General features: G+C 39.6%; 5 protein-coding genes across 14 annotated transcripts in view; 3 read left to right on the forward strand and 2 right to left on the reverse strand.

Moving 5' to 3' along the window:
• The window catches only part of xpr1b (xenotropic and polytropic retrovirus receptor 1b), a 27,258-nt gene extending 27,176 nt beyond the window's left edge, over positions 1-82 (forward strand). Inside the window, exon 15 of the mRNA XM_053495578.1 lies at positions 1-82. This exon is cut by the window's left edge and continues 1,849 nt beyond it. The gene's annotated coding sequence lies outside the window, so the exon portion shown is untranslated.
• A 6,864-nt stretch (positions 83-6,946) lies between these two features.
• On the reverse strand, positions 6,947-14,406 carry LOC128527809 (lipoamide acyltransferase component of branched-chain alpha-keto acid dehydrogenase complex, mitochondrial-like). Of its 2 annotated transcripts, XM_053500533.1 has the most exons (11): positions 14,172-14,406; positions 12,631-12,754; positions 12,379-12,454; positions 12,065-12,246; positions 11,808-11,932; positions 11,408-11,633; positions 11,135-11,301; positions 9,670-9,747; positions 9,397-9,588; positions 8,132-8,203; positions 6,947-7,253 (listed from the first exon to the last, which is right to left on the reverse strand). In XM_053500533.1, exons 1-11 carry the CDS (start codon positions 14,229-14,231, stop codon positions 7,086-7,088), a joined length of 1,470 nt encoding a protein of 489 aa, XP_053356508.1. In that variant the 5' UTR covers positions 14,232-14,406; the 3' UTR covers positions 6,947-7,085. The 2 variants fall into 2 exon arrangements, with proteins under 2 accessions (XP_053356508.1, XP_053356423.1); XM_053500448.1 differs by lacking the exon at positions 14,172-14,406 and having other exon boundaries at positions 12,631-12,860.
• A 5,394-nt stretch (positions 14,407-19,800) lies between these two features.
• On the forward strand, positions 19,801-34,140 carry cdc14aa (cell division cycle 14Aa). 2 transcript variants are annotated; one of them, XM_053490841.1, is made up of 15 exons: positions 19,801-19,902; positions 20,503-20,593; positions 21,108-21,183; positions 23,350-23,442; positions 23,559-23,638; positions 23,729-23,795; positions 25,629-25,691; positions 25,908-25,995; positions 28,230-28,460; positions 28,633-28,771; positions 28,862-29,015; positions 29,110-29,204; positions 31,515-31,637; positions 31,718-32,009; positions 32,485-34,140. In XM_053490841.1, the coding sequence occupies exons 1-15, from the start codon at positions 19,857-19,859 to the stop codon at positions 32,512-32,514; spliced, it is 1,668 nt and encodes a 555-aa protein (XP_053346816.1). In that variant the 5' UTR covers positions 19,801-19,856; the 3' UTR covers positions 32,515-34,140. The 2 variants fall into 2 exon arrangements, with proteins under 2 accessions (XP_053346816.1, XP_053346897.1); XM_053490922.1 differs by having other exon boundaries at positions 31,518-31,637.
• Positions 34,141-34,870: 730 nt separating this feature from the next.
• On the forward strand, positions 34,871-43,088 carry zgc:110366 (uncharacterized protein LOC550476 homolog). Of its 3 annotated transcripts, none has more exons than XM_053491011.1 (8): positions 34,871-34,985; positions 37,790-38,038; positions 38,112-38,213; positions 38,302-38,393; positions 38,483-38,665; positions 40,434-40,493; positions 41,379-41,470; positions 42,869-43,041. In XM_053491011.1, the coding sequence occupies exons 1-8, from the start codon at positions 34,925-34,927 to the stop codon at positions 42,885-42,887; spliced, it is 858 nt and encodes a 285-aa protein (XP_053346986.1). In that variant the 5' UTR covers positions 34,871-34,924; the 3' UTR covers positions 42,888-43,041. The 3 variants fall into 3 exon arrangements, with proteins under 3 accessions (XP_053346986.1, XP_053346996.1, XP_053346992.1); XM_053491021.1 differs by having other exon boundaries at positions 41,379-41,482; positions 42,869-43,000; XM_053491017.1 differs by lacking the exon at positions 41,379-41,470 and having other exon boundaries at positions 42,869-43,088.
• Positions 43,089-43,179: 91 nt separating this feature from the next.
• Positions 43,180-58,176, reverse strand: rc3h1b (ring finger and CCCH-type domains 1b). 6 transcript variants are annotated; one of them, XM_053490642.1, is made up of 19 exons: positions 58,042-58,176; positions 56,366-56,765; positions 55,060-55,180; positions 54,692-54,931; positions 54,401-54,576; positions 52,970-53,170; positions 52,748-52,880; positions 50,952-51,183; positions 50,304-50,549; positions 49,946-50,139; positions 49,430-49,863; positions 49,191-49,349; positions 48,967-49,113; positions 48,665-48,884; positions 48,487-48,580; positions 48,308-48,404; positions 48,009-48,119; positions 47,326-47,426; positions 43,180-46,944 (listed from the first exon to the last, which is right to left on the reverse strand). In XM_053490642.1, exons 2-19 carry the CDS (start codon positions 56,594-56,596, stop codon positions 46,788-46,790), a joined length of 3,294 nt encoding a protein of 1,097 aa, XP_053346617.1. In that variant the 5' UTR covers positions 56,597-56,765; positions 58,042-58,176; the 3' UTR covers positions 43,180-46,787. The 6 variants fall into 6 exon arrangements, with proteins under 6 accessions (XP_053346617.1, XP_053346571.1, XP_053346566.1 ...); XM_053490596.1 differs by having other exon boundaries at positions 50,286-50,549; XM_053490591.1 differs by having other exon boundaries at positions 50,928-51,183.
• Positions 58,177-60,948: the final 2,772 nt, after the last annotated feature.

A 60,948-nucleotide genomic window follows, 5' to 3' on the forward strand; every position in this document is an offset into this window, starting at 1 on the left:
TATGCATAGTGTATCATAACACCATTCCATTTACGAGTGGTGCTAGTTAACTGAAAAATAAAACAATGTTATGATAAAACAATATCGTTGCCTGTTCAGACATTAACATTTTCTTACACTCCAGAAGAAAATTTCATAGATGTAAAAAATATATATATATATATATATATATATATATATATATATTAAAAGGTTTTCATAGCTAAGTAATATTATTACATAGTTATATTATAGCGGATAGCTTTATTTTCATATTCAATGTCTATTGCAAAGAACTACTGTTAACGCTTTCAAGTTTGCGAATCAAACAAATTATAGTCATCACATCAGGAACATGTTTATCACATCGGGTAAGTATTATCCTGTAGACTACACAGCCCATATTCACAAAGCTTCTTAGCTTTCTCTCAGAAAGCTTCTGTCTTAGCTTATAAAGTCCTCATTGGGAGTCCTAGACTAAAAGTGATTTAGGAAAATTTCTCAGAGCAACTTTGAGTAAGGAAAGTACAGAAACCTTTATCTTAGTGAGGAGGTGGGGTTGACCCTGTTGCTGGGGTGATGCAGCAATTCAAGGACTGTGAGTGGTTGATATAAAATAACCTCTGACCTCTGTAAAGGTCTTGAAATGGGCTCTTTGTAAAAATGGAATATATGATAAAAGAATAGACAGTGAAATCATAATGTTTGTATATAAAGTGATTGTATAATCATGACTACAGGCTGCTTTATGCAAAGTTTCTGTTACAGGCTAAATATCTTAAAAGTAATTAAACAGCCAAATGTTGAAAATGTGTCTACTTTTGAAGCAACCAATTTTCACACAAACGTTACTATATTAAAGTTCTTACATTTCTTTACCACACTGATTTTATTACTTGTAATCCATTTCAGATGATGAGAGCAACATGGCTCACCTTTGGCCAATTTAAGTTGGTAAAAGGTGAGCCATGCACTTTTGGATGGTATGTAGCCAACAATCCAAGAGAGATGTAAGGAAGTAAAACAACAAGAAAACCAAATTGGACAGAAGAGCGGTGTTTACTAACCATAGGAGCTGTTTTTAGGGCTAAGGTGTTTTCTGAATAATTTTAATTTAGTCCTAAATTTAAGGGGAATTTTTTTTTATCATAATTCTAAGAGTTTTCTCAAAATTTCATCCCTAAGAGAAACTTCTAGGCTTAAAAGGCTTTGTGAATACAGGCCCAGGTCTCTGACATGGTCACTTTTATAAACCCTGACAACCATCTTTTACTTGCTCTGGACTGGCAATAGGCCGGCATCAACGTCAATAATTATGTCTCTTATACAAGCTGTCAGAGCCGTCATGTTAAACTAAACCAAATTATATGTTTGTCACATACACATTCATACACAGTATAATATGCAGTGAAATGTTATAACAACCGCCCATGACCTAATTTTTTTTTTAAGAAACTAGAGTTATTATAATAAGAATATTATAATAAAAAATATAGAAAACGTTTGGCTGTAAAATTTACGTTATGTACAAGTACTAAAAATAAAAAATATAATTGGGATGTAATTAAAATGAAAATTGTGAGACTACACCAGCCATGAGAATAGCAGCTTAACAATGTGCAAAGTATTTGCAAATAAGTTAAATGTGTATGATGTACGATGTGCTGAGTTGTGTATGAGTAGGAGCAGAGCCATTTAGTCCTGTGTGGTGGTGTGTTTGAGAGTCTGTATAGCCTGCGGGAAGAAGCTTCTCCTCAGTCTTTCTCTGTTGGCCTTCAGGGGGCGGAAGCCCTTTCCTGACTGCAACAGTCAATTGTTGGTGGTGGCTTAGGTCCTTCATGATCTTCCTGGCCTTGTTCCAGTACTGCTTGTTGTAGACTGAGTGCAGATCAGGGAGCTCTGTGCGGATGATGCATTCAGCGGATCGCACTACCCTCTGATGAGCTCATCTTTCCTGCATGGTGCTGTTCCTAAACCAGGCTGTGATGTTATCCAACAGGATGCTCTCTATGGTGCAAGAGGAAAAAATTCCTGAGCACCTTAGAGGGCAGTCGAAAGTCTCTCAAGCGTCTGAGGTGGTAGAGACGCTGCTGGGCCTTTTTCACCATGGTGTTAATGTGACAGGACCATAACAGGTCCTGCGTGATGTGAACACTAAGGTATTTGAAGCTGTTCACTTTCTCTACACAGGGCATTCATTCATGACGGGGGTCTGGTAATTCCTCTCCTGCTTAGTACTAAAGTTCACTATCAATTCCTTCGTCTTGCTGACGTTCAGGAGGAGGTTGTTCCTCTGACACCAGTTCTCTAGATTTCTAATCTCCTCCAGGTGGGCTGTCCCATCGTTGTCAGAGATCAGGCCCACTACGAAGGTGTCGTCAGCAAACTTAATGATGGTGGTGAAGTTGTATACGGTGTACAGCAGGGGGCTCAGAACACAACCCTGGGGTGCTCCAGTGCTGAGGGTAAGGAAGGCTCAGACATCCTTACTGTCTGTGGCCTACCAGTTGGGAAATTGGAGATCCACTGACACAGAGATGGGTAGAGTCCCAGGTGCTCCAACTTGGTGGTGAGTGTTGAGGGAATTGTAGTGGTAAATGCTGAACTGTAGTCGACAAAGAGCGTTTTAGCATAATTCCTTCTCCTAGTGTCAAGGTGAGCGAGTGATGTGTGAAGGCCGGCATTTTGTTTTAGAATGCCAGACAGTTGTTGTGCATGGGGAATGCACCAACATACAAGGTTAAAACACTGGAAGACAGCTTTAACAGTTTTTCACTAAACAAAAACAAGACAGATTTGCAGACGGACAGGCCTCTACTGGTCAGCAGGGTTACTGGAGATTGTATAGTGGCGTTACATTGGGTATCATCATGAAATATCTATTTGTTAAATTAGTTTTATATATACATACAGTGGTTGGATGATGAAACGAAACGCCTGGTTTTAAACCACAATAATTCATTAGTATGGTGTAGGGCCTCTTTTTGCGGCCGATACAGCAACAATTCATCTTGGGAATGACAGATACGAGTCCTGTACAGTGGCCAGAGGTATTTTGAGCCATTCTTCTTGCAGATTAGTGGCCGGGTCACTACATTATGCTAGCGGAGGAAAATGTTCCCCGAATCGTGGCTCAATAATATTTAGATCTGGTAACTGTGCAGGCCATGGGAGATGTTCAACTTCACTTTCATGTTCATCAAACCACTCTGTCACCAGTCTTGCTGTATGTATTGGTGCATTATTATTCTAATACACAGCACCACCTTCAGAATACAATGTTTAAACCATAGGGTGCACATGGTCCTCCAGAATGGTTCGATATTGGGCCTAGGGAATGCCATGATATTGCAGCCCAAACCATCACTGATCCACCCCCATGCTTCACTCTGGGCATGCAACAGTCTGGGTGGTACGTTTCTTCTCCACACCATAACTCTCCCAGATGTGGGAAAGACAGTAAAGGTGGACTCATCAGAGAACAATACATGTTTCACATTCTCCACAGCCCAAGATTTTCACTGCTATCATCATTGAAACCGATGTTTGGCATTGTACGAATGACCAAAGGTTTGGCTATAGCAGCCCGGCCATGTACATTGACCCTGTGAAGCTCTCGACGAACAGTTTTGGTGAAAACAGGAGAGTCAAGGTGAACATTTAATTCTGCTGTTAGCTGGGCAGCTGTGGTTTTATATTTTTTGGATATAATCGGGGTTAGCACCCGGACATCCCTTTCAGACAGCTTCCTCTTGCATCCACAGTTACTCCTGTTGGATGTGGTTCGTCCTTCTTGGTGGTATGCTGACATTACTCGGTATACCGTGGCTCTTGATACATCACAAAGACTTGCTGTCTTGGACACCGATGCGCCAGCGAGACGCGCACCAACAATTTGTCCTCTTTAGTTACCCATCATGTGGTGTGCATTGCAATATTTAAGCAAAACTGTGTGATTACTCTGCTAATTAAACCTTTACTGGTTATATTTCAATATACACTGCCTGGCAAAAAAAAACACCTAGAAAAAAAAAACTAGAATTAACTAAACGAACAGTCTTCTATTGGATAATTATAGTGGACTGGAGTTAGCGTTATGATCTGGAGTTGCTTCTGTCAAGACAACATTATGTGCTAAAAAAATGAGGTCAGCTGACTACCATATTTCAAGATGAAGATGTCAGGAGTCATTAGACTCGAATTGTGAAAGAGTGGTTCAAGGAGCATGCAACATCATTTTCACACATGGATTGGCCACCACAGAGTCCAGACTTTAACCACATTGAGAATCTTAGGAGAGGAGTGTGCTGGAGAGGAGTTTACATAGTGATTTGACTCTCTCCACATCAATACATTATTTGCCAAGATCTTGTATTGAAATTAATGCAACTTTGGATGGTAACAATGTGGTCCAATAAAATATTAGTGTGTGACCTTTTTGTTTCTTTTTTTGTGTTATATTTGCTTATTTAGAACAGATACAGGGTTTAATGGGTCTGTGATGTTATGATTTCATTGGCATTATTATGCTTCTCATGGTATTCAGTTAGTATTTGGTATTATTTTTATTGTTATTTTTATTTTGATTGTTTTTTTTCTACTTGTAATGCAGTATAGTTTTTTTTTAATTGGGCCACTTTTATCATAAGCAATAAATGCCTAAATACACCAGCAAGGTAGGGAGAAGAATAGGTCATAAACTGATGTGTTTAAAAGCATAATGTAAACCACACTCATTCTGCTTCAAAATGTTTGTTTAACTAAATGATACTGTGAACATTAAATCTTATCCAAGCGTAAATATCACCATGTTGTAAAACTGCCAGTGCACCATCCCCAAAAGTGTTATAAAGAACAGCTAGAGCATGTAAAAAAAAAAATTCTTTTTTTAAATCTGTAATATCCAATGTCTGAAGTTTCTCAACATTCTTGTGTCCGGTAGAATCTGTGCCAGTGATTCATTCTTATTTGGTTTTGAGGGGTTTTATCTGTAGCAAACAAGATCGCCAGACAAAACGGCTGATTGTGGATCACGTCACTGCAAGAGCTCTCTAAAAACAGTGTCTATAAAATGATTGACATGAAGCACGATCTGCAAACAAGCTTTCCGGACTGGAGATCAGTTTTCCAAACAAGTTTTCTCCACCACCTCATACTTTTTTTTTTGCTAAGATCATGTAGGTTTCATCATGTCCCACGTAGAGTTCAATGTTCTTCGTAGTCTACCTTTAAGTAATTGTTAAAAATCGCCTTTTGCACCTTTAATGTCTGCATTGTTTCAGTCGATACCGTTATTTTTTTCATGACAGTAATCCCAGTTGTACTACATTGTTCTGCTTTCCAAGAGACACTAGGTACAATAGACAATGCGCTTGTAACGGCGTGCTTTCACAGCGCATCAATGGCCCTCCTCCTCCGTAAGCGCTTTCAGATGAAGTAACAGTCTGTGTTTGTGACAGAAGCGCATTGTGAGGATGAAGATCGCTCGAAGAGGAGACTCGCAGCAGCAACGTCGACTGCTGTGCACATGGCCGACTGTGTCAGCCTTTATTATTATCCTTACTCTAACAGCTTTACAGTCTCACCACACACACACACACACACACACCCCTCATCCACTACCCCAATTAAAAAGTTCTCTAATGAGAATAACAGTAAAAGAATGCAGATTGTACACGGGGATAATGGCTTGCTAATTAACTAATCTCCTGACCTAGCGACAATGTAAATTATTTAGCTGTTTTGCAGGCTGATTTTATGTGGCTAAGCGATGAAGTTACATTAAAACTGGCTTTTCAATTTGCAAGCTAGGTGGCTTCTAACTAGCTAATAAAAATAAAAGTTCAATCAAAAAAATCAATTACAACTACTAAATTAAAAAGAACAATTTGAATAATAACGCAGATGCATTGATTTTGGCTTTTTTTCCCCCTTCACCTGTTAGCATCCTAACTGGTTAGCAAGTTGTTCATTTAAAAGGTTCTCTGGCTAATTAAAAAAAGCCAATGTGAAGTAATTCGTGTTCTAATTAGTGAGGTAGCTGACTGGTAATTATCAAGCTAATAGAGCTAGCTGCAAATGTGCTTGCTCATCGAAAAACGATTACAGAGCTAAGCGATCTAGCCAGTTCACAAGCTAAATAACTTGCTAACTAGCTCGTAATTGATCATTAAAACCATCATTTGAAATAAAATTAAAGTAATACTGTAATGAGAGATGCCTAAAGATGAGATGCAAATTAAAAAGCCAACGTTTTTGTAGCTAGCTACAGAGTAGTATTAGCTTGCTAATTAGCAAAAAATCTCTTATAAGTAATAAAAAGGCTAAGTGATTATAGCTACAATAATATTGGCTTTTCAATTTGCTAGCTAGATGACAAAGTTAAAATCAGCTACAACAAAATTAAAAGCTACTAGTTTTTTATTGTCAATATAATTATTGGTAACAATGTTAACAGAATTGTTAGCATGCCATTTGGTTAGCAGATGAGCTAGCAAATTACAAACAGTAGCATGCATGTACTTAGCAATTAACTTGCTAAGAGATTTTTTTTTAACTGTAGCCAGCTAGAGAGTGACGTTACAGTGTCAAAGCCTAGTTATGAATTATGACGCCAGCAGTTTAATGGACAAAAATATTATTTTGTTTAATTAGCATGAAACAATGACTCCATTTGGTACAAAAACACACTGTAGAGATTAATAATGTCCTGCTTATTATCTTGCTGGGTAATAGACTGAGCAAGCCACCATGATTTTTGGCTTGTTCGTTTGCTAGCCCGTGAACTATTTTCAGATTTAATGACGTCTACTTCTGTTAAGCACATGCAGGGTTAGAAACTGTAAAAACTGTAGAGTTAAAATGTCTTCAATGTTGTGCGTTTACTCGGAGAGATGGGAACCAAGTGGAAAATACGTGGGGAAGCCGACAACAGAGAGGATTTAAAAACGAGACAGGAACCAAGCTCTGGTTAAAGCAATTTTATTAAGATATTCACACATGCGTCTGAGTTCAGTCAAGGGAAAGCTAGAAGATCAAAGTTGCATGAAGGCACGGTGTAGTGTTGAAGCGCCAGTTTGTGCGGACTCTACGGAGAGGACCTCTCATCATTTGAGGTCTAGCAGCATGGAGGAGGGTCGTTCCAGGTACGAACGCCACAGGTTGGAGAAGCGGGACATGGTGGCGCCGTCGATGATGCGATGATCGGCCGACCAGCTCACACTCATCACGTGGGCTTTGACGAGATTACCATCGGCGTCGAAACTCGGCAGGATCTGAGGACGAGATGAAGGAGTGAAGTGAGAAAGGTGGGGAATTAGAAATGGCCAAGGGAACAAATGAGGGACGAGGAAGATGTACAAAAGGAGAACCATCAAAGAGAACATCAAAACACATTTAACCCTCATGTTGTGTTCATTTTTTTGCTCACAATTTTGAACGGGACCATTTCATTCCATTATAAATCCACATTAATACACACTATCACCTAATGCCGTATTAGATCCTTTTACTAACTTGAGCTCTTGTAAACCTTACAGGTTTTGAACTTGATTGAAAATGAGTGGCTCCATCATGCTTATTTATATATAATATAAGGAGATCAGAACTTCAGCTGGGTCTTTAGCTGAAATTTATATTCCAGAGCTGCTGAAACTCACATTAATTTTTTTATACACAAATTGTAGTCTTACTTTTTCATTTCTAATGACCACTCATTTTTGACCAGGAGTGTATAAAAGTTCCATAAAACAAATTTTTACTAAAAATATTTAACATTTATGTGTTTAAATGCCATGTGTGAACAAAATTATCTAACCTCATGACAAACAGATGTTATAAAATACTATAATTAACTGCACTTTTTTACAGATGAAACAAAAAAAAAGGAAATATTTTCTTTGGAAAAAACACAGATGGTTGCATTTATATTATTTAAATTGGATTTATTTGATATTAATTTCATTAGATTTTTTTTGAGGGAGCATTATAGCTGGCAGCTCTTCTACATTATTTAACCATTTATTTAAAAAGTTCCAATACAACTGTTTTTTTTTTTTCTTTTTTACATTTAATTAAAGAATTCATTTAATTAGTGCTGTGATGGACGTGAAAGACCGGGAATTACCTTTAATTAAAACCTGCTGAAACTCACCTGGATCTTCCCCAGCGCTCCGATGGCCACCTCAGGAGGCAGGAGGACGGGCTTGGCGTAGGTCCCGCCGATCTGAAACGTCACCAACACAAACAAACCACAGACATGACATCACTCATCATTAAAGACACTGCTCACGAACCGGTGCTGTAGGTAACGTGGCTTGATCCTTTAAAATCCCTTTTATTAAAGACGACTCGGACACACTGAGGTTCTTTGCGCTCACCTGGTGCAGCTTTTTATCCTTTACTACACATGAGAGGATGGTATCAAATTATTCCTACTCCGTTTTGTTTTTTTATTACAAAATTAAGCTTTTCTGTTCTTTTTCCTCCTTAATCAGGCCACAGATCATCCGATGCTCCGTCAGATTACAATCACGGTCGTGACGGATCCTTTCCTCAAGGCTGATTCGGGCAGCGCTGACTCAGCTCGCTGCGAGCTTTTCAAGGTCAACTAAACCCAGTGTGGGGCTTATCACACAAGCCTGGCTGCGCTCAACATGGCAGCTAAAGACACGCTGGTTTCCCTTTTGGCCATTAAGAATGATCCTGATTTTTGGATTTAAGATTAATCAGAAATAGATTTAATGTTTGTTCGCATTTATAAACAAATAAAGCCAATTTGCTGTAAGTTACGTTAGACTCATTAGAACACAATACACAAATTTTTTCAGGATACAGCGCCATCTTCTGGTCAGTAACTGATTTACCTGATAAAAGGATCGAAATAATCACATTATCAATTAGTGTTTACATGATTATTTAAAAACATTTACGTTGAAACCTGCTGATGAAAAATATTTTTTGGTAAAAGTATAAAAAGTATTTCTTTTTTCAATATATTTCTTATTTTTCATAAATAAACCTCAATTAAAAGGTAGATTCCGTTCATATTTTCACAACGATTTTTGCACTGATTAACCATATTACAAAACATTATATTTTTGCAAGGGTGCCAATAATTCTGAAACTGAGCGTAAATCAGGTTTAGAAGGTACAATAAAAGCATGACAGCTTCCGTTTTAAATACTGCCTTCCGTTTCAAAGATGCGAAAGCACTGTTTATAATTGGGTCGTCAGGTTCTCGCATGGTAAATTCGTCCCAGAACTATTCGGGATTCGATTTATCCTAAATCCTATTTTGATTTTTAAAAATGTTTCAATCTCAGAAACCACAATCTCATTTGCTCGTCTTATCGAATCAGCAGCTTTTTCCTAACCCCAGACCCCTCGAAAGTCTGCTTCGAGCCTGTGTAAGCTCACCGAGCCGATGTTGGAGAGGGTGAACGTGCCCCCCGTCAGGTCGGCCGTGCCCAGCTGGCCGCCCGAACCCAGCGCCTGCAGTCGGTTCAGCTCGGCTGCGATTTCAAACACGCTCAGAGCCTGCACGCCTTTCACGTTGGGCACCAGCAGACCCTGCGGAGTGTCCATGGCCAGACCGATGTTATGGGACGCCTGCACACAAGAACAGAAAATTTTTAAAAATTGTCATTTTTTGCAAGAAATCTAAGAAATGACGGAGTTCCCTGAGCTCACCTTGTAGGTGATGTTCTGACAGCTTTCATCGACCGAGGCATTGAGGACGGGAAACTGCAGCAGGCCGAGAGACGCGGCCTAAAATCAGCAGAGTTTAAAGTCATTAGGACGAACAAATCTCAACATCACTCAGCAAACTGACTCGCTTATTCAGACAAGTTCCAGGATAAACTGGTACCATCCATCCCATTAAACTAGCCATATATTCACACATCTAAAATCCCCAATTCATCAGTATACCATTTCTGCCAATTCATCTACCTGTCCAATTATTAACTGATCCATTTACACATCAAGTCAGTCAACTACTCATGCATCAACCTATTTATCCATTCAACAATCCATTTATCCGATCAATCCCCCCATGAAGCTACCAAGCTAAACGCGTATCCATCTACCCATCCATAGATCTAATGGTCCATCCATCAATCCACCCTGTCAGACTCTTCTCTATATATTTGCTCACCTATTTTTCCATCCATCCTGCAATTCCCAGTCTATCCACCTGTTTAACGATTCCTGTTTATTCACCAGTCTATCAATCTGTGCTTTGATATATGCATTCATCTGCCAATATCCCATTAATCAAAAAATCCACACAACAAGCACCATCTAAACATTCATCTACATTAATACATCCACAGACCTTTCAATCCATCCATCAATCCAGCAAGCCAGCCTCTCCTCTGCATATACATTCACCCATTTATCCATCAATCCCTCCATCTACCTGTTTAATTCCTTTTCCAGCCCTTTCATGTAACTATCCAACTGTTCATTTATTCATCTCCCCATCCATTCACCAGTCTATCTATCCATCCACCAATACAAAATCCATCTACTAATTCATATATTAAGCCCCATAAACTTATTCATCTACCTCAATATATATACACACCTACAAGTCCATCCATCAATTCATTCACCCAGTCTCTGCTCTATGTATCCATTCAACCATTTATGGATCCATCTACTACTCAATTCATACACACAACCAGCCAACCATCTACCTGTTCATCATTTACCTCATTTTCCGTCTATTCATCCTTATCCCAATTGATTCATCCACCCACTTATCTATCGACTGATACTGCAGCCATCCACTTAGGCCTCCATCAATCAACACATGAAGCTCCCATCCACTTGTTCACCCATCGAACCATCCATCTACCTGATATCATTCTACCAGACCATTTATCATTCATACTCATACATTCATCCCTCGATCCATTTATCCACCAATACATGCATTTTCTATGTAGTCATTAATCCATTCATCTGTCTATCCATCCACCTATTTCATGTCCATAATTCCAATCAGTTTATTCCACCGTTTCTCAATGAACCAATCCATCCATCTGTCACTGATCTATCCATATACAAATCTATCCATCCGTTCACATTTATTTGAAGTTTTAGTCAGAAACAGGTAGATTTAAGGCGACAATTGTTAAGTTAGTCATACCTTAATGAAGAAGGGCATGTAGCTAAGTTTGACTCCACGAGATTCAGCAAGACCTTTCAGTTCCGAGCGTAATCGCACCAGCTCGGTGAGGTCCACCTCGTCGCAGTAACCGAAGTGAGGGATCTTCAAAGCGGCCGTCATTGTCTTTACCATGGCTTTTTGGAAACCTGCCATCGTAAAGACAAAGGGGAGGGTTATAGACGCACTAGCTCCAAGCGCCAACTCCATCATAAACCCAAAATATTATTGTTGTACAGTATCGGTTGACGTCACCGTTGAGTGGCTCGGTCCTGTCTTTCCCAGTAAAAACGGGTCGGGGGATAGTGTGTGTATGACTTGGGGCTGGTTTTTCGGCCTTCGCAGGAGCAGCTGGCACCGTTGGCACCTTCACATCGTCGTAAGGAAGAATAGCACCCGTCTGCTTGGCCAGGAAGTTGAGGATGTCTTCTTTTAGGATACGGCCGTCTATTCCTGTCCCCACAACCTCACTCAGCTTAACCTGACACACAAGTTAAAAAGCAAGAACTTCAAGCAAGTTATCCAACTTCAAAGTCTTTGAGGGTACAGATGTTCTACCAGATGCCAAGATGCTACATTAGGTCTGTTAACCATGTTAACAATCATCTGTTAAACCATTTAATTGTATTTGACACGCTTACAGTCCTCCACATACATTGTTCTCTATGGCAAGTCGTCGCACTGCAGGTGTAGCCAGAGTTTTATGCCCTTTAATCTCCTGGTGTGCATGTTCACTCGATACTGCAGGGGTCTCAACGACGTCCTCCTCATGACTGCCATCTGGAGGACAGAAGAAAACATCGGCCTTTGACTGGAGGAGCACTGGGACATTCAAAATCAAAGTGGCGTTGGGACTGACCTGAAATAATCACACTCAAGGTCATATGTTCAATTCGTGAGAGAACCGGGTACCTTGTTGCTTGTCTGTCTCGATGTCTACGAGAGGCAATCCGACGAAGGCGATGGAGTCCACGTCGTAGTGAAGCTTCCTTATGATCCCGTCGTATCGGCTTGTAATAGTGACGGAGGCTTTGTCGCTTTGGACCTCGCAGATGCTGTCAAACTGGGAAACCTTATCGCCCTCCTTTACATACCTTCACACAAAGACGGGTGAGAAGTGACCACAGCTAGGGTGGTATAACAGATTTAGGACTGCAATAATAATAATAATAATAATAATAATAATACACATCAGGATTGGTGGTCTTAATCATCTTGCTACGCACCACTCTTTGACCGTCACCTCCATGATACCCTCGCCAATATCCGACAACTTGAACTGGACAACTTGTCCTGAAGCCACTTTAAAAAACAAACAATATATATAATATAGAGCAAGTCAGCTCTATATGTCTTATATCTTATATCTTAACACAGATGTTTCGGTTTAGCTTAGTTTCTCCAGACTCAATTCACATTCCTTTACAGGAGTAAAAAAAATTGTATTTTTTTTAGATATGTCAAGTAAAGCTAAATACCATTGCTTTGTCTAAATCCTCTCTGTTGCTGTAAAACTAATGCTTGAGGGTGATGTAGGACATGATCAGGTTCTGCGGTCCATAGCCTGGCACAAGGTCTGCAGTGGCGGGATGACAACTGAGGCTGTGACAGAGAAAGTTTGTTCAGTGTTATTTTAGTAAGATAATTTGGACACCATAAAACATCTAAAATGAACAGCATTGAAATTTTGTCTACTAGCTAATGGATAACTGGGGTTGAAGTGGCACGTTGGCTTTTGTTGTGGTTAGCACGGTTGTCTTGCGCCTCCAGGGTGCGGGTTCGATTCCCGCCCCAGGTATGTTCTCCCCATGCTTGGTGGGTTTCCTCAAGGTATTCCAGTTTCCTCTCACAGTCCAAAAAACATGCAGATTAACCTTACTGACGTTACCAAATTGCCCGTAGTGTATGTGTGTGTGTGTGTGTGTGTGTGGGATCGGCACCCCGTCCAGGGTGTACAATCCCACACACAAATACACCTCATGCCCTGAGTCTCCTGGGATAAAACCATGACCATGAACACAGGGTAAAGGTGTGTAGACAATGAGTGAGTGAGATAACTGGGGTAGAATCCAAGTCATCATCATAAATGCTATGCAGTGCATTACTATGCAGTACTCGGACTAGGAGACTCATGAGAAGAACCGTTTTCTGTGTAATGCACAGCGTCTATGAGAGTCACGTGACTAAAGAACGAATAATTCAGACCAAAAGATATAAGAGATGAGCTGCTCATTCTGTTTATCATAATATGTCCTCAGCTGCACTGGAATATTTTCCTTAATGGAACTATGGCCGAAGTTTGTGTATGTAGACGTGTTGTGGGTCTGTTTATTGAAAATGTAGCATTTAATTTTTTTTCTTATCAAAAAAGCGAAATGTACTAAATAAAAATAATCCAAACTTCCCATCACTTAAGACTAACATCATTCTCGTTTTCTGTCAAAGCTTCTTTTTCCCACCTCATTTGCACTGATTCCATTTAAGCATGAACCGACTCCTTCTAAACGAATCGATTCGACTCTTTTTCTGAATCGACTCCCTATGTTACAAACGCAGTTCCCCCCCAAACAATCACAACATACGAAAGACGTCAGGTATACAAAGAGTAGAAACTACTGGTGTGACTGAATGAACTTGGTTAACTAAACCGAAAAACGTTAGTAAATGACCGAAGATTCACAGGAATCGACTCTGAGTGGTTCATATGAACCGTTAACCCCTGGCACAACTGGCGCCGTATGGAACAAGCAGGACAGGTCACGCGAATGTCCCAGTGCACACAGGGTTTTTATGAATTAGTTGTTGTTTTTTTATTACAGGCCATTATAATTATTTTATTGGAACACCTAGCGACATTGCAAACTTCTCCAAGCGTGCATGTTTAAAATAAATAAATAAAAGTAAAAGTACACTTATCAACTCCTCGGAAACCGATCTTACGTGCAAAGCCATACGTGCATAAAAAGCTGTTATAATAATAATAATAATAATAATAACTTTCCACAGTTTGTGTTTAAACCCGTTGTACCAGATGTCTCAGGATCCTGAAGCAGCGCCGCATTGTCGTCACCGCCGCCATCTTAGTTTCCTCTACGACCTTCTACGACGAAAGCAGATCAACTCGTAAAAAAAGCACGCAGTATAAATTCATCTGCGTTAAAACTGTTTAAAGTAATAATAATAATAATACATTGTTTCTAATTAAGCCTCGCGTCCAGGCCTGTGGCGTTCCCCTGAGTGTGACGTGAACGATGACGTCACTGTCGAACTGACCAATCAGCGTTCTGTGCGGCCCCCGCGGCTCAAGACATGAAAGAGAAGGACTTCTGATAGTTTTAAAGTAATTTCTCCCAATAGGTCAGTTATTACTATAATAATAATGTACTGTAACATGTTTTTTTTTTTTTTTTAGAAATTGTAGTTATATGCACCATGGATTTCAATTGCAGCCAAAACTAATCAAGACACGCTCTTCAGGAAAATAAATAAATGTTATAATAGTGTATATTTTACTAAATGTAATATTATTCATATCATAATATTATCATAATATTGTCCTATATATCAATATATAACTTTTTTATATAAATTAGAGAAGAAAAGAAAAGAAAATACAATGTACTATAATGTCAAAAAAACAGATATAAATAGAAAAATTATATATAAAACCTAACAAAAAAAAATGAATTGTACATGTATATTATTGCACACAGAATATATAGTGCACATAATTTTTGATATTGCATATAGAGAGTAATAATAGTGATATTGATATTGCACACCGGGCCAATAATTATGCACTATTATGAAAATCATATTTTGTTAGTGCATAATTAGCGATAAAACTATATATATATATGCAAGTTATCACAAACGCTTGATTGCAGTTATTGCTGCTAAGGGTGGCCCAACCAGTTATTAGGTTTAGAGGGCAATCACTTTTTCACACAGGGTCATGTAGATTTGGAGTTTTTTTTCTCCCTTAATAACGTAAACCTTTATTTAAAAACTGCATTTTGTGTTCAATTATGTTATCTTTGACTTATAGTTAACGGTTTTTGATGAGCAGAAACATTTAAGTGTGACAAACATGCAAAAGAATAAGAAATCAGGAAGGGGGCAAATAGTTTTTCACACCACTGTATATATATATATATATATATATATATATATATAAATCATGTGCTATATATAAAAATCATGTGCAATATATATATATTGCTTTATCCACTAATTATGCACTATTATGAAAATCATGCTCAATATATATATAATGTGCAATATACTGCACATGATATTTATAATAGTGCATAATTATTGGTTTTGCATGTGATATTATTACTGTAATACTAATATTGCACAATGTATCAGGGCATTATAAAGCTCTATCAATTATGCTGTCATGACAGCTCACAAATGAAGGGGGAAGAGTTATAGAGTTTGATTGCCACTGGTATTAATGGCATCCTGTGGCGTTCAGTTTTAGACTTTAGTCATTGTTGTTACTGTTAAACAAAAAGAGTTTTTGAAATACTCTACATTATACAATTTGAAATTGTTTCTCAGTCAGAGATCACTAGATGAAGATCACTGGACAAATGGAAAGGGAATGTCATCATGTATTTTGCAATTTTATGCGAAGATTTTAAGTCTGTCATAAATTATGATTACAATACCATATCATAATACTGATTATATACTGTATGATAAATATATGCAATGATAAAATCTATTTGCTATACAAAATTGGCCCACTAGATGTCAGGACAATGGAGCTTCATGAAATTAATCTTCTGGTGAAACTATTGTCACCTGAATGGAGCTTTATCTGACCTTCATCGTTGCATCTTGAAACAGTAAAATTTCTACAGTATACTGTTCTACTCTGATGACACGCCCACACCTCCTCAGTGCAGCCAATCAGATTGCTCAGTTTTTTATACTTTCAAAAGTGCCAGGATCATAGATTTTTTTATACAATCAAAAAAACAAAAAACAAACAAACACCTAAACAAACACAATCACAGAATCTTTTATAGTATAATTTTGATATAATGTATCAAAAAAAATGTATATATTCGCTTTTTCTGTCGACAAGTGTATTGCGCCGGGTGGCACGGTGGCTAAGTGGTTGGCATTGTCACCTTGCACCTCCAGGGTCTAGGGTTCGATTCCCGCCTCAGGCCTGTGTGTGTGGAGTTCTTGTTCTTAGTGGGTTTCCTCCAGGTACTCCAGTTTCCTCCCACAGTCTAAAGACATGCAGATTAGGCTAATTCCCCATAGCGTGTGAATAAACAGGTGTGTGCCCTGCAATAGGCTGGCACCTCATCCCTGGCGTACCCCGCATTGTGCCCTAAGTCTCCTGGGATAAACTCCAGCCCTCATGACCCTGAAAGCGGTGTAGATGATGAGTGAGTGTATTGTCCCAACATGTGGTTAAAAAATCTAACTGTTTGGCTTGTAGGGATTAATAGTAATGTCTATGTGTACTGTAAATACAGAAGTTTAATTAAATATAAAAGCATTATTAATAGCATGTTTGCAGAGTTTGCATGTTCTCCCTGTGCTTGGTGGGTTTCCTCTGGGTACTCCGGGTTTTTCTCCCACAGTGCAAAGATATGCAGGTTAAGCTATTTGGCATTCCCAAATTGCCTGTAGTGTGTATGAGTGTGTGTATGTGTGTGTGTGTGCCCTGCGATAGATTGGCACCCTGTCCAGGGTGTACCCTGCCTCCTGGGACAGGCTCCAGGTCCCCGAGGCTCTAGTGAGTGAGAGTGAGTGAATGATATAGTAGTAAAAAGTAGTAAATAATGGCCATGTAATAATTTACTCTGTATGCATATGTACATCACATCAAGATGACTGGTTTAAAGGATCACATGGATTTTCAGGTTTTTTTTAATGGATTATAGAATAATATAGATTAATGTGTAATGCAGAGAAACAGGCATACTGTAGATGACGAAGAGCACGGAGGATGAATAACAGTGACATTATGAAATCAAACACATCAGGAGTCTGTTAAGCTTCCGTATCCTTTCTCCTGTGACATAAATAAACACACCCTCTGGAGTTTCTCATATGTCCCCACGCCATGCTAATAACCTCTCCCGTAACCTTATTAGAGACCTTGCCCTGCTATTAGACACCGTCCTTCATTTGGACGCTGTTCTTCACAATGTCACCGTCTCGAATGTTCCTTCTTTTTGCTGTCTCAGAGCACCTGATCTGTAACACCACTTCTCAGACAAAAATAAATTGTTTTCATGAATGCTAAAAGAACAGACCTCATAAAGTCCAAGATCAAGCCTGGAAACGAGTGACGTCCTGACTGAGAAACTAGCGTAACGGAACGCCGCATCGGGACAAGAGCTGGGTTTTTTTTTGGAAGCCGAAGAGTAACCCGAGTCTGTAACACGAGTGCCTCTTGCTCTTGTTCCATGGCATGTTCTCAGGTGAGCACGTTCCTATAGTTTTTTTGTGTGTGTTTCTTTGTGGACAAATCTTCTTCTATGCTCCACTTGGATAACTCAAGGTGATGACGAGCTTCCTGACCGATTCCATAGTTCTCAATGGAAAATGCAAGTTTGTGACGAGGACCTGAGGGATTCTTAAGTTTGAGTGCAAGTTTGGCCTCATTAGCATCTTATCATTGACCCCAATGAAGGCATGTCCCGTTTGCCAGTCTGGGGGGGACATTGGCGCGTAAAGCGGAGGCCTCCTGCCACAGTGCCCTCAACTGCCTGGATCACACACATCGCAGGTAAGACTTAAGGGGAACAATCTTAGTTCATAATTAAGACAGACCCCTTCATAGCTGCATGCATTATAAGGAATCAATTAAAATCATTCGTGCTAGAAACAATAAAAGACTCTGAAGGCTACACCTGATGTGTTTGAGGATTATGAACAATTCTGAGGCAAGAAAGAACGTTGATCACATTAGCGAACTGACACGTGACCATGGTGTGTTCCTTGCCTAAGGTACTGTACGTCCCAAGCTCATGGTACTGTAGGTTTCTCATGTGGGGTATCATATGCTCCAGGATCAGGATATTGTTTGCTCTAACAATATGTTCCACTCTCAGGCTACTGTATGTTCAAAGATCAGAGTACTGCATGCTCATTGTTTAGGGTACCGCATGCTTCAGGTTGAGGGTCCCCATTTTTCAAGCTTACAATACGGTATGCCTCATGCTTAGGATACTGTATGCTTCAGGTTCAGGGTAGCATATGCCCCAATCTTAGGTTAACGTATGCTCCAGGTTGAAGAGACCATATGCCCAAATCTCATGGTACAGTATTTTCCTGGTTGAGGGTAACATATGCCCCAGTCTCTGTAATATAGGCTCCACATTCAGGGTACTGTATTCTTCAGGTTCAAGGTATTGTATGATCCAGGTTCAGAGTACCGTATGCCCCAGTCTCAGTAATATACTGTATTATGCTGCAGGTTCAGGGTACCTTATGCTCCAGGCTCAGTGTGCGGTATACTTAAGGTTTAGGGTACCCGATGCTCCAAGATCAGTGTATTGTATGATTAATGGTTTATGGGAATATTCATACCCCAATCTCAGGGTACTGTATGCGTCAGGTTCAGGGTACATTATTTTCCAAGCTCAGTGTATTGTATGCTACAAGTTCAGAGTACCGCATGATCCAAGTTCAGGGGCAATAGTTTTCAGGTTTAGGCTACAGTGTATTGTATGCTTCAGGTTCAAGGTACTACCTGTATATGCCGCAATGTCAGGGTACTATATGTTGTAAGTTCAGTGTACCGTATGCTCCTAATTCAGTGCTACGTTTTGAGTGCTGTATGCTCTGAGTTCAGAGTACTCTACACTTTTTATACTCTTTACAGCTTCATTATTCTGTATGTACCACAGTCAGGGTACCGTATTCTCTACTGTCAGGACACTCTACATCTTAAGCTCAGCACAACTGGATGTTTCCAAAAAAAACCCGGTCATGCCTCAATGTGACGGCTAAATGTGACGTGTCCAGGCTGTGGGAAATCACTGAACTCCTCTGATGGTCCACACACACATCTTACCTCAGTGGTGTGCAGAATATGGCATTAATTTTTGCTTAAATGTAATAAAAATACATTTGTACATTTATTTATTTTTTTATTTAAAAACATATTTAAGTCATAAATGTGACGTGAACACATTTAGCTGTGTGAAAGGACCTGAAGAAGCTTTAGCTTAAACCTTTAGCCTCCATCTTCCACCTCATTAATCTGGAAGGTCCTCTTCCCGCCTACGTTTTGACGTCGCGCGCTGCACCTCAAGCGCTGATTGGTCAGAAAACCGTAAAAGGCAAGCGCTCACATGCTCCCATGGCAACACTTCTTCGCGAGCCTCAAGGGCCAAGAGGAATGCGGTTGCTAAGCGACGGCGTTTCTGCGTACAAACGTAATAAGTAGTTTTGAACGAGAATAGTGCGGTGACTGAGGGGCTTTGCGCCCTGCCTAGTGCTGAAGTGTGTGAGTATTAATACGGCTTCAGCGACGGGCTTTAAACTTCAGGGAGGAAGAAACAACTCTGATTAAGACTCCCATTTCGTTCTGGAATTTATAACACTTTTTGAAGGTAAAATGTGAAACTTTTTGGTCCTCGACATGAGGAATTTGGAAATCAAAGTGTTGTACTGAGATAATATTTAACTTCTACACATTCCAGTATCTCAGATATTAAATACAATGGCGCGTGAAAGCGTCGTGTTCGGAGCTGCGGAGTTGATTAAAGGTATTTTGTCTATATGATATTTAAACACACACACACAGTATTTAAGATTTGTTAAAGCACTAAAAAATGCATTATGAACTAAGGGTCCAGGCAGTTAATGCTGTATTATTTTTATTTTTTTTGCTTTTTATTTGTTTTTGTTTGTGTACTTGTTTTTTGCTTGTTTGCTTTTTTAAATTGTGTTTTTGTATGCTTGTTTCTGTTCTTTATTTGCTTGCTTGTTTTTTTGGTGCTTGTATTGTAATTGTTATTTGTTTTTGTGCTTTTTTGAATTTTTGATTGCTTTTTTTTGCTTTGTTTGTTTTGTACATTCGCCTGTTTTTGTTTATTTGCTTGCTTTTGTAAATTTGTTTTTTGCTTTTGTTTGTATGCTTTTTTGGTTTGATGTTTGTTTTTGGTTACATGCTATTTTGTTTTTGTTTGTGTCCTCGATTTTGTTTATTACTTTGCTTGCTTATTTGTTTCTGTTTTTTACTTGTTTTTTTGTTTTGTTTTGTAAATATGTCTGTCTTTGTTGTTTGTTTGCTTGCTGGGTATTTTTGTTGTCTGTTTGCCTGATTGTTTTTTCTTTTTTTTTTCTTTTTTTTTGTTCGTCTGCAGATCGCTTATACTTCGCAACTCTCAGAGGAAAACCGAAAAGTACAGCGACCACACACTACTTTTGCACGGATGATGAGTTTGTCTACGAAAAGTGAGTAACTGGCTCACACCGTTGTGTAAAATTAACACTCGCAGGATGTTGCGCTCCATTATATGGGTGTGTATCTATGGGTGTGTTTCCCAGGTACATGAGAAAAAGAAAGTGTTGTATTCCTCTTATAGCAGAGCATCTTCTCAATGGCATGACGTTCTGTTTCTCTGTTTTCTTCATTGAATGTATACAAGTCCCTGTTATTAATTTTTTTATAGTAGCTATACCAGCATTGCGTTTTCAAAAAAATTTGTTAGATTTAAAAAAAAGGAGTATGTCATGTTGCCAAGAAACCACATCTGAAGACCTTCCTTTTTTCCATCTTACATCTCCTTACAAGACGCTATAGTAAGATGTTACTTTGGAAATGCTAACCTGTTTGAACAAGTGTGTTAATATTCCATCTTTTTTACAAAATGAATTAACCCCTCCTAACTAGCCAGAATCTACAGTTCAGTAGCACGGAGGTACAAATATACACTGCATTATGTGACAGATTTTTTCAATGTTTCAGCTTCTACGCAGACTTTGGCCCTCTCAATCTGGCCATGTTGTATCGATACTGCTGTAAACTGAACAAGAAGCTCAAGGTAAGCTTTTCCTGAACCTTTAGTTACTCAACTTCTTCACCTCTTGTAACGTGAACAAAACTGTGTTCCCTGCAGTTACATTTAAATATGCAGGATGTGACACGGCGGGACCTCGCTAATCTCATCTGTCATGATTACGCGGCCTGATGTCACTGTACGTTTTCTTTTAGACATCATGTCAGAATTGGCAAGGACTATTTAAGAAAATACTTTATATACAAACTAATTAGCAAAATATAACTAGCTAGCTAATGTAACAATATGATTTAAAAAACATAGTATTGTAATTTAACATGTGAATTCACAAAGCCTAACCAGCTAGCAAATTTATCAAGCTAATTTACAAAGTGTAAGTTGATAATATAACTACTTTACAAACCATTACTAGCTAGCTAATTAAAAATTTAGAAGCTAATTGAAATAGTTTACGAAACCTAGCTGCCCAACACATTTCATAAGAAAAAAAAAATACAAAAATAGGTAGCAAATTAAACAAGCCCTATTACAAAATGTAAATAGTTACCCACATTACAAATCTAATTTACAAACCTTAAGCTCCCTAGCAATTTTATAAATGTACAAAACATAACAAGCTAGCTAATTTACAAAAACTAGCTAGCAAATTAAAATGGCTAATTTACCAAATGTAGGAAAAAAATAATAAAATGAAACTAGGTAGCAAATTTAACATACCTATTGACAAAATGTAGCTAGGAATGCATTTTAATATTTGACAAAATGTATGTAGCTTGTGAATTTGACCAGCTAATTTACAAACCCTAATGCTAATATAAATAAAATCTATTTGAAATATGTAGCAAATTTGACAAGCTAATTTACAAAACCTAGCTGCTTAAAAAAATGTGAATATATATTAAGGAAGACAATGGGTAGCAAAAAACGTTACTAATTTCAACTACCTAGCTAATTTAACAAATTAATTTAAACTGTATAAAAACCTGATTTTACTTTTGTTGTATTGTTTACAGAAGAAATTACAGTACATTACATTTTTTTAGGTTTTGAACCTTTCCAAAATTATAATTATCATTGAGAATAACTGATAATTAAATTAAATTAAAAGGTAGGTAACAGAGTTTTTATTTTGTAAATTATACACCTTATAACGCATCCTCTTTGGCCTTATCTCTCAGCAATCAGCTGAAAGGATTACACCAGGACTGTCCAAGCACCTTAACATTTGGATCTGAAGCTTAAGAGTTAACATTAGTAATAGTGCTCATGTTAATGTGCATTTATTTAGACCTCTTGCAAGAGGGATGATGGGAAATGGCATGGGTACATCAGTTGAGGGCATATGAAAACAATATTGCCATGCATCCAGGATTGCTCTTGAACTATTCACTGCAGTGATCCTTATGTACTCCAAACACTTGACATTGTTTTTTAGTGCAGCATTTGAGAGCATTTTTGGCAGGCACTAAAGTGTGCTTCTGGAGCAGACAGAGGATAAACAGTGTACAAACTCAGTTTAGGTTATAGGGTTCGAGGTGAAGTTAAGAGTAAGAGTGGACAAAGCATAGATTCTTTATCCACCATCTAACATCTAACAAAGTCAGAACGGAAAGTCTACCTTTTTGTTTTTTTAACTTTCAACTTAAAAAGTGCACCATACCATATACGTCTACAATATTGGCCCTCCAAAGAAGATGAACTTCCTATGTCCTCTCAGGGAGTTTTTCCTTTTACTATCGCCACAAATCTACACCTGGATCGCACTCAAGCTGCCACCAATGTCTCTTCGTAAATATGTTCTAAACAAAGGTTTACAAACCTCTAACACTGTTTTATGATTTGAGGTGTAGGTGTAAAAACTGTTGTTTCATTTCAGTAAAACCCTGTTGACACACCGACATGTCAACAGCCTTCATTTCCAGCCGTGCCAAGTTACAAGAACACAAACAATAGAGCGTAAAAAGGCATTACAATCGCACACAACAGGGTACGTGGTGAAATATTTAAACAGCCCGGCGTAATACGAGAATCGTGTTCCGAGCTGGTAGTCATTAGCTAAGCATCATCTTTTCATAGTATTTATTTCACGATATTAACTGTTTCCATAAACTTGAACACAGTATGATCTTGTGCTGTTATGCCAAAATAATCATCTTGATCTTGTTTTGAATATTCTGTGTGTCCCTCCAGTCATTCACTCTTTCCAGGAAGCGCATCATTCATTACACCAGCTACGACCAGCACAAGAGAGCCAACGCCGCCTTTCTGATTGGCGCCTACGCTGTGGGTGTCGCACAAATAGGGAAAAAAAAATCAGTTCCATCTGAATAGAAAAAAAAATTTTAAATAGTATTTTTTTTTAACCTTGCATGACTATGTCGTCTTATCCTCCACACCAGGTAATATATCTAAAGAGAACTCCAGAGGAAGTTTACCGAGCCCTGGTGTCTGGGACTAACGTGTCTTACCTGCCCTTTAGGTAAGACTTTGGCCTAGTTGGAGATAATTTTTTTTTATTTCCTGGGTTTCTCGAACGCACTAATACGTGATTGTTTTGGTGTTCCGTTAGAGACGCTGCCTTTGGGAACTGCCCCTACAACCTCACCATCTTGGACTGTTTACATGGAATCCGTAAGGTTAGTGTGCAACCGATGCTGTTTTATTTACTCTCATGTATTTGCTCATTGCGTGCTTCTAGAAGCTCCACAGCTTAAACACTTATCATAATCCTTTAGTCCAATTATATGGCATTCGAACACCGTCACAGGAAGTGAACATGACACGACTCAGGGCAGACGGGTTACGTAACGCACAAACAAGGACACTGATTGAGGGATCTTTTCCTTAATGACTTGTCAATGTTGGAAAATCCATTTAAGTCCTAACCAATCATCTTCAACATCTCCGCAGCATTAGTAACCCTCATTTAGCAGTCTTAATTCAATATACAGTAGTTCCATAAGACTGGAAAGAATTAATGAAATCATATTAATTTTATTGATGTAGCGCTTTTAACATTGGTCGTTGTCGCAAAGCAGCTTTGCAGAATTAAAATATACAGTAATTAGGGAAATAAAATTGAAAATTGTGAGGAAATATGTGTAAATTAAAATGATCAGATCACAAGCCGAATGCGACGATAGAAATAGGAAGCAATCTTGAGAGGAACCAGACTCAACAGGGAACCAACCAACCGTGGGTGATAACGGACAGCAGGAATCGATCTGCTGTCATACAGGCTGGAGGTTCAGCCTATGCTTAAAAAATATCAAGGAGTTAGTCGATGGGAATCAGATTTGTAGCATTTATTAAAAAGATATTTACATGAAGTGTAGAAAATGTTCAGAAAAGAAGTGCTCATGAGAATTTTATTCCCTTTTAGGTCATGAACATAAGCATTTCACTATATATCAGACTGTGTATGGTTGTGTACGTATCTGAATTTAAATTTTAGAGGAAAAAGGGGATATAGTGTAAAACGTTGGCATCCACTGTGTTGCATTACCGCCACCTTCTGGTCTTGATCTCCCACCTTCTGGTCTTGATTTTCCTTTCAGTTTAAATCCTCTTTTCTAGTCTCATGATCCTTAAGAATCCAATCAAATACTTTCTTCCTTGTCCTCTTCCTCCATTTTCTAAACCTTTCCAAGTTCCAATTGCTCCATCAAACTTTGTAGAAAGGGTGTCTAGCAAAGAAAGTTATTTTGCTCACAGTCTCACCGACACGCCACCTCACACGCTTTACAGGATTCTATCTGCTCTGCTGGTCTCTGGACACCATTTAAAGCCACAGTAAATAATGCTTGGCTAGTGGATAGTGGCTAACTGCTAATGGCTAACCTAGTTTTCTTTGGCATTTAATCATGTTTTAACTTTTATATCTCTAAATAGTGAGGGTGTCATTGTGAGCTAACACTCATGTATATCTTTCTCTTTAATTGAGAAGCTTAAAAATGGGCGGGAAATACTTGAACATGGACGTTTCCTGTCTCTGTTCTAATTGGCTAGGAAATGCATTTCAGGGAAGGGGCATTCGGGGCATAGTGAAACTTTGAATTGCGAGTAACTTGGTCTGAGTGTTTCGCAAGATAAGCAAAACTTTTAAAGAAGTTTTAATTTGATAAAAGAGTGAGGCCTTGAAATACAAGTACTGTATTACGCATGCGCTTTGAATGCCGAGCATTGCGTGACCACAACTGAGTCAATGGTTCTTCTCTTGCTCGCACTGTGGGATTGTGGGAAATCATCTCCCATGCTTGGTCTCAGTGTGCGTGTGTCACTCGTACAGTATAATCAACATAAGTGTGTGCGTGTACTGTTTACTATAACGTCGTGATCACATGCACATTAACACACACATTTTGGAGATCTGTATGACTTACGTCAAACTGTTAAAAAAAGGAGTTTCATATGTGACCATTCTTAAATATACATTTGTTAATTTTTTTTTTTACGTCTTCTCTCTCAAGGCACTGCAGCATGGGTTCTTTGACTTTGAGACATTTGACGTTGAGGAGTACGAACACTATGAGGTGAGAATCCTTTGTAAATGTGTATGAGGCACGAGAGATCACATACTGTATGTGCATGATACTTCAGTACCTCTGCTACAAATTCCTAAGAGTGGAATTAAGCATGCATTGAGGAGAGCATTAACTGTCCCTGCGGGGGTAGACAGAGAGAGAGAGATGTTATGCTTATTTGGTAGATGTGTTTTGTTACACAAGGCTTGTTCTTCTTTTATCTAGCGTGTAGAAAATGGTGACTTTAACTGGATTGTGCCGGGGAAGCTGCTGGCCTTCAGTGGGCCTCATCCTAAGAGCAAACTCGAGAACGGTGAGTGAGAGCGCCAGGGTGTGTGTGTTTAAACCGGTTGAACTGCTTGATATGTCTGATTTAAATGTAAAGGTGTTTGTAGCGTTATTCAAAGATCCGACGATTCAAGGATTTATTAATACCAGAGGGAAATTATTTATACACTGTATAAACTTATCTTTATATACAAACCCAATTTCAAAATAGTTGGGACACTGTACAAACTGTGAATAAAAACAGAATGCAATGAAGTGGAAGTTTCAATTTTTAATATTCTATTCAGAATAGAATATAGATAACATATCAAATGTTGAAAGTGAGACATTTTGAAATGTCATGCCAAAAATTGCCTCATTTTGGATTTCATGAGAGCAACACATTCCAAAAAAGTTGGGACAGGTAGCAATAAGAGGCCGGAAAAGTTAAATGTATGTATAAGAATCAGTTGGAGGACCAATTTGCATCTTATTAGGTCAATTGGCAACATGATTGGGTATAAAAAGAGCCTTCCAGAGTTGCAGTGTCTCTCAGAAGTCAAGATGGGCAAAGGATCACCAATTCCCCCAATGTAAATACAGTGGAACCTCGGATTACGAGCATAATTCGTTCTGGAAGCGGGCTCGTATTCCAAAACACTCGTAAGCCAAAATTATTTTTCCCATAGAAAATAAATGAAACTTAAATTATTCGTTCTACAGCCCAAAAAAATAAATACATAAATGTAATTAATACGAAATATAAAGTAAAAATAAAACAAATTAACCTGTACTTTACCTTAAAAAATGTATAAATAAATCCCGTCAGATAAGTGTTTTCGTTTGTGCTTGCAGAGTGTCTGTGTGTAATGTGCACACACACAAACACTCACACATTAACGGATAGACCGTTTTTAAAACCGTTTAAAAATTAGCAAGGGACATTCCTAGTCACACTCATGTGAGCATTACTATTAGCATACTAACAGGATCACTGCTGTAGAGTAAAACAACAACAACAAAACAGTCAAAAATTATTAAAAATCGTTGCTCGTCTTGCGGAACACTCGTAAACCACGTTACTCGTAATCCGAGGTTTCACTGTATTAGAAAGGAGTTTCTCAGAGAAGAATTGCAAAAAGTTTAAAGTTATCACCATCATCTACAGTGTATAATATATTCCAAAGACTCAGAGAATCTGAAACAATCTCTGTGCGTAAGGGTCAAGGTCGGGAGACCATACTGGATCCACGTGATCTTCAGGCCCTTAGACGGCACTGCATCACATACAGGAATGCTACTGTAATGGAAATCACAACACGGGCTCAGGAATAGTTCCAGAACACATTGTCAGTGAACTGAATCCACCGAGCCATTCGCCGTAGCCTGCTAAAACTCAATAGGTCAAAGAAGAAGCCACATCTAAACATGATCCAGAAGCGCAGGCGTTTTCTCTGGGCCAAGGGTCATTTAAAATGGACTGTGGCAAAGTGGAAAACTGTTCTGTGGTCAGACGAATCAAAATTTGAAGTTCTTTTTGGGAAACTGGGACGCCATGTCATCTGAACTAAAGAGGACAAGGACAACCCAAGTTGTTATCAGTGCTCAGTTCAGAAGCCTGCATCTCTGATGGTATGGGGTTGCATGAGTGCATGTGGCATGGGCAACTTACACATCTGGAAAGGCACCATCAATGCTGAAAGGTATATCTAAGTTCTAGAACAACATCTCCCATCCAGACGTCGTCTCTTTCAGGGAAGACCTTGCATCTTCCAACATGACAATGCCAGACTATATACTGCATCAAATACAACATCATGACTGTGTAGGAGAAGGATCCGGGTACTGAAATAGACAGCCTGCAGTCCAGATCTTCCACCCATAGAAAACATTTGGCGCATCATAAAGAGGAAGATGCGACAAAGAGGACCTAAGACAGTTGAACTAGAAGCCTGTATTAGACAAGAATGGGACAACATTCCTATTCCTGAACTTGAGCAATTTGCCTCCTCAGTCCCCAGATGTTTGCAGACTGTCATACAAAGAAGAGGTGATTCCACGCAGGGGTAAACATGGCCTTGTCTCAACTTTTTTGAGATGTGTTGATGCCATGAAATTTAAAATCAACTTATTTTTCGCTTAGAATTATACAATTTCTCAGTTTAAACATTTGTTATGTCATTTATAAAAAATGTTTACATTTCAAACTGAGCGACAGCCTTGTTAAGTTCAGGAAAACGTATCTGTTAATATTAACACGGCGTTAATAATTCCCTGTAGGGTTCCTGCTCCACGCCCCAGAAGCGTACTTCCCTTACTTCCGGCAGCACGACGTCAGCGATGTGGTTCGGCTTAACAACAAGATATACGAGGGATCGCGGTTTACAGACGCAGGCTTCGCGCATCATGACCTATTCTTTGTGGACGGCGGGACACCGAGCGACATCATCATCCGGCGCTTCCTGCACATCTGCGAGACGTCCGAGGGTGCCGTCGCCGTGCACTGCAAAGGTGGGACGGAGTGATAGAAGAAGATCTGTTACTCTTTATTAATAGATACACGGCAGTAGAATCTTAATGTTTTTTTATTTGGCAGGAATTTTAAAATTTTCTGTTATACTTATGCGGACAAGTGGTTACGCTTAACACTGTTGTGTGTGTGTGTGTGTGTGTGTGTGTGTAGCTGGTCTCGGCAGGACAGGCACCCTGATTGGCTGCTACCTCATGAAGCATTACCGCTTCACGGCTGCAGAGGCCATTGCCTGGATTCGGATCTGCAGGCCCGGCTCGGTCATCGGCCCCCAGCAGAACTTTCTGGAAGAGTGAGTGGGCCGATCTAACAGTTACATGCAAAATCATCTCAGTAAGAACCGAACGGACAGAAATAGACTCAGTAGTCTGTCTCCATACAGAAAACAGCAGAGCATGTGGACGGACGGGGATCTGTACCGCTCCAAGCAGCCGAGGCCGTGGCAGCACTGCGAGAGAGACCTGGCTCGGCTCATCTCCAGTCTGGACGACGTGTCGCTCAGCAGCACCAGCCTGAACGCCCTAAGCTCTGACGAGGTGATGCATTCTGGGGGAGGGACAATCAGCGTCTTAAAAGCTTCAGTCTTTTCAAAGCATGTTTCCTTTCTTCTTTGTTTGCTTGTTGTTCCAGAATGACCTCATAGACAGTAGCATGGTCTTAACTCAGGGAGACAGACTGCGAGCGTTAAAGTGTCAGCGTCCTCTCAGGTCTCCGTCCACGCTCGGGTAAGACACAAACTCCAGAGTTATTTGCAACCTTGCTAAAAACATGGTGGAATAACATTTATTTATTTATTTTGAAAAAGAAGCTTGGCTTAATCCAAAACAAAAAAAAGTTATTAAAGACGCACAAGTGTATCGTATTTATTGGCACCCCTGCACTTTAGTTCTTTTCTTTTGCCAGACAAGAAATGATAAGAGATTGAAGAAGACATTTAAAGGAAGGAATCTGATGCACTTCTCAATCTTTACACTTTACTCTTGCAAGTCGGATTCTAGCAACTGTTATGTCCTTCATTACCCAGCCTGTGCCCTTATCACCGTATCGTATTCGTAGTACAGTGCCATGAAGAAGTATTTGCCCCTTCCTTTTTTCTGCATATTTGTCACACTTAAATGATACAGATCGTCAAACAAATGTTAGTATTACACGAAGATAACACTAGTAAATATAAAATGTAGTTTTTAAATGATAATTTTTCTTTAAATTAAAGGAAAATAAGTTGCCTGGCCCTGTGTGAAAAAGTAATTGCACCCTTGCTAAATCATGAATGAACTGTGATTGGTCACATTTTTTTTCAAGTTCATTTTCAATTTTCACACACAAGCGCATCAAGAAATCACTTAAACACAATCTGTGTGACAGAATTAATCATGCTAAAAGATCTTACATCATGCCGCAATGTAAAAAAAACTCAAGAACAGATGAGAAAGAAGGTAATAGACATGCATCATTGCATTTGGAAAGGGTTACCAAGACTTTGGGACTTTGGCACCATTATTAACAAATGGAGAAAAAATAACTTGTATTTGCTCAGGTTATCATTGTGTAATATTAACATTTGTTTGATGATCTCTATCATTTAAGTGTGACCAATATGCTAACAAAAAAAAAAAATTCACAGCACTGTACACTGCGTTCCAAATTATTATGCCAATTGGATTTAAGTGTCAGAAACATTAAATGTTTAGTTTTTAAATTAAGCTCATGGATGGTATTGTGTCTCGGATCTAACATAGGACCCCACTATGTTAGATCACTGAAATGAATCGCAGACATGTGTGATAATTAGTTTGCCAGATGAGCCCAATTAAAGGAAAAGTACTGAAGAAGGTTTTTCCACATTATTAAGCAGGCCGCAGGTTTCAAGCAATATGGGAAAGAAAAAGGGTCTCTCTGCTGCCGAAAAGCGTCAAATATTGCAATGCCGTGGACAAGGTATAAAAAGTGTGATCATCGTACTGTGAAGACATTTGTGGCTGATTCAGAGCACAGACGGGTTCGTGCAGATAGAGGCAGAATAAGGATGGTTTCTGCAAGACAAATTTATCGGATTAAGAGAGCAGCTGCTGAAATGCCATTACAAAGCATCAAACAGGTATTTGAAGCTGCTGGTGCATCTGGAGTCCCGCGAACCTCAAGGTGTAAGATCCTTTAAAGGCTTGCAGTTGTGCATAAACCTACTATTCGGCCACCCCTAATCAATGCTCACAAGCAGAAATGGTTGCAGTGAGCTCTGGCATACATGAAGACTAATTTTTAAACAGTCTTGTTTACTGATGAGTGTCGTGCAACCCTGGATGGTCCAGATGGATGGATGGATGGTTGGTGGCTGGCCACCATGTCCCAACAAGGCTGCAACATCAACAAGGAGGTGCCGTAGTCATGTTTTGGGCGGGAATCATGGGGAGAGAGCTGGTAGGCTGCTTTAGGGTCCCTGAATGTGTGAAAATGACCTCTGCAAAGTATATTGACTGACCACTTTCTTCCATGGTACAAAAAGAAGAGCCGTGCCTTCCGTAACAAAATCATCTTCATGCACGACAATGCACCATCTCATGCTGCAAAGAATACCTCTGTGTCATTGGCTGCTATGGGAATAAAAGATAAGAAACTCATGGTGTGGCCACCATCCTCCCCTGACCTTAACCCCATTTAAAACCTTTGGGGCATCCTCAAGCAAAAGATCTATGAGGGTGGGAGGTGGTTCGCATCAAAACAGCAGCTCTGGGAGGCTATTCTGACATCCTGCAAGAAATTCAAGCAGAAACTGTCCAAAAACTTACAAGTTCAATGAATGCAAGAATTGTGAAGGTAATATCAAAAAAGGGGTCCTATGTTAAGATGTAACATGCCCTGTTAGGATGTTTTTGATTGAAATAGCTTTTGATTTTAGTAAATATGACCTCCTAAAGCTGCAAATTTAACAAAATCCCATTTTAAAATCTTTACAACCGATAAAATGTTTTAACTCTGTTGTGCATAATAACTTGAAATATGGTGTAGATGTCTTGTACTGAATATTTTTTTTTCAGTAGGTTACGTCTGATACCTGGCACCATTTCTCCCTCGAAGTCTTCCAAAGCTCCTCTTTTCTCCAGCAGCCCTGTGACGAGGCGACAGGCTCGGAGCCCATCATCTGCTGGAAATATGAAAAGGTTGGTTCACACAAACCTATCAGAATTGGCCCGTGTTTATAACAAACATGCACACCATAACTACATGATCCCTCTCGCAGCTTTAAACCCGGCTTGGCCCGCTCCCTCGGCAACCTGTACAGCCTGGATGACTTCCCCGACGACGACGCAGCGCATTCCTACCCCTCCCCCTCTCCGGCACCGTTCTCTCCATCTTCACTCCGTCCCTCAGGCCCTCCTCCGCCCCATTTCGGCTTCGGATACCCTGTCCCAGGTTTCCAACAGGAAGATAACAACAACCTCAGGCCCATCATGAGAGGAAACTTCAGACCAAACCCCAGAGGTCCTGCCCCGGGAACGCTCGCAGGCCGCCATCTCAGCCGCTCTATTCCTGTGAGTGGATACGAAATGCCACTTTCCTCCAAACCTCGTTCGCCTTCTCATCTTTTCAGCTCTGTCCTCACTTATACTTCAGTTTTTTTTTTTTACCCAATGCTGTAATGTAACTGATTACATTACAAAAATTACAGTCTTTAAAAAGTAATCAGTTGCTTTAAAAAGTAACGTCACCCAACACTGATTAATTATAATTTATTTAATTAATTATACCCCTCTCACTTATACGAGAGGCGACAATTGACATTAGAAAAGATGTTACACACAGAGGACAGTAATGACTCTTAGCTGCAGCAAAACATTTAAACGGTGCTAACATTTTAATGTCTGATCCCAGAGAAATGCATGGATAATGCATTAGTGTGAAGTAGTGTGTGTAAAGGGAGTTTTCACTACTGCGTTCTGTCATTCTGCACAATTAAAAGTCCCTCCTTGACTTTTTCTCTGATATGTCTTGCTCTGTCTTTCACAGTCCCTTCGTTCCGAATACATGAAATACTAAACCCTGCGGTGACGCGCTGCCTCGTGGACTGGAGGAAAACATCTCTTGGAGAAGCTACTAAATGTCTCATGGAGCATCTGCAGCATGCTACGGCAAACAAATAAAACATCGATCCACTGATTATTGTTTTAAAACCTTGTCATGTTGTTTGTATTTCTGTATATTTTCATATGTGGTAGGGGTAGCTTAGTGGTTAAGACATTGGAAAAGTGATCGGAAGGTTCCAGGTTCAAACCCCCCCCACCAACAAGTTGCCACTGAAGGGCCCTTGAGCAGAAATGTAAGTCGCTCTGGATAAGGACGTCTGCCAAATGCTTAAATGCAATGCAAATATATAATACACAAACGCACACACATCAAACAAGTATGGCTTAGTTATTTAACATATTGCAAATTTTTGCGACTTTAGATCTTGTCAGGAGAACTAAATCTGCCCGGTCATTGGCTGCTGTTGCTCATGTACTAGTAATGTCTTTTGTCAGTTGCTTTTATATAAAAGGAAAAATCATGTCATTATTAATTCATTATTTCTACCAACATGTCCATTAGAGTTTAAGTGTAAACCATTTACACAACCTGCTCCATTTACAGTTAGACAAACTTGCAATTTGGGAAGCTGGATGTCATCGGTCAAAAAGGTGGTGATTAATGTTCAGGAAGTCTTCAAGTTTTGTGGTTTCTCTTCAGTTCACATATCCCAGTTAGGAAGTAGGGGTCAGAGCACAGGGTCAGCCTGGATATAGCGCCCCCTGCAGCAAATAGGGTTAATGTCCTTGTTTAAGGAGCTTAACATATGCAGCTTGGCAGTTGCTGGGGTTCAAACCCCCAAATGTTCGATCCGCTATCCAAAGCCATAACCGTTTGAGACACCACTGCCCCTGAAGGCAAACCGATGTGGTATGAAAGTGTTCAGGATCTGCTGGTGCTGCTTTAAGTAGGCGAAGTATATGAAGTGGTACAAACAGTAATAACACATTAATAATCGTAATCACACCTGGATGATGTGAGAAAAATATAATATTAGAAAAATGTTGGTTCTTGCCACAGGACTAATTATGATGCTAAAAAAACTACAATGAGTTGTACGATATCAGGGTGTGTGTGTGTATGCAGGTCTGCATGATAACTGACACTTTTTTTTGTTATAAAAAGCATTTTGATTTGTACAACACATTTTTTGCACAGATATTTAACGATTATACTGAAAGTGACTGGAATTAAACGTGGACAGGAGAAACGACCTAAGCATGTCGTCATCATAAGAGCATCCAAACAGTGTGTAAGAACAGTGTTACTATGGCAACAGTGACCGGAGTGCTATTAAAGTGTGCCATTCTGATACCCCCCCCCGATCGATGCAAAGACGTCACAGGAAGAGACATTTAGGATTGTTCGCACCTGAGGGGCAAACCTTCAAAAGTTTTGGCGCCCTTCGGATAGGCCGGATATTTGCCAAGGGTGCATTTACTTTTGGATCTGACTGTAAAACTTTGTTTTGCGTTTATGTCTGATGATTGTACTGGGCATTGTGTCCTATACACACAGTGCACATGCTCACTTGTATCCCTTTATAAAAGCTTTCTCAAAGAATCTTGAGCTGTAAATTGTGCAAAAGAAGTTGAAATATAAAACATCAGACATTAAATTGTATTTTGCGCTTTGTAGGGTGTGTGTTTATTAAAGCAAAAGGATGGCATGTTGTTGCAGTTGGGTTTATTTTTTGCCAAATAATTGCAGGTGGGTAACAAGGTCTGGGTACTTTTGACTCTGTTACAGATCCCCCGATTCATTTTAACACATTCTGGAGGAATTCAACACTGCGTGAGCTTTTCTGTAAATACATTTTTATTGCATTTAATTTGACAGCAGCTGCTGGTTGGCCTAGTCGTCTTGCACCTCCCGGTTCCCGGGTTCGAGTCCTGCCTTGGGTCTGTGTGCATGTTCTCCTCCTGCCTGCTGGGCTTCACCCACCTGCAATCGCCTGTAGTGTGTGTGTGTGTGTGTGTGTGTGTGCCCTGCAATGGTCTAGTGTATAGACCCCTGGAAGTGGTAAAGACAATGAGTGTATGAATAAAGTCACTTTTAGATGAGATGAAAATATTTCTTATGGACACCTGAATGTGATACATGAAAATGTATTGTAACTTTATTTATTTATTTATTTTTTTACTTTAACTTTACTCTGTTGTAAACTGTTTGATATTTTAAGCAAACCCCTGGGCTAAAACGAACTTTTTAAAACAAATATTTAAACAAATGATCACAATCTAATGTACATTATTAAGATTTACGGCAGCCGTCCTGTAGAGCAACTGTCGCAAAACACAAGCCGCTTCACGACACCCCTGCCTTAATATAGGATTGCACGGTATGAACTGTGAACGAAGGAAAACCGGTTTGTGTTTCCCCGATGCAGCACTTCCCAGACGTTAAGCTTTCCAACGGGTTGAAAATCCCAATCCTAGGTTTAGGTGAGTACACGCAAATGGATTCAGCGCTACATCTGAAACGTGTACTATTCTTTAAAAGTACATGAATGAAAGGAGAACGGTCCGCGTATATACCGGGTTTTACGGTAATCATAAAGCCAAGCTGTCGGTTGTGTTTTAGAACTTTTTGTTTGTTTGTTTAAATTAGAAGCTCTAACGCATAACCGTCACCCGAGTTACCTGCTTACCGTTAACCCCGGTATATACGCGCCTTATAGCCAGACCTGGACTGTTAACAGTGATTTAGTTCTAACTCAGTCCAGATCTTTAGACATAAGACGCATAATTAGAGTCCTGGACACATCAGTATTTAACAGTGTTAAAGATGAGATGATGTAAAAGTCATGAGGAAAAAAAAGAGTAATGTCCTTCATACTGGATGGCATGTCTGGTGTTCAAAGTTCACTTTAAAGTTGGATATTAACAACATTATGGTTATATTTTATGCTTGTTTTAGGATTCAGATCTCTGCAGTGTACAGTACATTTATAGAAATAAGCAGTTTAACATTTCCACTGCATTTAAATCAGTTTGAACTTTGATGGCTGTGTATATTTCCTTGTACTGGTGTCGAATACAAACAAGTCTTTCCCTTAAACCTCTAGCCATTATTATTATTATTATTATTATTATAAAAAATAAATAAATATACAGTACCGCTCAAAAGTTCATGGTCACTTGCAAATGTCTTTGTTTTTGTTTATTGATTTATTTTCTACATTCTACACCAATACTGGGGATTTCAAAACTATGTAATAACACATATGGAATTGGGTAATTATGTAACAACAACAACAACAACAATCAGTTGTTATTTTGAGACACAGAGGTCGGCCTTTCTGGAGCACCATGATGAAACCGTCTCTCATGAAGACCTTCCCAGGAAAGCAAAGACCAAAACTTCCTCAGAAATCACCAGTTAACAAACATCACCTCAGGTTAGAGCCGTTAGGAAGGATTTACAGATCATGAGTAGCAGATACATCTCAATATCAACTGTTCAAAGGAGATTATTGTGTATTCCGAATAAACGCCTTCAGTATTGTTTTACCATGTAGAAAGTAATAAAAATCAGGAATGACCGAGGAGTTAAAAAGTGATCCCAAACTTGCGCAATAAGATGAACGGAATTGTAGTCCATTTTAACCAATTTTCCAAACATAATTGTGGAAAAAATTTAAACTGGATCACTTAGGCAAAGAAATAGCACAGATCCACATGATCATGTCTTTTAATGGTTGTTTTAAGTCGTTTCTGTGATCAAATAATAATATGCTCATTTTGAGAGTGCTATATTTCTGCGACATCAGTCACATATTCTGGTAATGGTAAAATTGACACTTTATAAGAGTAATGATAACTTTTGTTCTACCTGACATATCTCCTCATTAACACACACCAGCAAGGCTCCTGTATAAGCATCTCCTTAAGTGACAGATGTCTCGTCCAATCAGCGGTAAGCATTTCATTCGCAAACTATACCTACCTTTTCCCGGTTTGTATCTGACTGGCCGAGAAGTGCAATACAAATTAACAAAACGGAAAACAAATTAACAAATTCAAAACCAAATTAACAAATCCGAAAACAAAATAACAAAACCAAAAACAAAACAACATAACCCCCCCGCCTCAAAAAAAAAAGTTTTGGGTTTTGTTATTTGGTTTTTAATTTGTTTTCTGTTTTGTTAACTTGTATTGCACTTCTCGGCCAGTCAGATATTAGTAATTTTGTTTTCCGTTTTGTTAATTTGGTTTTGAATTTGTTATTTTGTTTTGGGTTTTGTTATTTTGTTTTCCGTTTTGTTAATTTGGTTTTGAATTTCTTATTTTGTTTTGGGTTTTGTTATTTTGTTTTCTGTTTTGTTAATTTGGTTTTGAATTTGTTATTTTGTTTTGGGTTCTGTAATTTTGTTTCCCGTTTTGTTAATTTGGTTTTGAATTTGTTATTTTGTTTTGGGTTTTGTTATTTTGTTTTCTGTTTTGTTAATTTGGTTTTGAATTTGTTATTTTGTTTTGGGTTCTGTAATTTTGTTTTCCGTTTTGTTAATTTGGTTTTGAATTTGTTATTTTGTTTTGGGTTTTGTTATTTTGTTTTCTGTTTTGTTAATTTGGTTTTGAATTTGTTATTTTGTTTTGGGTTCTGTAATTTTGTTTTCTGTTTTGTTAATTTGGTTTTGAATTTGTTATTTTGTTTTGGGTTCTGTAATTTTGTTTTCCGTTTTGTTAATTTGGTTTTGAATTTGTTATTTTGTTTTGGGTTTTGTTATTTTGTTTTCTGTTTTGTTAATTTGGTTTTGAATTTGTTATTTTGTTTTGGGTTCTGTTATTTTGTTTTCAGTTTTGTTAATTAGTTTTGCACTTCACCGCCACCGTAAGTAAGACATGCTATGGCAAGCTTTCGCTTCAGATACTTCCATGCACTGACTATACACGTTAAACTATCGCGCTGTTCTTGAGGGAAAGTAAGCGCTAGATTACTGGTATATTAGTTATTCTTATCTATCAGAAAAGCATCAGGGTCCGGTTAGAACCACAGCACACCATTTAGTGATGGCTGCCTTACGGCAACGACTGTTGGTATGAAGCCATAAACCCTTCCACAACATCACTGAATGGATGGATTTGCACTTGCAATCCATCACTGTTAACTTGATGTCATCAATAAAAAAATCAAACCCACTATGTATTTGGTTGAAAACGAAAATAATAAATAAAAAGATTTTGTCCAATCACAATCAAGAATTTAATTTGCAGCCCTATTAGTGATTTATGTCTTGTATATCCAGGAACGTCGTACCATGGTGGCTACTCCCACAACGCAGTCGTCTATGCTCTCCAGGAGTGTGGCATCAGGCACATAGACACGGCGAAAAGATACGGCTGTGAAGAAGCCCTGTCCAAGTCTATAGCGGAGAGCCGAGTCCCACGGGACGACCTCTGGATCACCTCCAAGCTCTGGCCTGGGGATTATGGGTATCAGAGCACCATGGAGGCCTGTCGAGCCTCGTGTGCCAGACTCGGTGTTGAGTATTTAGGTACCAAGTTGTTAGTTGTAGCTGTTAGCTCGTCTGAGATCATGGCGGTGGTGTGACATTTCTCACTTTACAGATCTGTATCTGATGCACTGGCCTGACTGCAATTTTCTGGGCCGCTCCAACAGGGACGTCCGGGCCGAGACGTGGAGAGCGCTGGAGGAGATGTACGACGAAGGTGGTGGCGCCTGGCTCGTATTTTGTTGCGGATTGTTAGTAATGAATAAAAAAGACTCATCAGGGTGATTTGCATTCCATTATCACAGGATTGTGCCGTTCGATCGGCGTGAGCAACTTCCTGATCAGACATCTTGAGGAACTGAAGGATAACTGTGGTGTGACGCCTCAAGTTAATCAGGTAGACGACTCCAGTCCTGCTCTTTAACTACAGTGTGTTCTGAAATGATCTGATCTGAACTAAACCACGAAGTGCTTGATGTTTTGCAGGTGGAATTTCATCCGTTTCAGCAACCTTGGCAGTTGGTGGAGTTTTGCCGCAAAGAGGGCATAGCGTTTGAAGGTTACTGCCCCCTAGCGAAGGGCCAAGCGCTCGACCATCCGGGCATCGTTGATCTGGCGCAGAAGTATGGTTGCAGCCCTTCACAGATCTGCATCCGCTGGAGCATTCAGGTACAGTACAGAGACAAGCGTTAAAGTGCAGGTTATTTTCTTGAGCCAGTTGGTGCAAAATGTTCCTTAATAAAATCAATTGTTTATTTTTATTCTTATCAGCGTGAAAGTTAAAATGGTGCCCAGGCTTAAAGTCAAGACCAGAAGTGTACAATTACATTATTGTGCTTAAGTACTGTTTTCACATTTCTGTACTGTACTCGAGTCATTAAATGAGAAGATACTTTTTAGTAGGGGTGCCCTGCGAGTTCCACGTGGCGGGCGAAGGGCATCCAGGGGCCCCTCCACTCACACTAGTAAAGATCCGTTGGCGTTTTTCAAGATCAGCATTTTCTTTCCGTTGCGCCTCTACTTCTCCAGGAATACTATCTGGTTTCTCCACTACATCCTACAGCAAATATCTGTACTTTCAACTTTACTACATTTGTCCATAGCGTTCCGTTACATAACCACAGTGGTGTGTAGTATTTGAAGTGGGAAGACGGCCACCTGCTGATTATTATATTTAACTGCACGACTTGCCTTCCCTCTGTGAAATGTTTAATCATGTAGCAGGTGTTTGGAACCAGACATGGAAATAAGAGCGAGAGAGAGAGACTCATTCTACAGCGAGGTAATACACACTCAGGCCACCCACACCTTTATCACTACTCGCCTCGATTATTGTAATGCTTTGTATTTGAGTAGCATTACTCAGGTAGCATTACATCGACTATAGCTGGTCCAAAATTCTGTTGGTCACGTTTAAATGTTTACATGGCCTTGCCCCGCCCTACCTCTCAGACCTGCTTCAGCCCTATGCCCCACTCCGGTCTCTCAGATCATCAGATAAACTTTCGCTGACTGTACCCAAAACTGAATGCAGGCTCAGGGGTCATCGAGCGTTCTCTGTGGTGGCATCCAAATTGTGGAATGACGTACCCTTTACTGTTCGTAAGGTCACAACACTGAGGGTGTTCAAGACTTAATTAAAAACTCGCATGTTTTTTATGGCATTTAAACCAACATGAGATGTTGATTTTTATATGTTGTGTTTGGATTAGTGATGTGTGTGATGTGATTTTATTTGTCTTTTTATATTATTTTATTCTTTATGTGAAGCACTTTGGGGGAATTCGTTTTGTTAAAGTGGTATATAAATAAAGTTGAGTTTTGTGCATTTTTATCTCGACTAGTAATGTAAAGGGAGGGTTTCTACTTTTTACTTTAAGTAATTTTTATTTTAACTCAAGTACAGGATTTACAGTACGTACATTTACCCACTACTGGTTAATCTTTTTTTTCCACTTTAACTTGTCGCATGAACGACTAGGTTTATACAAAATAAAACCTAAAGTTAAGCATGGAATTAAAGTTTATACTTTTTTCCTAGAATTATAATCGAGTCGACCCTGTTAAAGTTTTCACTCTGTTACCTTTCTAAAAGAGACCGAATGTTTGTACTAAACAGATACTACAATGCTACTAAATCCTTGATTTTGATTCTTCTTCCGGTTACAGGATTGTTATTTAACTAGGAACTAGCGTATAATCAGTGATGCGCGGATTTCTGTAAAGGGACACAGATATAAGTGCAAGATTAACCAGAATAGACAAATTAACCGCAGGTGGTAAGGAAAAGTCATCAGTGTCTGGACACTGGGTAAATGATTCAACGTACTTCTGTTATTCAAAGTAGATTTGTTTAAACTTTTTTTTTATCAAAAATCCATGATGATGAACTGAAAGATAACCCTGTCATCGATTGTTCCTTTTTTTGCTTTTCTAGAATGGAATCATCACCATCCCAAAGTCCACCAAAGCAGAGAGGATTTTTGAAAACTGCCAAGTAAGTTCTTCCTTTCTAAGGAAGTTAAATGTGGCACCCGTAGTTAGTTTTTATGTTCTTCCTGTCTGTGGAAATCTCCTCATGCTTCTCAGTAACCATCTGAAGAACCCTTGAGGAGCCACAGTTTCTTTTGTTTGCCCGAGTGCAGCTTCTAACACTCCAGTGACTACAGACACTTTCCTGTTTTAGACCCCTAGTGGAAAGCTAAATCTTACAACACCTATGAAAGTTCGGCATTATTATACAGTTTCGGATGTCTACAGGATCAGCAAAGACACAGATAGAAGCCCGAAAGCAAGTATTCATAGATTTATATATTTACTATGTATATTAGTCTAATTTCCAGTAGGTGTTCTAAACTGGAAAGTGATCCACCGTCTTTGTCTTCCTCGCCCTTATTGACTTCCCAGAAGCCGCGGTTCTAAAAGCAGTAGCACAAGTCATGTACGTTTGTTAGATTAACCTTATTGGATGCCGGCCTTTTGATTCGACATCACTACAGACATCAGTAGTACTCATAATTTATTGAGATTCCATAATATCGAAGCAATTTGCTAATCATCCATATGACTACACCATGCTAGCGTCCTGTACCGCATTGCTAAAGTGCATTGCACTTTATTTAGCTAGCTGTTGACAAGATGGCTAAGTTTCCTTAATTAACACAAAAATAAAGCTAGCTAACAAGCCAGATTCGTAACATTCGCTTAACCCCAAGCTAGCTTACGTTCAAATATTTAAAACCCGCTTGCTAATCGTGATGCGAAGTCGATAAGGGTGTATTAATTAAATGCAACATTGAAATTAATGACAATGTTGGAATTAGGTTTTGTGTGTGTGTGTGCGCATTTTTTTTCCCTCTCAAACTTGCCTCTGCATGGACAGGTGTTTGGGTTCCAGCTGGACGACAATGACATGGCCGCCATGCACGCCTTGCATGATGGGAGGCACGTGAGCTGGGACCCAACCCATGTAGCGTAAGCACGCTGGTGTGTGTATTTTTATTATGTATTTCAATAGAGCAAATCAGTGTACACTGTACAAAATGACCACCTGATTCTGGCTGAGGTAGGGTGTAACATGATCAGTTAATACCGAATTAACAATTAAAAATGATCATCTGTTCCACTGTTAGTTGTGAGAACAAGCTTGTGTTTAAATAAATTTGAAAACTACATGAACATGAGAATAATATCGCAAAAATGTAGAACTCCCAAAATGAGCATATAATTATTACTATTTTTTTTTTTTTTTTAATCATAGAAACAACCATAAATACACTTGATTGTGTATCTGTGCTATGTTCAAATTTTTTGCTTAGTCATGTCGGTTAAAATAAATTAAAATTTAGTTCATCTTATTACCTATATTTAGTGCTGCACAACATATGTTTATTAAAAAAAATAAACATGCTCTGGGCTTCAAGGGTCGACTACTAAACAACTGATTTTATGTATATTTCTTCTTACATTAAAGATTAACACTTTTATTAGGTAAGTTTACACCGTATTGTATACAACGCCTGTATTGGGAATAATCTGAAATAAATTGAACGGTGTGACCCGATCCAGCCCAATGAGGTAAAGGTATAAAACTTTTGATTATATGTTCAGATAAATATGAGCAGTGTAAAAACACTTTGATGGAGTGTCTTTCTTGCTGGGATAAAAATATTTTCTCTGTACATGTTTGAACCACATGGGGGTAACATCAGCCAAGATGACCATGACCTGCTTCCATATCTGATTGGTAAACTCCATGAGAGCATTGTCTCCCACTAGGCTGTACAGGTAGTCCCCGACTTATAAACATTTGAATTTACGTAGATGAGAACAAAATCACAGAAGTATCTTATGTGTATTGTACAAAAAATAAGACACTGCATTGCACCAGACACCAATATTTACAATTCTATACAATTAGACACAATATTTCACAGTGTGTGAGAAGTGTACATGTAAAAGGTCTAAAATTCTGTGCATTGTATGTGTGTGGGGGTGCGGGAGAAATGAGGTTATGGTTATAAGAGACACATTGGACTTAAGAACAAATCCGACTTACAAACAAGTTTCGTTTTGGGAGCACGTTCGTAAGTCGGGGACTACCTGTACTTTTATACCCTGGGCCCCTGGCTGAAGGGGCTTTGATTAATTAGATGTATAATGAGGAGCCAAGCATAAATGAGTCTGAATTCTTAGAACCAATCATAAAGAAGGCGGGAGTTGTTTGGGGGTTTTGAATCAGAAGCTTAACCTAAAAAATATATATATACTTCTCTTACATTTTACATTAAACATACCACAGCAAACAATCACTTTAAGCTAAAAAATTTTTTTTTTTAAATTAAAAAAAATTTGTTTCCCACCTCCCCCAAGGTTTTTGGGTTCACGCTGACCGAAGAGGACATGGAACGTCTCCAGAGATTACACACAGATGATAAACTCATTCACCTCAGCTACCCGCTATGGAACGGATAATCAGAACACACCAGAGGCTCTTTTTTTTTTTTTTAAAGATATCCTCTACACTGTGAATATCACTCAAAAATGAACTCACAAATTAAAAAGAGAACATGACAAAAAAATGCTCCTAAAAACTATGCAAGCAAAATTTTTTTTTCACAATTTTGGGTATTAAATGATGAATTTCAAGGCTGTACTTTATCATGAAATAATTCTGCACAGACTTCAGTGTCAATATCTTTTAATCCATCTTCTCAATTATAATCACTGCCATACACAAAGTTCTTTTTTTTTTGCTTTGTTTTTAATATCACAGGTTTTTTTCCTCATCCAAACGTTCTACCTCTCCAAACAAAAACGAAGAGCAGAATTGTATTATACAAAAAAATGCAAACCAATTTTCACACAGTGAATTCCTTTTACAAAGTCATAAAATGGCGTAATAATGGCTACATCCACATTGGAGTAAGATGGTTCTAAACATTCCTTAATGGAGTATAATCTAAAGTTTAGATATAAAAACCTTTCCTTGTTTGAAATCAAGCCTGTACCTTAATTTAATTTCCTTCTTTTTTTCACTTTAAACAAGACGACTCAGAAATAATCGTAATAAAAAAGCCTGTATGTATTTTTTTTCTTCCCACAAAAGTTAGGAATAAAAAGAATATATATATATAGAATATATATATATTAATATAGACACAGCGATAACAGTGTTAAGGTTCAAGAAACGACTTGATTCACCTTTTATCGTTTAAACGAGTGCTACAGGTCCGCTCAAGACAGACACGATCCGCGTAGAGAAATGAATATCATCCATTAGGAAACAGGCCTGCTTGCAAAGAGCGCCACATTTACGCTGTGACTCCTCTGCTCCAGGAAAGAAGAAAACAAAGACCAAAAAAAACAAAAAAAAACAAACGTAATATCATGCACAAAACTCTGCATATAGAAATGCCTAACGTCTTATTTCGCTTGGTGTTAGTGAATGGACACCGAGTGGCGACATGATTTTATCTGTAAAACGTATAAAGCGAGAGTTAAGGGAGCTGATTATAAAAATGTAAAAGAAAAAGGAAAAAATAAATCCTCAAAAACTTACTGATTAATCTTAAATACTTCCCGCATAATCCGAATAAAATGAGCATCCTTACTAGATGTTTGCTGTAATATGTAACGTTAATCCGCACTAAATCGGTGCACGTGAAACATTAAGACCCAAAATGCCTGGTTTCGGTTTGGTTTGGTCGAATGAGAGCGGTACCACACACAGTAGGTTTATTAACTGAAAGGAAAAAAAAACAAGCATGTTTGTTTAAAAAAATCTAAATCGAAAGCAAGTAAAGTCACATGATGCACGATTTCTTTTGTAAAAATGTTATGCTACCAAATAAAATGATTTTATCTTGCGCAGAGACATCCAACTGTCTGTTCGCCCATCCTCTCCCTCTTTGTTTCGTCTTTTTAATAATTTGCACAAAAGTCAACCCTATCCGGTTTATTTAAATTCCACCACGCTGATGCTTTTTTTTTTTTAAACCTGATAAATCCTACAAAATCACAAATTCATCAGCTTGGACATTTTAGTGACACGTGGTTAAGCCTGGTGTTTACAACGCTTTAGCGTCATGTAGTAGCTATGCCGAATTAAAAATATATACAATAATGAAATAAAATTTTCCTTCCAATTCCGAAACCCTTGCTAGTTCCAGGGAAAGTACGGCTAATTTGACGCTTCTGGATTCTAATGTGATTGAAGGGGAAAGAAATATTTTTTTGAAAATTCTTTTTGTTACAAAGATGTGAGAGGCGCTGGTGGAAAAGGCGAACTACAGAAAGTAACGTGAGACGTGCACTTAAGCGGGTAAATTTGCTTCTATCAAATTCCGCTTCGGTTCTCTTCCCGATAAGATTTTTCACGTTGGCACTCACGTGAGTGTAAAAAAAAAAAAAAAAAAAAAACCTAGCAATTCTTGAACTGCATCAACTTTTTTTTTTTTACCCCCTTGACTGAATGAGGGGGAAAAAAAGTGACTGCTAACAACAAAATTATACGTCTTAGCATTTTTGGTCAGGAAGCAAGCCGATTGTTTGGATTAGCGAGATTTTTCATTAGTTTTCACAACTATTTTCAAGCAGACGCTCGTCTGGCGCGCACACACTAACAGGAAAAAAGAGACAATATAATAATAACAATAATAATAATAATACACTAAACCCTCAAAACCCCCGTTTACGAAACATCCGCTTTGACCGCATGTCTGCACGGATCTTATCCAATCTTGGGAATTGCTTGGAAAAGGCTGCATGCTCTTCTCGAGCAAATCTGATAATCTTCCAAAAAAAAAAGAACAAAAAAAAAAATTATAATAATCACGCATGACTAATAAACTCATTAATATAATTGTAATCACGACAACTACACCACAAAATAATGGAGAGGAAAAAAAAAAGGTTAAGAGGTTGCACCCAAAATTGGAGCTTAATATCATAGTCGGTCTCAAGAGACTAGAACGAAAATGTTGCACGTGAAGAATGTCATCACTATAGGAAGACTTCAGAGCGTGTCTGTGTCTTGATCAGTGTTTCAGGGCCATCCTTGTCCTTTTTTTTCCTGTATTTTTTTTTCTTTCTTTCAATAGTCGGCGTATCGTTTCTTGTACATCATCTGCAAAAAACACACATTCAAAAGCGAGGCGATAATCTCAAGGCCTTTTTTTTTTATAATCAATTCCGAGCTTAATTTTTGAGCCTCGTCTTTTTTATTTTTTAATTTTTTTGGCCGTTGTTGCGTTTCGAGCCTCCTCGTTCCTGTGCCGAACATGAATACGCAAACGTGACCGGAAACCCCACGTAAGTAACTTCACAGAAGTCAGGGAGAATTTGACGGGAAATCTATGAACGAGGCCGCGTGTTCCGGCGCCACGGCTTGGGCGAACACCAGGATCATAAAGATACGTTCTTCCTCGAATAAAAAAAGTACACGCTCTTAGAAAAAACATGGAAGAAAGTGCTGTTTTTTTTCCCTTTCTTTTTTTCCTGTAAAGACATTTGCATGCATTCTATAAAACAGAATGCTCCAGACGCCCGACTTAGAAATTCTGAACAGTTCTAGAGCCAAAACCATAAATTAAATGAAATCGTATGATTGATTCCGTTACCTCGAACCCTAGTGTTCGCCCCAAACTGCAGCTCCGGACCGTTTTTTTTGTTGTTGTTGTTGTTAAATCTGATCGATTTACCAACGTGTCAATTTCACCATGTGGGGAAAGCTGAGGTGACGCTTAATATAAAAATGGACTGATAAAAGGCTTTCCGTGCTACTTTAGTCTCCGGGCCTTCATGTCATATTCAAGGCTGCACAGATTTTTTTTCTTCCTTTTTTACCGGTAAAGATAACTGGGTGCGAGATGCTACAGAGTCGGCTCGCTGTTCGTTTCCTATACTGCAGATTCAATGTGTTGGTTTATTCCTTTTTTTTTTAGATGCCGAGGAGAGAAAAAGAAAAAAAAAATTAATAAGAAAATGACAGGATAATCGGATGCCCTGGTTTCCAGGCGATGAGAAGTCGTTTAAAACAAAAACAAAAGCTCATTCACAGAACAAAAAGGAAAACAAAATTCATAATCACGGCAGATACTGCTCATTTCTTTTTCTAAAATAAAACAAGTGTTTCGTGCATGCATGTAAAAGCATGCAGATGTGTGTGTGTATGTCGTACTGGTGCATTTCTCTTTAAAGCAGTTGAATGAAAATGACCAAATCTCAACTTGAGCTTTGTGTGTGTGTGTGTGTGTGTGTGTGTGTGTGTGTGTGTGGTTAACGGCCTCATTTAAGAATGAACGACGCCGTTCTTTTGGAGCTCTGATCCGCTCGCTGCTTGCTCTCCGGAGCACAGAGAGAGTGAAGATGTCTTATTGGTCAAGGACAGCATGGACCCCGAGACGCTGTTGCCTGGCACCATGTTGCTCACGCCATTCGAGACGTCTCTGGAGAAGGGGGAGGGGTAAGGGGAAAAAAAAAAAAAAATTACAAATCAGCAGGTATACGATACGAGATCAGCTTTAGGATTAAACACTGCCTTTAATTCGCTTGTGGATAAAATCTTGACCAGAAGAAATCTCAAAACATGCACTTAAAAAAAAAAAAAAAAAAAAAAAACTATTTTAAGCACTTTGTCCTCACTGATTTTTTTGGTTAAAGAGAAAAAAAAACGCCATTAATAGTTAAATAATTAAATCATCATGATATTAAAGTTTTAATTGCAAAAGTTTCATATGCAGGTGAGCGCCCCTAGTGGACTGTAAGGGTAATGTCAATGCAGCCTTAAAAGACGTGCATTTGGTCTTATTCTGACTTGTTAAACTCACCCCAGTGATATCGACAGCTCCTCCAGTTGGGCTTTATGGTCACTCTGACCATTTTCAGTGGCTTTTAATTTGTACTGGACTTCCTGTGCTGCCTGGTTTTTCTGTGACAAGAGAGAAAAAAAACAAAAAACTTTTATTCACAGGGAAGTGCTTTTGAGAAGTCAGTGATAAATAAAAGCTTAAAATTATGATTTAGTGTAAATATAGAATACAGTCGACCCCCAAATTTCAGTTTTATCCCCCCTGCAAATTATGAGCGTATGAAAAAAACGTGAATTTTAGATGGGGTGAAAAAATTGCCCATAAATGTCTATTTGTATAGTTTTAACCCTACATATGCCCCCAAAACACTTTAATTTTATTTCAAACTCTTAAAGCTTAATACATTAAAAAAAAGAATGTAAAGATAAAGCCGTTCACCACCACAAGCTACAATGTATACAGCATTATATTTTATATGGAAATTTAGATAAACTTACGTTAATATGCATGTTATAAAATTAGTAAGTTATACTGCTCTTAATAGTTTATATTGATAAAACTAAAATTGCAACAGTTGCAACTCTGAACTACGACTTTGCTGTCGTCGACTGTACAGCAAAAGTCAGTTTTGAAAAAAAGTAAAAAAAAAATAAAATAAAAAAAAAGTAAAATAAACAAATAAAATAAATAAAAACCCTCACCCTAGCGATTTCACGCGTGCGCTTTCCAATTTCCCTTTCGACGTGGTGAAGCTCAAGACTGAGCTGCTCACTGGACACGCCGCCCGCCACTGGCCATTTGGCGGCTGGAGGCTGAGCGAAGGAATTAACATTTTCAGGTCTAATCGTAAATTATATACAATTCCATGCAAAATTCTTATCGCGCGCAAAAAATTAAATAAAATAAATAACACTGTTCTTAAGACCTTTGCGAATCAGAAAATATCCCAGGCCAAGATTTGATTTTATGACGAAAAAATAGTTTTTAATGTTTTTCCAACCTCCATGCTGGGGATCTGCGTCTGCTGACTGATCTGCTGGTTGACTTGCTGGAGCTCCATCTTCAGCTGCTCTCGATTTGGGGTGGGCACGGGCAGCCTGATGGGCATCACACACAGACAAGAGATCAGACAAAACACTGGGAAACGCGGGGAAACCTGTTACTGTTGGGGTCACATACCGCTCACTGAAGTGTCCCGGAGAGGTGATGCTCTGGTGTTGAGGGTACGACACGCTGCTCCAACCGCTACTGTGGTTCCCGTACGGGTACTCGGCTACAAAAGAACAGCATTGTTTTTAATTAAGTGATCACAGCGCATTATTATTATTATTATTATTATGTTATTCATTAAACGTACCCGTCATGGTGATGTGTTTGGAGCCAGAGGTCTGCGAGGACGCCATGGCCTGCACCGGGCCTGTGGTCTGGTAGCCCGTCTTTGATGTGCGGGAGATGGCACCGAAGGGCGACACCGTTGGCAGAGGGCCGAACGGGATGATGGGATCGTCGTCTTTGGCTTCTGCCGTGCGCCGCTGTCCATCCAGTGGCGGCTCCGTTAGACCCTTTGCCTCCATGTTCTGTAAAAGAACGCGAAGCTGCTTTTACGAAAACGGGACTCGACTAGCAAAAGACGGCTACTGAGTGTAGCCGACGACATACCATTATATCCACTGCGCCCACGCCATCCTTCGGTTTGGGATCTTTGGAGCCGATGTAGGAGCCGATGGTGTCACAGGACCATGGCGAGTACTGCCCGGCGTAGTCGGGTTCTCGGGCGCCGAAAGCTTTGGAGCCGTCCTCGGCGTACTGAAAGGTTGTAGAGTTAGAATACAAGACTTTAGAGCTTCAAGCTATTGAAATTTTGCTACAAGGAATGCCCGTACCTCCGGAGGGTAGTCGTTGGGGAAGGTGTGAGAGGGCAGCGTCGGGGAGGCTGCAAATGGTGGAGGAGAAATGACTTTTCTCTCCTCCAGCTGGTTCAGTAGCTCCTTACGCCTGCGGTGCAAATAGTCCAGACTGGGCTGGGTGCGTCCATACGGGTCCTAGGAGAGGGGCAGCAGGCATAAAGATTTAACAGTTTCTAAAATGTAAAAATGTTGAGTATTCTTATAACCAGACTCACCCGGATATGGGACCTGATTTGCCCAGGATGTGGTGGTGCAGGTGGGTAGTACCCCTCTGGAGGATACCTCTCTCGGGATGCTGCCTCGGGGTGGTAGAGAGAAGCGGGCGGCCCTTGAGTGGGCGGCACGTCCAAGGACGACACGGGGCTCATGCGAACCAGGTCGTCCCGGGGCGGCCCGAAGGGCTGAGGGGGTGGAGGCGGGGGCGGGGCCGCGTAAGGCCCATGTCGACGGGTGTCGTAGTGAGAGGGGGGCGGGTACTGGTGGGCACCCAGGCCGGAGAAAGGCGGGCCCGAGTGGTGGGAAGGAGGGTACTGGCGGTCGGGGCCGTAAGCAGGGTACGATTCCTGGTAGGGGGCGTCACCGGAGGGTAGAGGGTTGCGCATGTAGCGGGGTGGCACATACTGAGTTTGTTGGTAGGGGTACGGGGCACCTGGGAAGGAAATTGAAAGAATGTTTAGTTTTGTTACCAGAAAAGTAACTACTTGTAGGTTGGGAGACGTTTAAGGACTCACCTGCAGGGTACTGGCCATCATACTGCGCTCCTGATGGTGCTCTGGCCTCGGGGTAGAAGAGCTCGGGCTGCTGTTGAGGGTAGAGCGGGGGAGCACCACGAGGGACCCCAGGGATCTGCTTGGGCATGGGCAGGTGCTCAGCCCTTGTGTGGGCGACCGCGAGGGGCGGCAGGGGCAGGCCAGTCTTATCCAAACTGCACCAGATTTAAAACATAGCATTAGGCATGAAAATTGAGCAGACAAAACAAATTAAAACAAAAGATATACCACAAGGAATATACGCTAATCTGTACAACAGATCACATGTTTATATGCTGCCTACGGGGTAAGTATGACTGACTGAGTGATTAAGTCGTACGGATCAGGGGGAGATCCAGGGGCGCTCAGGCTGTCCATTTTGGGTTTGCGCATGAGCTCGTAGGGTGAAGATTCGTGTCCTCGTGCTAAAAGCTGAGGCGCTGGTTGGGGACACGCTGCCACGATACCGTTGGTAAGGGGAGAGTGTTTACGGGTCACGCCATCCAGAGGAACGCCTTCGTCGTTCGGCAGCAGGGACGGACCGCATGGAAGTCTCGGAGCCAGACGCTTGTTCATCTTACGGTACCTGAGAACAAGAACAACAGACATTAAACAAAAACAAACAAATAAATTATATATATATATATTTTTAAATTCTCTTATATTCTTTAGTGATCGATAAAATTTCTGAATAAAAAAAGGTTAAATTCATAGCACAAAAAAACCGAGGGTCTGGAAACGTTTATGAGAATTTCTAACCAATTAATCCTTTAACAAACAAAAAATATATATCGTACATATCAATCACAACCAACTCTTGCAGCAAAACCGAATTCCGTAAACAAAATGCATTAAAACCAATTTCTTAAACAGAACGTATCAAAGTTAACAAGACATAACTGCATTAGAAAACATTTATATCTTTAAAAATAGTGAAAATATGTAAAAATCCTGTAGTCATTACTGTAGCGTTTGAGCAGATACTGACTTCTCAAGCTCTTCCTGCGAGTGGGCGAAGGTGCAGCTGGCCCCACGGGGGCATCCCCCTTTCTGCTTCATGTCACGGCACATGTAGGTTTTGTACTTGCTGTGTTGCAGCGGCTGTTGCTGCTCCGTGCCCTTCTTGCTGTGGTTCTGGATGAAGTCCACCAGGCCGTGTACCACCGTCTTCACCGCTACCAGGCCCTTCTCCAGCTGCTCCCATGTTGGAGGGGGAGCATCTGAGCACAAAAAAAAAAAAAAAAAAGGGTCAGGCACTGCCACCAGATAATGGGGGCCAGGGCAATGGGGTGGACCCATGGAGTTATCCAAAGAAATACAGTGCTCAGCATAAATGAGTACACCCCACTACATTTGCACGAGCAACAGATCTGGTTGACATTCCTGCTGTCAGCATGCCAATTGCACGCTCCCTCAATGCTTGTGGCATCTATGGCATTTTGCTGTGAGACAAAACTTCACATTCCAGGTTGGCCCTTTTATTGTGGGCAGTATAAGGTACACCTGTGCACTACTCATAATGTCAGATCAGCATCTTGATGTGGCACACCTGTGAGGTGGGATGGATTATCTCAGCAAAGCAGAAGTGCTTACTATCACACATTTAGACTGATTTGTGAACGATGTTTGAGGGAAATGGTAATATTGTGTATCTGGAATGAATTTTAGATCTTTAAGTCCATCTCATGAAAAATCGGAGCAGAAGCAAAGGTGTTGCGTTTATATTTTTGTTGAGTGTATATTATTAACCTTAATTTCATGTTATGGAGTTAAACAAGTGTTTAATAAAACTCAGCCTTGTGAAAATTTGGGAATTGTTCTTTTGTTCATTAAGCTACTGATTAAATTTATACTTTGTAAAGGGGGTGTACTCATTTATGCTGAGCACTGTATATATACAGTGGAACCTTGGATTACGAGCATAATTAATTCCGGAAACACACGTAAACCAAATCGAATTGTCTCACAGCCCAAAAAAATAAATACATAAAAATAATTAACACAAAATATAAAGTAAAAATAAAACAAATTAACCTGCACTTTACCTTAAAAAAAAAAAAAAGTAAAAATAAATCCAGACAGATAAGTGTTTCCGTTTGTGCGTGCACGCATACAGACACAAAAGAAAATGTTTTACGCACACACACACGTGGTCAGTGTGTTATAGTAAACAGTACACTCATGCACGGATGTTGATTATACCAGTGAGAGATGCGCACTAAGACCCAGCAGGGGAGACGATTACCCACAATTCCGCAGCACGAGCAAGAGAGAGAAAAACCGTTGGCTCAGTTGTGATCACGTGGCGTCAAAACAAGAAGCGCATGCGTGATACATGATCCTCGGTGCTCGTAATCCAAGACTTGCTTGTTTTCCAAGTCAAGATTTAATAAAAATCTTTGCTCGTCTTGCAGAACACTCGCAAACTGCATCACTCGCAATCCGAGGTCTTAACGTAATAAATAACTAAATAAAATCACTTATAAAATAAAATCAAGTTCATTTTTCTTTTTGTGTTCGAGTTTTTAAAGAAATAAATACTCTGGAATAAGATGTTGTATGGTGAGGGAAAAAAATAATAATAAAATATATATATATATTATATATATATATATATATATATATACACACACACACACATTTATTAACTAAATCGTTTTAGTTGTGATTCTGATTTAAAGATGTTTCAAAAAATACAATAATCTAATCAGATTGAACAGTCCTTCTACACACGCTTGGATATGTTCCTAAGACATTCGTTACCTGAGCATTAAAAGCACACACCTGGACTGGGGTCGATGTTGGCCAGCAGCTCTAAGTGAGGTCTGAGCCGGTTCAGGTTGGCAGGATCGCCTGTCCTTTGTAGCGCTATCGTCAGTTCCTGCACACTCTGCGCAAACGATGCAGGCGTCTGCAACTAAAAAAAAAAAAAAAGGGAAAGGTAAAATCTAGATAAAATATCCTGCATTTTATTAATAAACAAGTCACTGGAGATCGTAAAAAAACCTTGTCGATGATGGACTGCATGTGGGACTTGTGCGACTGATCCCCGTAGAGCAGAGAGGACCACTGGTCAGGGGCGATGCGCAGACCTCCCTCCATGGCGATCTGGACGATCTGAGAGTCGTGCTCCCGCCGAAGCGCCTCGTATGTCCGGAACTCCTCTTTTAGCTGCATCAGGGACGAGTCCTCGTCTCTCTTGGTCACCTGTGGAATTGTAAGCAGAGAGCTCGATAACAGTGTGGCAACACAGCACTGGACAGATTTAAAATAAATAAATAAAAACTACCACTTATACACAAGTCCTGCTGGTGCGTGTTAACAAGGAGGCCTCAGAAAGTTTTCTGATACGTAATGCAGAACCAAAGTTATCATTACTTTTAAAACGTGTAAATTTGTATAATATGGGAGTGACATCACATAAAATGTCAAACTAAAAATGTGTATATTATTATTAGGTCACAAAAACAACCGTCTTATGAATCTGTAAAATTTCTTTGTCTATGCTACACTTTTATTATTTTTTTCTTTTAATATTTGTACGGTTGGTTAAAATAAAATAAAATTCAGTTCATCATATTGCCACAGTTGGGCAAAAAAAAAAGGCACTCTATACTGCACAATTATGAGCTATATGCGCTATAAAGCCCTTATACAGTGGATCCTTTTAATATGTGGATTGCACAACCATGGACATTATCATTCTTTTATTACCATTTATTCGGCTGCTCTTATTGTTTTACATTTTTTTCATATATTCTCCATATATTTTCTAGATTGTGTATTTTTGTGTACAGTTATTTTATTTTTACCTTTTATTTGTATACTTTTATTTTATTCTTCCCTATTTAAACTTACCCTTTATTTTAATTTTCATATTTATTTCCTATTCATATTCTTTTATTCTTAGGTCACGAGCAGTTGTCTAAGCATTTCACTGCATATCGTACTGTGTATGACTGTATGTGACAAATAAAATTTGAATTTGATTTCTTGGATTACGAACACAATTCGTTCTGAATTGAAATAATGGAAACTCAAATTATTCATTCCACAGCCCAAAAAAATAAACACATAAAAATAATTAACACAAAATATAAAGTAAAAAAAAATTGAACCTGCACTTTACCTTAAAAAAAAAACAAAAAAAACAAAAAAACACTAATGAAACCACTGCTGTAAAGTAAAAATAAAAAAAATTCTTGCAATCTAAGGTTTCACTGTGTGTGTGTATATATATATATATATATATATACACATACATACACATACATACACACACACACACACACACTATATACAAACACATACACCACCTCAAGTATATTTCAGACTTGTTGGGAAACTCTGTATAGGGATGTTTAAATTCATTAGGGGGCGTCAAAATTTAGTCATACAGAGAAACGCAGAGTTGTGAGGACACCAAAATGCACTCACTTTAAAACACGAGGCACGGTAAAGCAGCTGAACCACGTGCCCAATGCTGGTTTTGGAAGCCTGTGGGAACCTGGGCTCCAGACGCTGCACCACAAACAGCACCAGCACCTTCCTTGACAGAGCAGATCCGTCCTCCAGAGCCAGAAGCACCAGCTTTAAGGCCTCCTCCTGCATGGCTGTGGATTGGCACAAAAACACTATATCAGTATAACAGGACACGATAAAGACTTTTCTACTGAAAAAATAAAAAATTTTATTAAAAAAAATCAAGGGGGGTTCCAGTTGACGTACCTGGTCCTAGAAACTGGCAGCCCCTGGCACGGACGGCGGCCCAAAGGTTAGACGAGAGCTGCTGGGGGTTTTGGTGCTGCAGGATTAGCTCTGTGACGGTGCGCTCTCCCAGCGAGCGAGCGGCACGCATGGCACGTATCCTGCCCTCCTCCTCAACCAGCTGACAGTGCACCAGGGTCACCAGTTTCCTCTGCATGGGTCTGCTGAGCATGCTCTGTGCTGTGTTACTCAACCCCACACCTAAAAAATAAAATAAGTTAAAAAAAATTTCCCCCATCACACTATGTTAAAAAGAAAAATCACCTTACATTTCACTCTATCCCTAATAAGATAATTTTTAAATTATTATTATTATTATTTTTTTTTACCTCTTGCATTGCTGAGAGGTTTGAGGTAGAGGGCGAGCTCCTCCACACACTGTCGCGCCTCATCGTAATGCTTGGTGTCTTCCAGATTAGTAATGAGTGCCACAGGCTGCGGTTTAGGCACCTGATGGTGGGGGAATAGAAAAAAAAATTACAATAAACATACAGCAGATGTAAAATCTCTCTCTCTCACTAACTGTTGCGCAAGTTTCCACATTAGGGTGGAGACCATGAAGCAGTTTCCTTCTTCAAGCAGATAAGAATGCATCGATTTCACTTGGGACGAGGGAAAAAAAAAAACCTGTTCCAGGAACGCCTGATTCTGATGCGCTTACTGAGTCATCTCTAGAAATGATGTTTTTTTTTTGTTTGTTTGTTTTTTAGATGCGGGTTCCTACTAGATAGTTATTTATGTGATTAACTATTACAGCACAACTTCTGTATACGATTATTAAATTCGTTCTTAAGGTGGAAAATTTATATAGCGTTACGGACTTTTCCTTAAGACATCATGTAAATGCAGATAACCCGTTCCAGTCAAACAAGTTTTAAACGGCTCTTGGACGTACGTGCAATTACGCCAGCGTTCAGTTTGGCTCGCCATTCGATTGTATGCTGAAAATCTTCAAATATGATGTCATAAGGGAGAGCATTTGTATGACCAGGTTCCACGGTAATTTACTTATAACTGGCTGAACTTCCCAGTTCAGGGATTGAAGTCATATTTCTGACTAATAGCCCTATCTCTACTGGATTATTTAATCAAAATGGTGATCACAAAGAAAAAAAATCTGCTTAGCAATAGAAACTCTTTCATCCAGACAGCAATAAAATGACCACAGCAGGATTCCTTTAGACTGTTCCACGCTCCACAGCGTCTGGACAAAGAGACATGGAAGAGGAGAAGGGAAAAAAAAATGCTGCCTCCTTAGCTAGCGACATGTAGTCTAGGTTTTATCGCCCAGGCTAGGTATATAGCCACATTAATGTGAGGTAATATCTGCATATTTATAAAAAAAAAAAAAAAAAAAAAAAAACATAAGGAGAAAAGGAAGCATTCTTCATTTTTTTTTTTTAAAGGAAGGCTGGACTGGAAAAATCGGCTTTAACAGGCCATGAGGGAGAAAGAGACGTACATTTGGTGGTTATGTAACCTACTGGTTTCCAACTGCGGTTAAACAACAAAGAAGAAAATTCACAGATAGAATCCCGCTCTATAAATAAAAAAAAAAATAATAATAATAAAAAAAAACAGTTCTACACGCCACCAAGGTGACATTACGTGAAGCACAGACTGATAGGCGCTGACCTGAGCCCCAACGAGCTGCAGCAGGGCCGAGTTAACAGGCAGCTGCTCGATGTCGGTATTGATGGCCGTCTGGTCGAAGGGGCAGGCCTTGCGGTGCAGCTTGTTCAGGCACATCTTGCAGACGGTGTGGCCGCACCCGAGGCTGATGGGCCGCCGTACCGTCTCCTCGAACGTCTGCGTGCAGATGGGACACAGCAGGAACTCGGTCCATTGCGGCGCTTGGACGGGCATCGTCGACGGCGCGGTGGTCTACATGTACGATCCAAGGCGTGACCGTGCGCGGTTCATGAAACAAAAACCAACAAGCAGCTGAAGATTCCACTGGAATCAGAAGGAGTCCGTACGGAATAACGACGTCCACGTGTCCTTGTGGCTCATCACATAGTGCGCGACCTGAAACCTGCAAACAAGCACAGTTACATCAGGAGGAGCAGGAGCAACTCATTACACACTGTTAAGACTGAAATAAAATGACAGACAAGACCAAGCAAAACAAAGCATACAGCAAGTACAGCATCATGCCATGGATTAATAATGATATGAAAAATAAAAAGATGTGGTTTTGCGGCTTATGGCTTTAAATTTGTGAATATTGCTAGTCAGCTAGTTATCTAGTCTGGCTTGTGATAAGTTTAGCCAAGTCATCTGTCAGTACTACATTTGGATTAAAATAGTTTGTTTTTAAAAATGTTTAAACCTAAATAAACACCTTGTCAAATCATCTTTACCTGAGCAATTATGTTAAATGAAGGACGTAACTGTTAAATTTACCTAAATCTAACCACTTAATTACGTCACTGAGGCAGCTGCCTAGCAACTCGAACCGGCTAGCTTGCTAGCATTGTTTTTAAACATTAGCTTCACGGCTAACTTACACAGTTAAACTGTTAATTTCTAAAATACTATAGAAATGACAGCAATTTTTAAGGTTAAATTATGCTCTGGCTTATTTAAAAATAAGGAAACTAAAAAACAAACAAAAACAAAAACGCTGAGGTAAGGGAATACCGTCATGCTAGCTAGCTAGCTAGCAAGTTAGCTAGCCAAATTTAGCATGATAGGCTATTATGTAACACGGGGGTTATTAGAAACAATAAACAAACGTCACTAAAACTATAGTTATTTAAGCAGAAATCGATTACAATGATTTGTAAGCATTTATGAATATTCTTCCCCCTCATATATTATTCAATATATCTTTTTGCTAACCCAAAATGATGTAACTGTTAGCCTTAAGCTAAGTCACAAAGCAGAATACACCGTAAAAAAAGAAATAATCGTTAAAACAAATTTAGCTTGTGTAATAATCGAAAAGAGTCCATTATTCACCGAATTTCCTCCCTTAAAACGCGAATAAACGCGCAGCTAAGACAGCTAGTTTGTGCGCTAAACGCTGCAACGCAAACCCCAGGGCCGTATCCCAAACCGCGCCCCACTTGCACACGTAGTGCGCTAGCAAGGGTGCACGCGCCTGTTCGCACGCACCAGGGTTTACAAGGGAGCGCGGGTGGATTTGGAATCGAGCCCGGCACAGACGCTATCGCGAGTTAGCAAATCGCCGGTCCACACCCAAATACAGACATATCGAGACGCAAAAAAAGGAAAAAGAAACAATGCAAAGAATGAAAAGATTTAAAAACAAACATATTTATACAAAACTAAATGTGCACGCTTACTCATGATTCATGAGTCCGGACGCCTTCATCTTCTCTTTAATAAAAAACACTGGTTTATTCCGTTGGTCGCCATATCGACCGTTTGTGTGTGTGTGTGTGTGTGTAAATCAGTCAGAGAAGTTCTTCAGGAGTTCCTCTGTTCCACACTCACACATACACATACAGGCAAATACGAGAAGATGAGCCCCCTGTTGGTTGCTCCTGGTACTACAGTTTTACAGTTAGCACACAACCCTCTCACTCACTCACTCACTCTAATCCTGTTAACGTTTAAAGAGTTTGTAGAAATAGTTAAAAGGTTAAACTAAAAGTAATCTGATGAGCTTCAATGTAAATCAGTGATATTATTATTCTAGGTTGACATTAATACCAAGAAATAATATACTGTAGTTGCAAGCAGCGATGAGAGGGCCCAAGCACCCTGCGCCATTGCCACTGGTATTTTTCCAACCCGCGGGTCCCGCTCTTATGAAATTATTCAGCCCGCCCCGCACCTGCAACCATTAAATAGACATACTAGGCGTTGTAATTCAAGTGAAAACAGCCTTTATTTCAGCTTGGAAACATCGCCCTGTAAACTGGCAACAACATATGATTATGAATGTGATCGATAAATCAGGTCATATTAATAACAAACTAATGATATACATTTTAAACATTTACAAAGCAGCGTTTGTAATCCAGGCTAAACAATTCTTTATTTTAGATTTGTATAGGGCAGGCCTACAGTTTACAGCCTACGCTAAATAACCACTGACGTTTTGTTTTCATTTATCACACGGAAATGTTCATTTAGCGTTTTTACGGTCGCTGTGCAACAAAGAATGCTAAAACATTAGATTTAGCAGCCTGACCTTTTTTCTTTTAATGATGTATATTCCCGACCTCAATGTCTCCCGCACCTCATCTTCCATCTTCACTTTTATTTTTACTTGTTTTTGTTGTGACTGTCAGCGGTAGCTGCTTGGCGCTTTCGTGACTTGTCACGTGACGTAACCTTATCAAAGAACTTATGAAATATGACTTAACTTAATATGAAAATAGATATTCCCAAATATTTAATATGGGCTATAGGGAATTGCATGCAACATAAAATAAAGTGACAATTTCTTTACCCGCCCCAACTTGACCCGCGGGTTACCAGATGACAGCAAAAATAGCTTTCTTTTGAGTTGAGCCCATGACATGCAGTGTGAAAGTTGTTCGGCTCAATGAACTCTAAATGTGTACCGGGTTTCATGTGCATACGTGCAGGTTTGTATGAGCTATGCTGCAAAATCTTGTGTAAGGGACCCCAAGCCACACCCGGGGCCCAAACTCTCAGGCATCCGAATGGCAGCAGATTCCAACCTGTCTGCCAGTTTTCATTCCCAAAAAAATTCCTCAAAATGGTGGAGGGGAAAAAATTAAAATACTGTAGTTGCAAGCAATGAGGAGCGGGCCCAAGCACCTTCATCATCGCCGCCCGGGTGCAGCACACAACTCCAAGCTTTCAGCCCCAGATGTGTGTGTGTGTGTGTGTGTGTGTGAGAGAGACGTGTGGTTGTGTCAGTGTGTGGGTGTGTGTGACGAGTTAATTGGTTTTGTGCGCGTTTGTGTGTGATGTGTAAGTCTGTGTGTTAACATTTGTGATCTGTGTGTGTGTGTGTGTGTTTACGTGTGTGATGTATGAGTGTGTTGACTAGGGGAATTTTATGTTAAGCCAAGAATGCTGGAAAAAAAGCAACAGACTATGACTCAATGTGATGTGATGTCACCAAATGTGTCACTGAACATGATGTCACTGAATATAACAACACAAAGATTATGAACTAAGGAAGTTATGAACCACTTTTCTGCGTTTAAGTTTAAGCCATCATCACAGCTGATCTGTTTAAGATATTGAAAATCCCTCCACGAATTTTGCATCCTTATTGTCTTGAGATCATATAGGCCCTGTTTGTTGACGATCGAAAAATTTGATGCAGTAGAAGTACCACGTCGAACAACATGTCAAAATTCACTTATACCACTTCAGTGCTGTTATTTCAGCCAAATGAAAACATGAACTAATGCAACTTTATCCTGTTTTCAGGGTCGCGGGGATCTGGAGCCTATCCCAGTCGGCTTATGGCACGAGGCAGGGTACACCCTGGACAGGGTAATATTCAGTTTAGCTTTACTAATGAATATCTATTGGTGCAGTTGTTTGTTTACATTGTGCAAGTAGCGCATTAGTAGATTTTTTTATAGTAGATTATTAAATCCGCCAATGCAACCACGGGGGGGCGCAATCCAGTGTCTTCTTGTGCCAGTCCCAAGTCTGGATAAATGCAGAGGGTTGTGTCAGGAAGGGCATCCGACGTAAAACATTTGCCAAATCAATGATGCGAATCAAGAATATAATTCCCATACCGGATCGGTCGTGGCCCGGGTTAACAACGACCGCCACTGGTGCTGTTGACCTACAGGGTGCTGGTGGAAATTGGGCTACTGTTGGTCGAAGAAGGAGAGGAGGAAGGCGTGTTCGTAAGCAGAGAGAGAAGAGGAAAGGCAAGAGTTTAGGAGTGATAGTAGGGACTTTGAATGTTGGGACCATGACAGGGAAGGGAAGAGAGTTAGTTGATATGATGCAGAGAAGAAAGGTGGATATACTGTGTGTACAGGAGACCAGGTGGAAAGGTAGCAAGGCTAGAAGCTTAGGATCAGGGTTCAAATTGTTTTACCATGGTGTGGATAGGAAAATAAATGGAGTAGGAGTTATTCTGAAAGAGGAGTTTGTAAGGAATGTTCTAGAGGTGAAGAGAGTATCAGATAGGGTGATGAGTCTGAAGCTGGAAATTGAAGGCGTGATTTTAAATGTTGTTAGTGGTTATGCCCCACAGGTAGGATGTGAGTTAAAAGAGAAGGAGAAATTCTGGAGTGAGT

Source organism: Clarias gariepinus, chromosome 1 (genome assembly GCF_024256425.1).
Source record: "Clarias gariepinus isolate MV-2021 ecotype Netherlands chromosome 1, CGAR_prim_01v2, whole genome shotgun sequence".
Lineage (NCBI taxonomy): Eukaryota > Metazoa > Chordata > Actinopteri > Siluriformes > Clariidae > Clarias > Clarias gariepinus.

What these genes read in the sequence shown, in the direction of transcription:
- LOC128527809 (XM_053500448.1), bottom strand. Translation starts at nt 12,832, where the DNA reads ATGCTGTTCATTTTAGATGTTTTATGGTGTCCAAATTATCTTACTAAA. An exon ending in CAGGACCGAGCCACTCAACG is followed by an intron (nt 11,302 to 11,407) that starts GTGACGTCAACC and finishes TTACGATGGCAG; the next exon opens with GTTTCCAAAAAGCCATGGTA. An exon ending in ACATGCCCTTCTTCATTAAG is followed by an intron (nt 9,748 to 11,134) that starts GTATGACTAACT and finishes TGCTGATTTTAG; the next exon opens with GCCGCGTCTCTCGGCCTGCT.
- cdc14aa (XM_053490841.1), top strand. Translation starts at nt 19,857, where the DNA reads ATGGCGCGTGAAAGCGTCGTGTTCGGAGCTGCGGAGTTGATTAAAG. An exon ending in GATGAGTTTGTCTACGAAAA is followed by an intron (nt 20,594 to 21,107) that starts GTGAGTAACTGG and finishes TCAATGTTTCAG; the next exon opens with CTTCTACGCAGACTTTGGCC. An exon ending in GTGTCTTACCTGCCCTTTAG is followed by an intron (nt 23,639 to 23,728) that starts GTAAGACTTTGG and finishes GTGTTCCGTTAG; the next exon opens with AGACGCTGCCTTTGGGAACT.
- zgc:110366 (XM_053491011.1), top strand. Translation starts at nt 34,925, where the DNA reads ATGCAGCACTTCCCAGACGTTAAGCTTTCCAACGGGTTGAAAATCCCA. An exon ending in AATCCCAATCCTAGGTTTAG is followed by an intron (nt 34,986 to 37,789) that starts GTGAGTACACGC and finishes TTGTATATCCAG; the next exon opens with GAACGTCGTACCATGGTGGC. An exon ending in GGATTTTTGAAAACTGCCAA is followed by an intron (nt 40,494 to 41,378) that starts GTAAGTTCTTCC and finishes CTGCATGGACAG; the next exon opens with GTGTTTGGGTTCCAGCTGGA.
- rc3h1b (XM_053490561.1), bottom strand. Translation starts at nt 56,596, where the DNA reads ATGCCCGTCCAAGCGCCGCAATGGACCGAGTTCCTGCTGTGTCCCATC. An exon ending in TGGGCGCAGTGGATATAATG is followed by an intron (nt 48,885 to 48,966) that starts GTATGTCGTCGG and finishes GTTCTTTTACAG; the next exon opens with AACATGGAGGCAAAGGGTCT. An exon ending in CAAACACATCACCATGACGG is followed by an intron (nt 48,581 to 48,664) that starts GTACGTTTAATG and finishes GTTCTTTTGTAG; the next exon opens with CCGAGTACCCGTACGGGAAC.